A 60,948-nucleotide genomic window follows, 5' to 3' on the forward strand; every position below is an offset into this window, starting at 1 on the left:
GAACACAAGTAAACATTTTGGTACGTATTATGAAGAAAGATTACAAGGTGCTGTGAGAGAATAAAATGGGCATGTGGTAGGGTGCAGACTGGCAAGTCAGAGAAGGACTTTGATCTTGGAGATCTGAGGATGAGTAGAACCTAACTGTGTAAAGAGAACGGAGAAGAGAGTAATACAGAGGGAACATGATGTGAGAAAGAGCTTGGCTTTTTTTAGGAACCGAAATAAATTCAGATTGGTTGGAAAATTGTGAGCTGAAGTTGGATAAGGCCACAGACATAGGCATGAACTAAATTAGGCAGAGCTTTCTAGCCGTTTTAGATTTCATGCTGAGTGCAGTGGGGCACCACTGAAAGTAGCAAATCAAATGTAACTCTGTTTTGAAATGATCATTCTGCTGTGATTGATTGGCAATAAGAGGAGAAATGGGAGGAAGGGAGGAAGTTGTTTGTAGTTGATGGCTAGTGTGATGGCTGTGGAGGTGGAGCAAAGTGAGTAGATTTGAGAGGTACAATCCATTTAAAGAAGGAGTCAGTGGATTTGGTGATGACTTGGTTGTGCAGTTGAAAAGAAACTCTTTTTATCTGGTTTGTTCTCTAGATCAGTTTTTTTTTTTTTTTTTTTTTTGAGACGGAGTCTCACTCTGTCACCATCCTGGAGTACAGTGGCGCAACCTTGGCTCACTGCAACCTCCACCTCCTGGGTTCAAGCAATTCTCTTGCCTCAGCCTCTTGAGTAGCTGGGATTACAGGCACGCACCACCATGCCTAGCTAATTTTTGTATTTTTAGTAAAGACAGAGTTTCACCATGTTGCCCAGGTTGGTCTCGATCTCTTGACCTTGGGAGCCACCATGCCCAACCTAGATCAGTATTAAACACTTTTTAGATATTAGAGATTTGTTGGTCTTGTTTTGCTTCATTCATCTTTTTTTTGTTTGTTTGCTAAAATATTTAAAGTAAATCTCAGATATCATGTCATTTAACCCTTTCATCCTTCAGGATGAATCTCCAGAAACATATTTTCTACATACACTTGATTTCATCATTATACCTAATTTAGAAATCTTTAGTATCATATTAGTCTGTGTTTCAAAGTGTAGATAAAATACTATTCCCACTCTAAACCATTGTTTGTCATTAAAGGACAAACTCTTGAGGCGCTTGGCATTTAGAACCCTCCGCAGCTGAGCTTCCAGCGCCTCACACACCACATCCCTTCTGCTCACTCTGCTGAGAACCTCGTGCTTTTCACCGCTAGCCCCACAGACTCTTTCCCTTGCTACATGCTCAGCCAGTACTTTCCCTACTATATTTTATTATTACTAAAGTGCTAATAATATTATTCTCCTGCCTTTTTCTTTTTCTATTCACCTTATCCTTTAAGGCCTAGTGCTTTATACTGGACTGTGTAACAACTTATACTTGCGTTACTGTATATGGGTAGTCATGACAATATCTACCTGTGCCAGATTTTAAATTCTGCACAGAACTCTTGCACATTGCTCATATTATATGTTTATTACATATTTATTACATTTTAAAAAAATTTAGAAGTATTGTTAGCTTTTTAAATTTTCTTTTGTTTCTAAGCTTAAAATTTGTAAAAAAAAAAAAAAAAAAAATGAGAAATGGAGATTTTTATTTTTAAAGTCATATATCCTGTTCCCTGTATCATCTGAAATGAGAGTTAGTTTAGTGTGATTTGATTTATTATTTTACTTTTTGGGTTTTAAGTATGCTTCTAATTTTATTTCTTCTCTGATTCTGAAAACTGTTAATAACCTGTTGAATAACCTGTTGTCTGACATGCTTTTTGTTTCTTCCTTCAAGAACAACTATAATATTGAAACTCATAACTGATTGCAGCAAGCAAGAAATTGAAATACCTTTCTGTAATTTTTGTTTTCAGTGCACACGATACTCCTAAGCAGCCAGTGGTACGTTTTAAAAGGAATAAACATCATAAAGGATCCATTTACTGTGTGGCCTGGAGTCCTTGTGGGCAGTTACTAGCAACAGGGTCAAATGACAAATACGTCAAAGTGCTACCCTTCAATGCAGAGACTTGTAACGCAACAGGTAGGGCCCAAGTATGTAAGCAGTAGCTAGCTTACCAGTATATACGTTATGGTTTCTCCATGTCGTATTTCTGTATTGCCTTTAATGAAATCCAAGAATATAATCTTAAAGTAGAATTTTTTTATATTCTAATTGTTTAGTTACATTCATGAGATTATTCTTTCTTAGTAAATTCTTACTTGTGTCCAGTTGGTGTTTGAGTTTTAGAAAATTATTATTAGAAAAATAACCTTTAAATAACTACCAGATGTTTTCTAGAGACCACCTCTTTTCTTTCCTTTTCTTTAGGATAAAAGACAAGATAACTCTATGGTAATAACTATTTTGATAAAAATCTTTGCTCAGTAAAGTGAAATTGCTTATAATGTCAATCTCTAAATGAAAATACAAAGCATATTTCTAAATCATTACTCTTAACCCATTTTGAGGTAGTTTAGCAGTCTCAAGTTATCACAGTAAGTTGAGCAGCATTTTTTTTTTTTAATTCTTATTACTGTTTCAGGACCAGATCTGGAATTTAGTATGCATGATGGAACAATTAGAGACTTGGCATTTATGGAAGGCCCAGAAAGCGGAGGAGCTATTTTAATAAGTGCTGGAGCAGGGGATTGTAACATTTATACAACAGATTGTCAAAGAGGACAGGGCCTCCATGCTTTGAGTGGACATACTGGTATGTAATATCAGTTTCAAGTGCTGCTTGTCTTTTTGTTCAATGTATGCTTTTTTTCCTCTCTGCATTTTCTTTTCTAAGAGACAGAGCCTTGCTCTTATTGCCCAGATGGAGTGCAGTGGTGCAATCACAGCCTGCAGCCTTGACCTCCTGAGCTCAAGTGATCTTCCCACCCAGCTTCCTGAGTAGCTGGGACTATAGACACATGCTACCATGCCTGAGTAATTAAAAAAAAATTTGTAGTTACTTGGTCTCACTGTGTTGCCCAGACTGGTCTTGAACTCCTGGGCTAATGCAGTCATCCTTTCTCGGCCTCCCAAAGTGTTGGGATTACAGGCGTGAGCCACCATGCCTGGCCCAGTATGGTTTTGATGTTGTGCATTTTACTGAATTTTATTTTTAAAATTGTTAATCTCTTTGATAAATATGAAAAATCCCTATCACATAGTGTATTTGATTAACAAGACCATCAATTGCCCTGTAAATAAGGAGTACTTAGCTTTTTTTTTTTTTTTTGAGACGGAGTTTCGCTCTTGTTACCCAGGCTGGAGTGCAATGGCGCGATCTCAGCTCACCGCAACCTCCGCCTCCCGGGTTCAGGCAATTCTCCTGCCTCAGCCTCCTGAGTAGCTGGGATTACAGGCACGCACCACCATGCCCAGCTAATTTTTAGTATTTTTAGTAGAGACTGGGTTTCACCATGTTGACCAGGATGGTCTCTATCTCTCGACCTCGTGATCCACCCGCCTTGGCCTCCCAAAGTGCTGGGATTACAGGCTTGAGCCACCGCGCCCAACCGCTTTTTTCTTTTTTCTTTTCCTTTTTTTTTAGAGACAGGGTCTTGCACTGTTGCTCAGGCTAGAATGCAGTGGCAGGATCATAGCTCACTGCAGCCTCTAACTCCTGGGCTCCAGCAGTCCTCCTGCCTCAGCCTCCTGAGTAGCTAAGATTATAGGCATGAGCCACCATGCCCACTCTAGAGTGCTTAGCTTTGAATATGTTATGGAAAGATACTCTCATACATTAAATATGATCTTTTATAGGGCATATTTTAGCACTTTATACCTGGAGTGGCTGGATGATTGCATCTGGTTCCCAAGATAAGACTGTTAGATTTTGGGATCTTCGAGTACCAAGTTGTGTTCGTGTTGTTGGCACAACATTCCATGGAACTGGTAGGTTTTTCTTTAATTTAACTGAATTTATATGAGAAAAAACTTTGTAAATTGCACTAGCCTGCTTCCTCTCCCCTGCAATATATAAAATAGAAAAAATTGTGAAATAAATATTTGATATTTTGTTAGTTACTTTCAGTTCTTTCAGAATACTTTCATTTGTTACCTTATTTGTAAAAATAATACTCAGCTTAGGAAACCAAGGCCCGGATATATTAAATATAAGGTCCCAGATTGTCTGTTAGCAAGGCCATTTTAGAACTCAGAACTTTTGAAACATTTTTTAAAATGCATGCACATGGCAAAAAGTGAAATTGAGCAAAAGAGTGTACTATTTTCTTTCCATTCCTATTTCTTGGTCTCTTTTTCACTAAAGGACCAGTTTCTTATTTATTCTTCCAGAAATACTCTATAAATATATAACCAGAAAGTTTATATATATATCCTAATCTCCCTTCTCCTGTAAACACATATGCACTCACACATACACACAAATGGTTGCATGCAGTACGAATGTTTCTTTCTAAACTTAACAGTATGTCTTGGATTGTTCCATGTACTGTTCTTTGCATTGTACCACCTTTTAAGCACGGTATCTAATAGTGACATAGTATTCTGCCATTATTCTTATTTTAAAATACCTTTTCTGCCTTTTTTGTTGTTGTTGTTTTTGTTTGTTTGTTTGTTTGTTTTTGAGACGGAGTTTCGCTCTTGTTACCCAGGCTGGAGTGCAATGGCGCGATCTCGGCTCACCGCAACCTCCGCCTCCTGGGTTCAGGCAATTCTCCTGCCTCAGCCTCCTGAGTAGCTGGGATTACAGGCACGCGCCACTATGCCCAGCTAAGTTTTTGTATTTTTAGTAGAGACGGGGTTTCACCATGTTGACCAGGTTGGTCTCGATCTCTTGACCTCGTGATCCACCCGCCTCGGCCTCCCAAAGTGCTGGGATTACAGGCTTGAGCCACTGCGCCCGGCCATGTTTGTTTTTAAAACAGAATCTCCCTCTGTTGCCCAGGCTGGAGTACAGTGGCACAATCTTGGCTTACTGCAACTTCCGCCTCCCAGGTTTAAGTGCTTCTCCCGCTTCAGCCTCCTAAGTAGCTGGGATTACAGGCATACACCACCACACCTGGCTAATTTTTATATTTTTAGTAGAGACGGGTTTTCACCGTATTGGCCAGGCTGATCTCAAACTGCTGACCTCAGGTGATCCACCTGCCTTGGCTTCCCAAAGTGCTGGGATTACAGGTGTGAGCCACCTCGTCTGGTCCTTTGTAGCTTTTAAAAGCATAATTAGCCAGGCATGGTGGCTCACGCCTGTAATCTCAGCACTTTGAGAAGCCAAGGCAGGTGGATCACGAGGTCAGAGTTCAAGACCAGCCTGGCCAAGATGGTGAAACCCCATCTCTACTAAAAATACAAAAAAAAAAGTTAGCCAGGCGTGGTGGTGGGTGCCTGTGAGCCGAGATCCTGCCACTGAATTGCAGCCTGGGTGACACAGCAAGACTCCATCTCACAAAAAAAAAAAAAGAAAAAAGCAGAATTAGAAGAGAATTCTATGGCACTATTCCAAGTGAAAAGGTCTGCCTTATATTCTAAATTTTTTTTTTTTATTGCCTTGCTTATTCTTTTGAGTTTCATGGACCTTTTTCTGCACTTTGATTCAAACCAGATTGATGTATTACAGCATATTTGAGTCTGTGATCATTGATTTGTTAAAGTTTAGTTTGTATCATTTTCAAAATTAATGTATAATATAGTTTAGAGCAGCAGTCCCCAACCTTTTTGCACCCACCAGTGATCAGTTTCATGGAAAACAATTTGTCCATGGGTGGGCAGGAGAGGTAAGGATGGTTTAGGGATTAAACTGTTCCACCTCAGATCATCAGGTATAAGATTCTCATGAGGAGCACACAACCTGGAAGCCTCGCATCCGCAGATCACAATAGGGTTCCTGCACCTGTGAGCTTCTAATGCCACCACTGATCTGAGAGGAGGTGGAGCTCAGGTGGTAATGCTCACTCACTTGTCACTTACCTCCTGGTGTGCAACCCAATTCCTAACAGGCCACAGACTGCTATCAGTCAGTGGCCTGGGGATTCGGGACCCCTGGTTTAAGAAATCAAGCAATTCAATAAGGCTTATTAAGGAAAACAGCATTGCCCTGGTTAAAATAATATAAATAATGACTACTGATCTAACCAAAACTGAACGGTATTGAAAAATGTGGCGAGAGGAATAATTTGTATGTGACTACAGGAAATATTCATATTTATTTATTTTCTTTTTCTTTTCTTTCTTTCTTTTTTTTTCTTATGCGGGAGGAGAGGAAAGGAGGCGCAAGGGGTCGGGCGGAGGAGGGCTGCAAAGAAAGAAAGAGAAAGAGAAAGGGGGAGAGAGAACAGGAGTCTTGCTCCTGTTGCTCCAGAGGCATTCTCCAGGCTGGAATGCAATCTAAAAATAGGAATTGAAAACCTCTTTTATGCCAATAATGGTACTTAACAGCTGAGACAGGAAGGAATAAGGGAAGAAAATAGCAAACAAACGGCCAACCAATATTTCATTTAAATCTGTGAAATGCTGTGCAAATGCTGAAGAGTGATTTACTTCCAATTATGTCATCACTTTCAAAATAGGTGTAATATGATACTGAAAAAAATGTATGTTCTGTGGACCTGGGGTGAAGAATTCTACAAATATTCACTGAGTTTACTTGTTCCAGGTCTGAGTTCAAATCATAAATGTCCCTGTTAATTTTCTACCTTGTTGATCCGTCAAATATTAACAATGTAGTGTCAAAGTCTCCAGCTATTATTGTGCTGGAGTCCAAGTCTCTTTATAAGTCATTAAGAAGTTGTCTTATGTATCTGGGTGCTCCTGTATTGGGTGCATATATATTTATGATCATTGACTCCTGTTGTTACATTGATCCTTTTACCATTATGTAGTATCCTTCTTTGTTTCTTTTACTCTTTGTTACTATTAAAGTCTATTTTGTCAGAGACAAAAGTTACAACTCCAGGTTTTTTTGTTTTTTGTTTTTTTTTTCTCTCCATTTGCTTGGTGAGTCTTCCTCCAACCTTTTGTTTTGAGTCTTTGTGTGTCCTTGCTTATGAGAGGGATCTGGATACATTGTGCCAATGGGTTTTGACTTTTTATTCAATTTGCGTGTCTGTGTCTTTGGGGCATTTAATCCATTTAAATTTAGGATTAATATTGATATTTGTGAGTTTAATATTATCATTTAATGCTAGCTGGCTATTTTGCACATTAGTTGATATAGAATCTTTATTATGAAGATACTCTTTACCTTTTGGTAAGTTTTTGGGATGACTGATACTGGTTGTTCCTTTTTGTGTGTAGTGCTTCTTTCAGAAGCTCGTGTAAAGCAGGCCCGGTAGTGATGAAATCTCTGAGTGCTTGCTTGTTCACGAAAAATTTTATTTTTCCTTCATTTATGAAGCTTAGTTTGGCTGGATATGAGATTCTGGGTTGAAAAATTCTTTTCTTTGAGGATATTGAATATTGACCCCCACTCTCTTCTAGTTTGTAGAGTTTCTGCTGAGAGATCTGCTGTGAGTCTGATAGGCTTCCCTTTATGGGTAACCTGACCTTTCTCTCTGGTTGCCCTTAGAATTTTCTCCTTTATTTCAACCCTGGTGAATCTAACGATTATGTGTCTTGGGGTTGCTCTTCTTGAGGAATATCTTTGTGGTGTTCTCTGGATTACCTGGAGTTGAGTATTGTCCTGCCTTACTAGGTTAGGAAAGTTTTCCTGAATAATATCCTGAAAAACATTTTCCAGCTTGGATTCATTCTCTTCATGACATTCAGGTACACCTATCAAACGTAAATTAGGTCTTTTCACATGGTCCCATATTTCTTGGAGACTTTGTTCATTCCTTTTACTTTTTCTTCTCTAGTCTTGTCTTCTAGTTTCATTTCATTAAGTTGGTCTTCGACCTCTGATATCCTTTCTTCTGCTTGATCAATTCAAGTGTTAAAACCTGTGCATACTTCGCAGAGTTCTCATATTGTATTCTTCAGTTCCATTAATTCACTTACATTCCTCTCTAAATTGTCTATTCTCATTAGGATTTCGTTAAACCTTTTTTCAAGGTTCTTAGTTTCTTTACATTGGGCTAGAACATGTTATTTTAACTCACAGAAGTTTCTTATGATCCACCTTCTGAAGCCTAATTCTGTTATTGGAACACACTCATTCTCCATCAGGCCTTGTTCCCTTGTTGATGAGGAACTGTGATCCCCTGTAGAAGGAGAGGCATTCTGATTTTGAGTATTCTCAGCCTTTTTAAGCTGGTTTCTTCCCATCATTGTAAATTTATTCACCTGTAATCTTTGTAATTACCGACTTTCAAATTAGGTCTCTGAGTGATGTCCAACTTGTTGATTCTCAGCGCTGAAATCTGAGCAACCCACTGCACCAGCAGTGTTAAGATTCTTGGTGCTTTTCTGCCAAGGAATCTCTGGTCTGGCTTCCTTCTTGAGTCCCTTTTGCAATCAGCTGAATGGGCGACTCTGCCTTCCCGGAGCTCCAAACATCGACCAAAAGGGGACCCAGACCTGTTTACTCTGCACTGAGAACCGCCGCGCCAGGGCGCCAGCTGCAAGAGTTGTGCTGGTGACCTGTGGGGGTCCTCTGCTGGGAATCTCCTGGTTCATGAGCAACAAAAATTTGAAAGTGTGGCATCCTCTCGTTCTCTGCGCTTTCACTGGGAGCTACAATCCTGAGCTGCTAGTAATCAGCCATCTTGGATCTCTCCCCCATATTTATTTATTTTCTTATCTTTAGGATTATTTATTGACTTCCTACCATAGATGATGAAGATTTAACTTTTTCATGTGCCTTTCCAACTCCCACCATCCCCCATTCACATCTGTTTTCTCTCTGAGTTTTTTTTGTTTGTTTTTCTGAGAACAGGGTCTTGCTCTGTAGCCCAGGCTGGAATGCAGTGTCGCAGTCATGACTCACTGCAATTTTGACTTCCAGGCTCAAGCCATCCTCCCGCCTTAGCTTCCCGAGTAGCTGGGACCACAGGCATGCACCACCATGCCCAGACCCTCCACATCTTTTTGATATATCAATTTTGGCTAGTTCAGTTAGTCATTGTTTATATTATTTTAACCAGGGCAGTGCCATTTATAGCTTATTTTGTCTTGTATATATTTTCCTTGGGGTTAATAATTGTGTTTTTTTATTTGTGTAGTTTCTATATACTTAACCACTAATTTATTTTTGAACTCTAGCAGTCTTCATTATTTTCAGCCCTTTTTTCTCCATTTCAGAGACGTCTAGTTTTTTATCATCTCTTCTCTCCGATAATATTAATGTCTTCCTCTTACTGTATCTCTCCTCTGCTTCCCGACCATGCACGTACAAACATTTTATAGACTTGGCAATGCCCAAAGTTCATCTTTTGACCTCCGTATCCCTCTCCCAGCTCTTACCCTCTATTTTTGCTTCCTTTTTTCTCAGATATCTTAAAAGTCTTGCCTATATATACTGTTAGCCATTTCCTGAAGATCACCAACAAACTTCCTGTTGTCAGATCACTTTTATATCCTCATTTTGCTTCAGCTCTCAGTCTCATGCAACACAGCTGACTTCTTCCACTTTTCTTTTGGGCTTTCTGTTACTCTCTTACCTTTCTGGATAATTATTCCTGTACTGGCTCTTTCTCTTTGCTCAACTTCTAAATTCTGGCATTCCCTAGGGCTCAGGACTTTAGTCTCCTTTCTTTCTCTAGAAGATTGCATCCATTCTTCCAGCTTTAAATGTAACTCATATGCTGAAAGACCTTAAATGTTATCTCTAGCTGAAACCTATTCTGTGTGCCAGCCTCATAAAATTCTTTTTTTTTTTTTTTTTTTTGAGACGGAGTTTCGCTCTTGTTACCCAGGCTGGAGTGCAATGGCGTGATCCCGGTTCACCGCAACCTCCGCCTCCTGGGTTCAGGCAATTCTCCTGCCTCAGCCTCCTGAGTAGCTGGGATTACAGGCATGTGCCACCATGCCCAGCTAATTTTTTTTTTTTTGTATTTTTAGTAGAGACGGGGTTTCACCGTGTTGACCAGGATGGTCTCGATCTCCTGACCTCGTGATCCACCCGCCTCAGCCTCCCAAAGTGCTGGGATTACAGGCTTGAGCCACCGCTTTTTTTTTTTTTTAATTAAAGAAAAGGATGGACTTGAATCTGTATTTACAGGACACTGTGAGGTACAGAAATTAAAACCCATTTAGAGGACAAGCTCCATACACTATATACAGTTGGAACTGTTCAAGTATAATTTCTGTGTAAAAAGTGCTACGGTAACAAGCCACATTTACAAAGAGTTTTTTTGTTTTTTTGTTTTTGTTTCTGTTTTTTTGAGAGGGAATCTCACTCTTGTTGCCCAGCCTGGAGTAGTGCAGTGGCATAGTCTCTGCTCACTGCAACTTCCGTTTCCCAGATTCAAGCGATTCTCCTGCCTCAGCCTCCTGAGTAGCTGGGATTACAGGCATGTGCCACCACACCCAACTCATTTTTGTTTTTGTTTTTGTTTTTGAGAGAGACTCTCATGTTGTCAGCCTTGCTGGAATGCAGTGGTGCAGTCTCGGGCAACCTCCGCCTCCTGTGTTCAAGCGATTTTCATGCCTCAGCCAGGCATCACCATGCCCAGCTAACTTTTGTATTTTTGGTGGAGGCGAGGCTTCACCATGTTAGCCAGGGTGGTCTCAAACTTCAGACCTCAAGTGATCCGGCCGCCTTGGCCTTTCAAAGTGCTAGGATTGCAGGTGCGAGCCACTGTGCCTGGCTGACTTTGAATCTTAAAGTGCACACTTGTTATCCATGACCTACAAGACTGCTTGATTTGGAATTTGTACCCTTCTAGTCTCACCTGAGATCACTTTTTTCTTTCCAGTTTCTGGAACATGCCAAGCTCCTCCCATGCCCAGTGAAGCCATATGCTAATTCCTTAGTTTGAAATGTTCCTCCCCTTGTCTTCTCATTGTTAGGTTCTTCTTGTCTTTAGGTCTTAGCTTCAATATTACCTGGCCAGGAGGCCTTCTTTGACTTACCTAATTGGGACCTCACCATTATTTTCTTTAAGTGAACTCTTATCACTGTTTAAAATTATGAACTTGTTTAACTCTTCAGTTTTATTTATTTTTTTGCTTACCTCCTCCAATAGATTTATTGTTTACCTCTTCCAATAGAGTTTCATCATACCTGTTTTACTTTCAGAAGAGGTTAGTGCCTGCCACAGTGCCTGGCCTAAGGGAGTAGTGATTTAATAACTTTGTTGAGTAAATGAATGAAGATTTTTGTTGACACTATAAACTTTGTTATGTGTAAAACATAACTCAGTTATTCTTCCCAGCTTCCCTACTGTTTGGTTTTTGCTTTTGCATCTTCTTTAGTTTTGAAAATGGTTCTCTCATTTCCTCATGCAACTAGATTTGAAATCTGGGACTCATTTTTGCTTTATTTTGATTAACTGCCCCATATAGGCAGTTAATTTCCAAGACTGTTGACTGTTTATTCAGTTTTTGTTCCTGAAATCTGCCTTGTCTTCCAGTAGCCTCTTTTATTCTACAGTCTTTTTTAATTTGATACACATTTTCACTTTTACGCAAAGTACTGCTCAGATCATATAATTCTGTTGCTTAGAAACCTACAATGATGCTTCACTGTCTACAGAGATAAATTCAAAACTTTGCAGTTTGAGATTTAGACACTTGATAGGCTGGCCCTAACCTACCTTTTGCATTTCAGTTTCAAGCTGCCTTTTATGTTAACTTTTGTTAAAAGTTAAAGTTTTAACCCCAGCAAACTGATCTGCGTTCCTTTAAGCTGTTTTATATTTTTCCTCTAAACTTTTTCTCATGTAATTCTTCCTGACCGTAGTAGCCCTCTTCTCTTCTAATATTTCAAGGAAATATTATTCTTGGCCAGGCGTGGTGGTTCACGCCTGTAATCTAAGCACTTTGGAGGCCAAGGCGTGTGGATCACCTGAGGTCGGGAGTTCAAGACCAGCCTGACCAAACATGGTGAAACCCCATCTTTAAAAAAAAAAAAAAAGGGAAATATTACTCTTTATTACATATAAATGTACATGTTTGCATGTGTATACATATGTAAACTTACACAGTTTATTGTTTTTCAATATCTAACTTGCGTCCCATTTTTTGTGACATCTTCCTAGACCACTTTGGTCTAGAGCAGTGTTACTCAAACTTCTATTCTTTTTTCTTTTTATTTATTTTTTTGAGACAGGGTCTTACTCTGTCTCAAAAATATTTTTATTTTTTATTTTATTATTTTTTTTAGACCGTGTCTTGCTCTGTTGCCTAGTCTGGAGTGCAGTGGCATAATCTTGGCTCCCTGCAGCCTCCACCTCCCAGGTTCAAGCGATTCTGCTGCCCTAGCCTCCCCAGTAGCTGGCATTACAGGCATGCACCACCAGGCCCAGCTGATTTTTATATTTTTAGTAGAGACAGGGTTTCACCATGTTGACCAGAGTGGTCTTGAACTCCTGACTTTGTGATCCGCGTTCCTTGACCTCCCAAAGTACTGGGATTACAGGCATGAGCCACTGCGCCCTGCCTGTTTGTTTACTGTATTTCTGGGAGATGTGGATTCAAGTTGCCCTGAATATATGCCCCCAAGAGCTTACAGTTCCCATTGGCAGTAATCATGTGTTGCTTTAGTACATTTCCTATACTGTTGTCCTAAAATATATTTTGTTACTGAATTTCTTAACCTCTTTATCTAGACTGTCAGCTGGGTGTAGGAGCATTTCTATATACTTACTCAGCAGTGAAAACACTGGATTGGGAAAAGTGGTTTCTGTAGCCTGGCTCATCTGTTGCACTATAGGTAATGCTGTTCTACAGAGTTCTCGCAAATGACGAAAAATGGACTCTCTTGTTTCTTACAAAATCTTGTTTAGGCCTTGCCCCTTAAAAGGACACAGTGTTTATTGGTTAACTGTTAATTTGGATTTTTTTCATAGCTGAACAGTATTGATAAGCTACATTAAATCATTAGCATATGGTTCAATGAACATAGCTGTGTTTTCATTTGGGTATATTGATTTTCCATATTTAAACTTTCATTCCTACTACCACAGGCAGTGCAGTGGCATCTGTAGCTGTCGATCCCAGTGGTCGTCTCTTAGCCACAGGTCAAGAAGATTCTAGCTGCATGTTGTATGACATAAGAGGAGGAAGAATGGTACAAAGTTATCACCCTCATTCCAGTGATGTTCGATCAGTTCGATTCTCCCCTGGAGCTCACTACTTGCTAACAGGCTCTTATGATATGAAAATAAAGGTGACAGACCTACAAGGTGATTGAGATTGACTTCTCCATTTCCTATTCTATTTGGGACCTTTGTTTTTCTGTTAATGTGGTGTGGTCGATTAAATAATATTTTCAATTATTTTATAATATTGAGCAGATGACTAAGACTGTATTAAGATATGTAATAGCAAATTATTAAATAAGCAGTGAATAGTCTTATTGTTAGGGTTAGGTTTAGGGTTAGGTTTTGGTTTTGGTTTTGTTTTTATAGAGTCAGAGTCTCACTGTGTTGCCCAAGCTGGTCTCAAAATCCTGGGCTCAAGTGATCGACGCCGCCCCTTCCCCTCCCAAAGTGCTGAGATTACAGGCGTGAGCTACCATGCCCGAGCTATTTTTGTTTTTGAAACAGAGTCTTGCTCTGTCACCCAGGCTAGAGTGCAGTGGTGTGATCTTAGCTCACTGTGGCCTTTAGCTCCCCTGCTCAAGTGATCCTCCAGCCTCAGCCCTGCAAGTAGCTAGGACTACACGTACATGCCACCATACCTGGCTAATTTTTGTATCTTTTGTAGAGACAAAGTTTTGCCATGTTGCCCAGGCTGGTCTCAAACTTCTGAGCTCAAGTGTTCTGCCTGCATTGGCCTTCCAGAGTGCTGGATTACAGGCATGTAATCCATCACACCCAGCCTTATTGTTAGTTTTTGATTTTTTTTTTTTTTTTTTGAGGCAGGGTCTCACTCTTTCACCCAGGCTAGAGTGCAGTGGCACAGTCACAGCTCACTACACCCTTGACCTCCTGGATTCTAGTGATCCCACTGCCTCACCCTCTGAGTAGCTGGAACTACATCTGTGCACCACTGTGGATGGCAAATTAAAAAAATTTTTTTTGTAAAGATGGGATCTTGCCATGTTACCAAGTGATCCTCTCACCTCTCCTTAAGATATTTTTTTTAAATCAACATATATTATAGTGACTCATTCTAAAATAAATGATGGATTTATGTACTCTTATTAGCTTCTACATTTAAAAAGTCATTGGCATACAATCTTTGTAATTAGGTCTTAGTGTCTAGTTTTATTTTTATTTATTTATTCATTTTTTTGAGACGGAGTTTCACTCTTGTTAACCCAAGCTGGAGTGCAGTGGCGCGATCTCGGCTCACCGCAACCTCCGCCTCCTGGGTTCAAGCAATTCTCCTGCCTCAGCCTCCTGAGTAGCTGGGATTACAGGCACGTGCCACCATGCCCAGCTAATTTTTTGTATTTTCAGTAGAGACGGGGTTTCACCATGTTGACCAGGATGGTCTCGATCTCTTGACCTCGTGATCCACCCGCCTTGGCCTCCCAAAGTTCTGGGATTACAGGCTTGAGCCACTGCGCCTGGCCTAGTTTTATTTTTAAACATTCATCAAACAAATATTTATTGTGTATCAGCTAGGGACAGACAGATGAATAAGGCAGTTATTTCCCTCCTTGATAGAGCTTATATTTTAGAGGTCAATAAAAAGTAAACCAATATACAATGTAATTTTAGTTATTAGTGCTGTCTAAAAAATTAGCATGGTAGGGAGATAGTGACTGGGGTGAATGGGGGAAGGCTATTTTATTTATATATTTTGAGACGGAGTCTCGTTCTGTCGCCCAGGCTGGAGTGCAGTGGCACCTCTTTGTTCACTGCAGGGGGTGGGCTATTTTAGGTGAGATAACTGAATAGGTCTCTCCAAGGAAATGCCATTTGCACAGGACCAGAATGTTAAGTAGGAACAAGCCAGGCTGGGACCCTAGGAGAAGAGCATAACAAGTATAAGGATGCTGAAGTAGGAACCAACTTAGCACGTTCATGACACTGCAAGAAGCCAGTGTGGCCGGAACTTAGTGAACTAAGAGAGAGAGAGAGACCAAAGAATAAATGAGGCAGGGTTTTATAGCCTTTTTTTTTTTTAAAGGGCTTTATTTTTAATAGCACTTATAGGTTAACAGCAAAATTGAGAGAAAGATACAGGGATTTCCCATATACTCCCAAATCACACATGCATAGCCTGCTTCCCCCATTGTCAGCATCCCCTGCATGCTGGTACATTCATTACAGTTGGTGGGCTGTAAACATTTTAAAAAGTATAATGTGAAGCCTTTGGAAGATTTTTTTTTTTTTTTGAGACAGAGTTTTGCTCTTGTTACCCAGGCTGGAGTGCAATGGCGCGATCTCGGCTCACCGCAACCTCCACCTCCTGGGTTCAGGCAATTCTCCTGCCTCAGCCTCCTGAGTAGCTGGGATTACAGGCACGTGCCACCATGCCCAGCTAATTTTTTGTGTTTTAGTAGAGACGGGGTTTCACCATGTTGATCAGGATGGTCTCGATCTCTTGACCTTGTGATCCACCCGCCTCGGCCTCCCAAAGTGCTGGGATTACAGGCTTGAGCCACCGCGCCCGGCACCTTTGGAAGATTTTAAATGGGAGTGTTAGGACTGAACGCTGAGTTATGTTTTTAGATAATTTGGCATTCTGTGGGGAAAGTAGATTGTAAGCAGGGCAAGAGTAGCGATATAAATGTCAATAAGGAGGCTGCTGGAATAGTTCAGGTGAGATGATGGTGGCTCGGACTATGGTGGTAGAGGTGAAGGTAGTAAGAAGTGATTAATTTGAGATATATTTTGTTAGGAGTAGATTTGGGGAATAAGGGGAAAAGGAATCAGTGATGATTCCCAGGTTTTTGTCATGAGCAACCAGATGGTGCCGTTGAGATAAGGGAGACAGGTGAGGGGAGGAACAGGTTTAGGCAAGAAAACCAAGAGTTTGGTTTTAGACAAGTTAAATTAGGATGACTATCTGGCAGTCATGTGAGATGTTGAATGATTATTTGGATACCAGTCTGGAGCTTAGGTGAGAAGTCAAGATTGGAGATAAAATACATATGAATTATAAATATATAAATGACCATGTTGCTAGATGAAATTCTGCAGGAAGTTAGGTACAGAGAGAACAGAAGAAATCTGAGGGTTGACTCCTGGTATTCACCAAGCTTTAAGTCAAGAAGAGAAGGGAAACTAGCAAAAGATAGAATGGCACTGAAATCGGGGAGAAACCATGTTGAGAGAATTTCAAAGAGAGAGGCAGCTTTCGAAGAGAGGTATATAATTGGTAACATATACCCATGCAGATGTTACTGCATGGGTATATGTTACCAAATCCTAATAATATAATTAGGTAGTTGGTAATTTATCCATGTATAAACCTTTCAATGTATTATATTAATGTAGTTGAGGATTTTTTATACTGTAATGTCTTAAAAATCACAGGAGGTCTATAAAATCTATACATATATTTTGCATTGTAAATCAACATCTCTTTTCTTTTTTAATTTAGGGGATCTTACTAAGCAGCTTCCTATCATGGTGGTGGGGGAGCACAAGGACAAAGTGATTCAGTGCAGATGGCACACCCAGGATCTTTCCTTCCTGTCTTCCTCTGCAGATAGAACTGTCACCCTCTGGACTTACAATGGGTAGAGCACACCCCATGTCAGTCTATGCAGTGAAAGCACAGAGACTTAAGACTACTGAGTTTGAAAATTACAAACCTGAAGAACGTAGACTGTCCAGGAAAGTGGTTTAGCACAAAGAGGCCCCTTTTTACCATGTATCCCACTGATAGGACGTGTTGGGTGGTGTTATTCTGCAGTGCTTTCAGTCTTCCATGTGAGCTCGTGCTGCTGTGACCTGCTGTATGTAGTCTTGTTGCCAAAGTCTGCAGAAGAGCTCTTCCGTTGTTGGTGTGCACTCCAAGTCAAGGTGGACAGTGTGTTTACAGTTTAGTATTAAATGCATTCCTTGGTCTTTGCCTAAATAACAGTTTTATATGCACATTGAAATGGAATTATACTTCAACTATATTATTAAATGTAATGCAACCAAGTTCCTCCCAGATTAAACTTCCCAGGTGTTCATAAATTACTTTTGCTCTTCTCACAATCCCATATTGTATTGTCACTTGTCTTCTAGAGGTCAGAATTCTATAACATGTCACTCAAAAGTTAATGGTTAATTTCACTTAAGGATCATTATGAAGTTTAAACATGAATGAAAAACTGCTTCTTAGTTCACTACGTGGTATAGGCCCTTACTTTTTTCTTAAACCCAGGGATATGATTATTTTGTCACATAATTTTGTTTCAGGCTAAAAGGTAAATGTGTTTCCTTCAAAAACTTGTTAACTTCAGTTTTTTGAATGCAGCAAGATACCTCCCTTCCCGACTGTACTGTAGAAGCAGAGCCGCAGCAGTTATGTGATGCAACACTTGATGGTACAGTAAATTTACTGGTTAGCATTTTTCCTCTTAAAAATTAAAATCCTTGCCATAGACCATAGCATGGCTTGAAATGCTATGTCTGCATGATAATTTAAAATGGAAAATTTTAACTTTGCACTCCAAAAGCTTATTTGGATTTTTTTTCTTGCACTGTTTTATGTAATGCAGAATAATGATTTTATTTCTATAGCTTTGTAGATTCTAACATTTATGTATCTTTATTTTCATATTGTACAGTAATTTTACTTTAAATTATTTAAATAGGCTATTTATTTATAATGCAGTTTTATTGGTTCTCATTATTGAACTGTCTGTGCACTGTATGTAGCAAGCATTTTTCATCTGTTGTATCCAAGTGGAAAGGGTATTAGAAGTGTAACTGTGCTATTATTTCAATAAAGACTTCTTGACACCTAAAACTCTTTCTGTTCCTCAGAGTCTTTGGCTTTTGAAAGAATGTTATTTTTTCAGTTTACTTGGAGGAAGTGAGGTCCAATGGATGAAGCCCATCATCAGTTTCTTAGATTTCTTTCCAAAGTTCTTCAACTAATTTCTTGTTAACCCTTGTTGGGGGAAGCAGCAAAGGAGAAAGGACTTACAGAGTGCCTCCATACATTGGTTATGAGTGACATGTAAACTGGGAACAACAAACCACAGCAAACTGTGGGAGGCCTCTTGGGAGGCAAACTTCTCTATGCTTCATGTTCCAGTGCAGGGTGACCTTGGCTCTGTTACCATTAACATTGTGCTCAAGGACGTGAAACCCCTTCATAGCAGTAAGATGTAACCAGACTTGTAGGCTCCTTGTAAGGTCTGAGTTCCACCAGCTGCACATAGGTAATGGGCTAAAGATAACCACATGTTCTTGTTTAGTGAAACTCCCAAACTGCCACTGTTATCAGTCTTTAGAATGACACACCAATTCCGTCTCACGGATTCACCCACCATCACCTCACCCTCTCCCCACCATCACTCCACTGCCTACCCTAGAGATCAAAGTGATTGTAAGCAATAAATACTGTGGAAGAGCAGAGCTTGGGGCCTTTACTGCCTCTGGTCCCACATTTTGCATTCTTTTTTTTTTTTTTTTTTTTTTTTTTTTGAGACAGAGTTTCACTCTTGTTACCCAGGCTGGAGTGCAATGGCGCGATCTCGGCTCACCACAACCTCCGCCTCCTGGGTTCAGGCAATTCTCCTGCCTCAGCCTCCCGAGTAGCTGGGATTACAGGCACGTGCCACCATGCCCAGCTAATTTTTTGTATTTTTAGTAGAGACGGGGTTTCACTATGTTGACCGGGATGGTCTCGATCTCTCGACCTTGTGATCCACCCGCCTCGGCCTCCCAAAGTGCTGGGATTACAGGCTTGAGCCACCGTGCCCGGCCACATTTTGCATTCTTAATCTGTCTTTTTCTCATTTCTTTGTTGCCACCAAACTTGGGGTACCTAGGGTGGGGTGTCAGGCTGGTTCCCTGCAAACCCTTGGCAACTGTATAACTTAACAAAAAATAATTTTTGTAGAAATGGGGTCTTGCCAGATACAGGTGAGGGGACGGAAGACAGCAAACCACACTGCCATGTGTGTACCTATGCAACAATCTTGCATGTTCTTCACATGTACCCCAAAACCTAAAATACAATAAAAAAAAAAAAAGAAATGGGGTCTTGCACTCTTGGCTCAAGTGATTCTCCTGAGTCAGCCTCCTGAAGTGTTGGGATTATGGGCAGGAGCCATTGTGCCTGGCCTGTATAACTTTTGTGTGTCTTCTATCTCTTTTATCCAAGATTTAGAGAACTTTCTTTCTTTCTTTCTTTTTTTTTTTTTTTTTTTTTTTTGAGACAGAGTTTCACTCTTGTTACCCAAGCTGGAGTGCAATGGTGCGATCTTGGCTCACCGCAACCGCTGCCTTCCGGGTTCAGGCGATTCTCCTGCCTCAGCCTCCTGAGTAGCTGGGATTACAGGAATGCGCCACCATGCCCAGCTAATGTTTTGTATTTTTAGTAGAGACGGGGTTTCACCATGTTGACCAGGATGGTCTCGATCTCTTGACCTCGTGATCCACCTGCCTCGGCCTCCCAAAGTGCTGGGATTACAGGTGTGAGCCACCGCGCCCGGCCGATTTAGAGAACTTTCTATCCTTAATGTGTGAAAGTTGATTAATAAAAGCCTAACAACATGTATAAATTCTTAAGAGTATGAATATGTCAAATTAGGTAATCACCTAATAGATTCATTATGCCCTCTGCCTAGACAGAGCCAATTTATTTAAGACAAGTGAACTATAATAGAGAAAGAGTTATGCATGCAGAGCCAGCTGGGCAGAAGACTGGAGTTTTATTATTCAAATCAGTCTCCCTGATCATTCCAGGATCAGAGTTTTTAAGGATAATTTTGTGGGTGGGGTTCACTCCTAGTAGGTTGGGAGTGCTGATTGGTTGGTTGGAGATGAAATCAGAGAGTCAAAGCTGTCTTCTTGAGTCAGTTCCTGGGTGGGGGCCACAAGATGAGATGAGCCAGTTTATCAATTATGGCTGGTGCCAGCTCATCCATCAAACGCAGGGTCTGGGAAATACCTCAATCTCTCATCTTAGTTTTTACAATAATGATGTTATCCCCAGGACCAATATGGTGAGGGTCAGAATCTTGTAGCCTCCAGTTGTATGAATCCTAAACCATCATTTCTAATCTTATGGCTAAATTGTTAATCTTCAAAGGGAGGCAGTCTAGACCTCAGGCAAGAAGGAGTCTTGTTTGGGAAAGTGCTATTAGGTTTTTTCTTTTTTTTTTTTTTTTTGAGATGAAGTCTGTTCTTGGCACGCAGGCTGGAGTGCAATGGCATGATCTCAGCTCACTGCAGCCTCCGCCTCCAGCGATTCTCCTGCCTCAGTCTCCCCAGCAGCTGGGATTACAAGTGTGCACCACCACACCCAGCTAAGTTTTGTATTTTTAGTAGAGACACGGTTTCGCCATGTTGGCCAGACTGGTCTTGAACTCCTGACCTCAAGTGATTCGTCCATCTCGGCCTCCCAAAATACTGGAATTACAGGCGTGAGCCACTGCACCTGGCCAGAGCTGTTATTTTTGTTTCAAACTATAAAGTTCCTCCCAAAGTTAGTTTGGCCAATGCTCGGGAATGAACAAGGACAGCTTGGAAGCAAGATGCAGTTGGTGAAGTCAGATCTCTTTCACTGTATCAGTTACGATTTTGCAATTTCAACTGAGGAAGAAATAAAATACAGCTAGCTTGTGGGTATTCAATAGGTACACAAATTTTCTATCTCTCAGGCATGCAGAAGGGAATTCTAAAAGTGGGCACAGTCTTGTCTTTAGTTTACTTTCATGTTGAATTTCACACATTTTAGATATTAGTTAAGTTTGAAACTAGGGGGAAAAAGGCAATTTTACAATATAGACCAGTTCAAGTTCATGGTTAAAATATTCATTAAATTGTGTATTCCACCTTCATCACTGTCAGGGAGAAAAGGTTCTCCTGGATTTGAGGTATGGAATTCATTTCTTTTACTGCAGTATAATAAGCACCAAGGCTGGGTGTTGTGGCTCACACCTGTAATCCCAGCACTTCGGGAGACTGAGGCAGGTGGTTCACTTGAGGTCGGGAGTTCAAGACCAGCTTGGCCAACACAGTGAAACTAAACTCTGAATTTTTCTTTGTTAAATCTTGCCCAAATTCCTATCTAAAGGGTCTGGGGAGTCAGGCTTTACAAACCACAAATTCTCATCAGATGGGTTTTATTCTATGCTGCATGTCGTGATTTACATTCCAATCCTGACTCTGGCATAACAAGGAAGAAAATTAAAATGTTTTACCCCAGGCCGGGCGCGGTGGCTCAAGCCTGTAATCCCAGCACTTTGGGTGGCCGAGGCGGGTGGATCACGAGGTCGAGAGATCGAGACCATCCTGGTCAACATGGTGAAACCCCGTCTCTACTAAAAATACAAAAAAAAGTAGCTGGGCATGGTGGCACGTGCCTGTAATCCCGGCTACTCAGGAGGCTGAGGCAGGAGAATTGCCTGAACCCAGGAGGCGGAGGTTGCGGTGAGCCGAGATGGTGCCATTGCACTCCAGCCTGGGTAACAAGAGCGAAACTCCGTCTCAAAAAAAAAAAAAAAAAAAAAATGTTTTACCCCAAAATACATTTCCTTGCCATACCTTGAAATTGCCCTGCAAAGTCTCTTGTGGGAAAAATCCACATTCTATAGAGAATTCCCTTTCCCCTTTGTTTTTCTTCCTTTCCAGATCCAGGAGATAATCATCTAAGAGCCAGGCACCCTTTTAACTCCTATGAGAAACATTTTACAACCTGCTTTCTCTGAAGTCTTTTATCTGGGAGCTTCTGTGAACAATAAAATTGGGTCTCCACAATCCTTTTTTTTTTTTTTTTTTTTTTTTTTTTTTTTTTTTTTGGAGAAAGAGTCTTGTTTTGTCGCGAGGCGCCAGGCTGGAGTGCAGTGGTGTGATCACGGCTCACTGCAACCTCTGCCTCCTGGGTTCAAGCAATTCTCCTGCCTCAGCCCTCAGCCTCCCGAGTGCTGGGACTACAGGCGTGCGCCACCACGACCAGCTAATTTTTGTATTTTTTAGTAGAGACGGGTTTTCACCATGTTGGCCAGGATGGGCTCAATCTCTTGACCTGGTAATCTACACACCTTGGCCTCCCAAAATCTGGGATTATAGGCGTGAGCCACTGTGCCCAGCCTCCACAATCCTTTATCTTAACCCGAACATTTCCTTTGATCTGAGGTCTTCAGATAAACTCAATAAATTGTCAACCAGAAAATGTTTAAATTTACCTATAGCCTGGAAGTCCCCATGCTTTGAGTTGTCCCGCCTTTCTAAGCCAAACCAATGTATTTCTTAAATGTATTTGATTGATCTCTCATGCCTCCCTAAAATATATAATCTAATGTGTACCCACCTTGGGCACATGTTCTCAGGGCCTCCTGAGGGGCTGTGTCATGCACCAGGGTCACTCATATTTGGCTCAGAATAAATCTCTTTTTTTTTTTTTTTTTTTTTTTTTGAGACGGAGTTTCGCTCTTGTTACCCAGGCTGGACTGCAATGGCGCCATCTCGGCTCACTGCAACCTCCGTCTCCTGGGTTCAGGCAATTCTCCTGCCTCAGCCTCCTGAGTAGCTGGGATTACAGGCACGTGCCACCGTGCCCAGCTAATTTTTTGTATTTTTAGTAGAGACGGGGTTTCACCATGTTGATCAATATGGTCTCGATCTCTCAACCTCGTCATCCACCCGCCTCGGCCTCCCAAAGTGCTGGGATTACAGGCTTGAGCCACCGCGCCCGGCATAGATTAAATCTCTTAAAATATTTTACAGAGTTTGACTCTAGTCAACAATGGTGCAACCTCGTCCCTACTAAAAATACCCAAAAACAAACAAACAAACAAACGGATTAACTGGGGGTGGTGGTGGTGTGTGCCTGTAATCCCAGCTACGTGAGAGGCTGAGGCTGAGGCAGGAGAATTGCTTGAACACCAGAGGTGAAGGTTGCAGTGAGCCAAGATTGTGCCACTGCACTCCAGTCTGGGGAGCAGAGAAAGATTTTATCTCAAAGTAATAATAATAAGCACCAGAAATTATAATATTTGCTTCTGGTCGGGCGCGGTGGCTCAAGCCTATAATCCCAGCACTTTGGGAGGCCGAGGCGGGTGGATCACGAGGTCGAGAGATCGAGACCATCCTGGTCAACATGGTGAAACCCCATCTCTACTAAAAATACAAAAAATTAGCTGGGCATGGTGGCACGTGCCTGTAATCCCAGCTACTCAGGAGGCTGAGGCAGGAGAATTGCCTGAACCCAGGAGGCGGAGGTTGCGGTGAGCCGAGATGGTGCCATTGCACTCCAGCCTGGGTAACAAGAGCGAAACTCCGTCTCAAAAAAAAACAAGAAAAAGAAGAAAACTATTTGCTTCAGGAAGTAGCTGTTTACATATGTCCTTTTTTGTCTCCACACCATCTTCTGATGGGGGTGAATAGATTCTTTGAGGTTCACATATAAGAGAAAATGAGAGGACTGAAGTATCTATACTCTCGGAGTCCATCTCATATGGGAGTGCGAGGAAGGAGAGTTGGGTGGGCGGGTAGTGCAGAGATTTTTAGTTATTTCCAGGCAGAACCTTCAGAGATCTGTTCCAATTTTATTTGTTTTCTTTTTCTTTCTTTCTTCTTCTTTTTTTTTTTTTTTTTTGCCTCATCAAGTTGAGAGATTATTTCTATCTTTTTTTTTTTTTTTTTTGAGACAGAGTTTTGCTCTTGCTGCCCAGGCTGGATGCAATGGCACGATCTTGGCTCACTGCAACCTCTGTCTCCTGGGATCAAACAATTCTCCTGACTCAGCCTCCTGAGTAGTTGAGATTACAGGATGTATCACCATGGCTGGTTAATTTTGTGTTTTTAGTAGAGACGGGGCTTCCCCATGTTGGTCAGGCTGATCTTGAACTCCCAACCTCAGGGGATCCACCCACCTTGGCCTCCCAAAGTGCTGGGATTACAGGCGTGAGCCACCGCACCCCGCCTAGTTCTATTTTTAAAATTCAATTTTTAAATTTATTGCATTGTGTTGTATTGACAAAGTCTTGCTTACTGTATCCTAGAACTCCTGGGCTCAAGTGATCCTCCTGCCTCACTCAGCCTCCCGAGTAGTTAGGACTACAGGCACATGCCATGATGTGGGGCTAATTTTTTTTTTTTTTTTTTTTTTTTTTTGAGACGGAGTTTCACTTTTGTAACCCAGGCTAGAGTGCAATGGCGCGTTAACCACAACCTCCGCCTCCTGGGTTCAGGCAATTCTCCTGCCTCAGCCTCCTGAGTAGCTGGGATTACAGGCACGCGCCACCATGCCCAGCTAATTTTTTGTATTTACTTTAGTAGAGATGGGGTTTCACCATGCTGACCAGGATGGTCTCGATCTCTTGACCTCGTGATCCACCCGCCTCGGTCTCCCAAAGTGCTGGGATTATAGGCTTGAGCCACCGCACCCGGCCCGATGTGGGACTAATTTTTTTATGGAGATGGGGGTCTTACTATGTTGCCCATGCTGGTCTCAAACTCCTGACCTCTTAACAATCCTTCCATCTTAGCTATCCAAAATGCTAGCATTACGGGCATGAGACACCACATCTGTCCCCAAATTATATTAAAAATTTTTTTTCCCCCAAAATTGTAATGTCTGCTAGTGCAGAGAAAAAAATTGTGGGCTGGGCGTGGTGGCTCATGCCTGTAATTCAAGCACTTTGGAGACCAAGGCAGGCGGATCGCCTGAAGTTGGGAGTTCAAGACCAGCCTGACCAACATGGTGAAACCCCGTCTTTTAAAAAAAGAAAAAGAAAAAAAGAAAATTTGTAATGTCAATGGAGTCAAACTCTGTAAAAGTATTTGAAGAGATTTATTCTGAGCCAAATGTGAGTGACCACAGCCCATGAGAGCCTCAGGAGATCCTGAGAAGATGTGCCCAAGGTATTTGGGCTACAGCTTGGTTTTATATACATTTTAGGGAGCATAAGACATTAATCAATACATGTTAAATGTACATTGTTTAGTCTGGAAAGATGGGACAACTCAGAGGTGGGGTTGGGGGGATGGACCTGCTGTCACATTGGTGTCTTTTTTTTTTTTTTTTGAGACGGAGTTTCGCTCTTGTTACCCAGGCTGGAGTGCAATGGCACAATCTCGGCTCACCGCAACCTCCGCCTCCTGGGTTCAAGCAATTCTCCTGCCTCAGCCTCCTGAGTGGCTGGGATTACAGGCACGTGCCACCATGCCCAGCTAATTTTTTGTATTTTTAGTAGAGACGGGGTTTCACCATGTTGACCAGGATGGTCTCGATCTCTCGATCTCGTGATCCACCCACCTTGGCCTCCCAAAGTGCTGGGATTGCAGGCTTGAGCCACCGCGCCCGGCCTTGTTGGTGTCTTATTGCTACAAAGTGTGTCAATGTTAAGGTGTCTGGGTTTTGTGATTTTTTTTTTTTTTTTCTGAGACAGAGTCTCCCTCTGTTATCCAGGCTGGAGTGTAATGGCCTGATCCTGGCTACTGCAACACCCACCTCCCAGGTTCAAGCAATTCTCCTCCCTCAGCCTCCTGAGTAGCTGGGACTACAGGCACGTGCCATCATGTCTGGTTAATTTTTATATTTTCAGTAGAAATGGGGTTTCACCATGTTGGCCAGGCTGGTCTCAAACTCCTGACCTCAGGTGATCTGCCCACCATGGCCTCCCAAAGTGCTGGGATTATAGGTGAGCCACTGCGCCTGGCCAAAATCTCTGTGTTTTTTTTTTCGAGATGGAGTTTCGCTCTCGTTACCCAGGCTGGAGTGCAATGGCGCGATCTTGGCTCACCACAACCTCTGCCTCCTGGGTTCAGGCAATTCTCCTGCCTCAGCCTCCTGAGTAGTTGGGATTACAGGCATGTACCACCATGCCCAGCTAATGTTTTGTATTTTTAGTAGAGACGGGGTTTCACCATGTTGACCAGGATGGTCTCGATCTCTTGACCTTGTGATCCACCCATCTCGGCCTCCCAAAGCGCTGGGATTACAGGCTTGAGCCACCGCACCCGGCCACAAGATCTCTGTTTTAATGCTGGTCAGCTGTGCCTGAATTCCAAAGGGCTAAGGGTATAGTGAGGCATGCCACCCATTCTCAGCACATTATGCCTTGAACTAATGTTTCAGGTTTCCTTTTTATTTATTTATTTATTTATTTTTGAGACAGAGTCTCACTCTGTTGTCCAGGCTGGAGCGCAGTAGTGAGATCTTGGCTCACTGCAACCTCTGCCTCCCAGGTTCAAGCGATTCTCTTGCCACAGCCTCCCACATAGCTGGGATTACCGACACCCACCACCACACCTGGCTAAGTTTGTGTTTTTAGTAGAGACAGGGTTTCACTATGTTGGCCAGGCTGGTCTTGAACACCTGACCTTAAGTGATTACCTTGTGCCTTGGCCTCCCAAAGTGCTGAGATTACAGGCATGAGCCACTGCACCTGGCCTCAGGTTTACTTTAGAATGCCCTTGGCTGAGAGGATGGGTCTATTCAGTTGGTTGTGGGGTGGTGCTTAGAATTTTATTTTTGGTTTATAGTAAGAAGCCAAAGCACACAACAGAGTGAAAAGTCAATCCACTAAGAGGGAGAAGATGGGGCCAGGCTTGGTGGCTGATGCCTGTAATCCCAGCACTTTGGAAGGCTGAGGCAGGATCACCTGAGCCCAGGAGTTTGAGACCAGACTGGGCAACACACGGAGACCCTGCCTCTAAAAAAAAAAATAAAATAAAAAGTGGAAGAAGATATTTGCATATCCTATCCGATAAGGTGATTAATATCCAGAACATATAGAGAACTAAAATGCAACAAAAACCCATTAAAAAATGGGCAAAGCCAGGAGTTCAAGGCTGTAGTGAGCCATGATCATGACACTGCACTTCAGCCTGGGTGACAAAGCAAGACCCTGTCTCTTAAAAAAAAAAATTGGGTAAGGGGCGGGGCGCGGTGGCTCATGCCTGTAATCCCAGCACTTTGGGAGGCCGAGGCAGGTGGATCACGAGGTCAAGAGATCGAGACCACCCCGGTCAACATAGTGAAACCCCGTCTCTACTAAAAATACAAAAAATTAGCTGGGCATGGTGGCGTTTGCCTGTAATCCCAGCTACTCAGGAGGCTGAGGCAGGAGAATTGCCTGAACCCAGGAGACGGAGGTTGCGGTGAGCCGAGATCGCGCCATTGCACTCCAGCCTGGGTAACAAGAGCGAACCTCTGTCTCAGGAAAAAAAAAAAAAAAAAAAAAAAAATTGGGTAAAGGACTTGAATAGACATTTCTCCAATGAAGATATACAAATGGCATGGCCTATAAACACATGAAAACATGCTCAACATCATTGATCATTAGGGAAAGGCAAATCAAGACCACAATGAGGTACCTCACACCTATTAAGATGGTTACTATACAAATATAAAAAGATGTCAGCAGAGATGTGGGGAAATTGGAACTCTTGTGCACTCCTGTGGGAATGCAAAATGGTGCAGGAATTCCACTTCTGTGTAGATATTCAAGAGTTGAAAGCAACAGATATTTGAATATCGTGTATATACCCAAAAGGGTTAAAAAACAGATATTTGTATATCCATGTTTATAGTATTATTTCGAAAAGTGGAAACAACCTGTTATCCATTAACAGATGACTGGATAAACTGGTATATATATAAAATGGAATATTATGCAGCCTTAAAAGAAATTCTGACACATTACCATGGATGAACCTTGAGGACAGTATGCTAAGTGAAATCGGTCACAAAAAGACAAATGCTGTATGATTCCTTGTATGAAACACCTAGAGTAGTCAAATTCATACAGACAGAATGGCAGTTGGTGCGAAGGAGGGAGGGGAAGAATGAGGAGTTGCCATTTACTGGGTACAGAGTTTCAGTTTTGCAAGACGAGTGCTGGCGACGGATGGTGGTGATGGTTGTGGAACAATGTGAATAAATTTAATGCCACTGAACTGTACCCTTAAAAATTGTTAAGATTGTAAATTTTACCATCTTTACAGTTTCCCAAGATTGCAAGGCCAGTTAAATACAAAAACTAAACTTACTATTTCCAACTGCCCTATAGTGTGCAGACCTTTCCCTTGTCCCGCCCTGAGTAGAACTACAATTGTCATTTGGGATCCCTGGTTTAAAAAAATTATGCTGTGGCCAGGCCCACTGGCTCACGCCTGTAATCCCAACTCTTTGGGAGGCTGAGGCGGGCGGACCACCGGAGGTCAGGAGTTTGAGATCAGCCTGGCCAACATGGTGAAACCCCGTCTCTTTATAAGACACAAACAAGCTTGGTGTGGTGGCGTGCGCCTGTAGTCCCAGCTACTTGGGAGGCTGAGACAGCAGGATCGCTTGAACCCGGGAGGCAGAGGTTGCAGTGAGCCAAGAGCACACCACTGCACTCCAGCCCGGGCGACACAGGCTCTTGCCTCAATAAAAAGAAAAAAAAAAAATCATGCTTGCTTATCATGGTGAATGTTACATATTCAAACTTAACAAATATATTAATACTAAGAAAATGTTTCCTATCCGTTCTATACATTTGGGTGCCAGGCCCGACTTCGTTCGCAGAAGGAATTCCGCAGATGAAAAGTAAAAGAAAATCCGTGACCTAAATAACCTGCGCGCAGAGGCCGGCCCCGCCACTAACCCCGCCCCGCAACCGGACCAATCAGCGGCGCGCGCGGGAGGGACACGCAGCCGCCGGCCGAGCGAGTCGATGAGGAAGCACGGGCGGGCCCGCGCGCGCTGAACCGCTGGGCGGCGGCGGGCTGCGCGACGTCTTCTGCGGCCGGCCTGGGCAGGTGTCTTCCTCGAGAGACAGGCGGGGGCTCCCGGGCGTGAGTCCGTGCAGTTGAGTGTGTTGTTGGGCGGGTGGGGCGGGGCGTTTCGCCCCGGCGGTTTTCGCGTGCCATGGGTGCCGACGCCAGGGAGGCCGCAAGCGTGACTCCGGGCGGGGACCGCGCTCGCAGCGCTGCGGCGGCTCCGGCGGCTCCGGCCTATGGGCGCGCCGGGCTCCCCCTCCAGCGCCGGCGGCTGCCTGCGCGTTCTGGCTCCGCGGATTCCCGGGAGGTGCTCGGCCCGGAGAGCGGCCTACGGAGAGGGCACAGCGAGTGCAAAAGCGAGACCCGGGCGAACGTTCAATTCTTTTGGCTTTGGTCATCTCTGAAAACTTTAAGCATAATTTGAGTAAATGCTTTCAGCCGAATAGCTCGGATTTAGTTGTAGTTAATTTTCTAAAACTTCAAGTCCGTGAATTAACACAGTTAACAAAAAAAAACTGGACACAAAGCAACCTCCAACTCTGATTTTTTTTTTTTTTTTTTTTGTGGCGGAGTCTTGTATCACCCAGGCTGGAGTGCAGTGGCGTGATCTCGGCTCACTGCAACCTCCGCCTCCCGGGTTCAAGCAATTCTCCTGCCTCAGTCTCCCGAGTAGCTGGACTACAGGCGCGCGTCAGCACACCCGGCTAATTTTTGTATTTTTAATAGAGACGGGGTTTCTCCATGTTAATCAGGCTGGTCTTGAACTCCTGATCTCAGGTGATCAGCCTGCCTCGGCCTCCCAAAGTGCTGGGATTACAGGCCTGAGACACCGCGCCTGGCCTTTAGCTGCTGTTATATATAATTTAAAAATTATTAGTAACGAAGCCTGAGACAGGAGAAAAATGGTAAAAATAGTAGGGACTGCGGGAGAGTGAGGAGTACCCACTGACAAGTACTAGAATGACATAGGCGCCACCATTAAACTAAACCAGCTTAGGATGGTTACTTTTGATTAACACTTTGCTACTCAGAGTGTAGTCTGCAGCATCACCAGGAGCTTGTTAGAAGTGGATAATTTCAGACCTACCTCAGATTTACTGAATCTGTTTTGTTTTAACAAGCTCTTCAGCAGGTTTAGATGCAGCTTTGTTTGGAGGAAGTGTGAGATCTGTTCGAAGATTTCTCAAGGAGTTCCAGCCTTCATTCAGTGACCATGGGGATCTGGCAGGGCTTGAATTTCTAGCGGATTCTTCTGTTCTGTCGTACCCTCTGGTCTTCCATCATTTGTAATGCTGATCTCTATTCCTGCATAAATCTATGGATCTGCTGGTCATTAGTGAAGAAAGTAACAGTTTGTGGATGTCACAGTCAAAACTCAGCTGCCTGGTTGACACAATGGCTCATCTGTAATCCCAGCGCTTTGATAGGGCAACATAGCAAGATCCTGTCTCTATAAAAAAGAAAAAAAAACCTCAACTGCTTGATAGGCTTTCATTCACCTCTCTGTATAAAGCCTTCTGTAGTACTTTTATACCCTCCAAGTCTCCATTTGCCCGTTTCAACCTCCTTGCATACGGTGTAAGAAATGCAAATTACTCTTAGTAATTTCTCTGCGCTTGAGATCATATTATAATATGAACTCTGTCAGCTTCTCTTTTTACTTTAGAAATTTTGTCTTCATTTCTGTTTATGGAGTGTATAACCTCGCTGCCTGTGAAGAACCCTTCCGGTAACCTTGATTTCATCCACTTCCATCTTGGAGCCTCTCTCCAGTTTACACACTCCCTTTGTCGCCTGCTTTTTAACCACTTAGAGAATTAGGTCTCTCACTGTCATTCTCTGAAAATTCATAAATGGCCAACTAATTATAATCAATCCAATGGCTTTTTTTCAGACTTTATTCCTCTCCACTTCTCTGAAGTGCTGAATATGCTTGATACCTCTTTGTGGAAGTTAAGCCCCTCCTTGGTTTTTGCCCATTGCATTTTTTGGCCTGCCCTCTGTTGCCCTTATTAGCCTTCCTCTTCTCTCTTGTATTTGCTTCTTCCATGGCTTTCTTCCTTAGCCGAACTCTAATTTTTTTCCCATAAAGTATACAGTTACTCAGTATTTCAAAGTATCTCCAGAGCATAACAGCGGTTTTAGTGTTTTGGCTCTTTGTTGTTGCTATTGAGGCAGGGTCTTGCTGTATCACCCATGCTGGAGAGCAGTGGCGGGATCATGGCTTACTGCAGCTTCAACCTCCCTGGCTCAAGTGATCCTCCCATCTCAGCCTCCCCAGGTAGCTGGGACTATAGATGTGCACCACCACACCTAGCTAAAATTTTTTTTTAAAAGTTTTGTAGAGATGGAATCTCCCTGTGTTGCCTAGGCTGGTGTCAAAATCCTGGGCTCAAGTGATCTTCCCGCCTTGGGTTCCCAAAATGCTGGGATTATAGGAGTGAGTCATCACAACCGGCCAGAAACTTTTGTTCTGTATATTTTGTGCAGAGTTTTGGTTGTTCAGGCAGGAGGGTAAATTTGGTCCCTGTTCATCCATCTTGGCCAGAAGTAGGAGTTGGTGAAGTGCATTGGAGTACAGACTCCCTACTTTACCCTTGGGGGATACCTTCCAAGACCCCCAGTAGAGGCCTGAAACTTCAGATTGTACTGAACCTTATGTATATACTATGTTATTTCCTATACATCCATACCTCTGCTAAAGTTTATGAGTTAGGCACAATAAGAGATTAACAGCAATAACTAATAAAATAGAAAAATTGTAACAATACACAATAATAAAAGTTATGTACTGTGGCTAGAATTTTTTCACTTTGAGCTAGGACAGCAAAACTAGCATGAATTTCTTTTTTCTTCTGTACAATTTCATGGATACAAGATTTGCTCTTGGAACCATAGATCTTAGCAACCTCATCATGTGAATTTTTTCCTTTCTTTTTTCTTTAATTTTTTTTTTTTTTTTTGATACAGTTTTACTCATCACTGAGGCTGAAGTGCAATGGTGTGATCTCGGTTCACTGCAACCTCCACCTCCTGGGTTTAAGTGATTTTCCTGCCTCAGCCTCCTGAGTAGCTGGGATTACAGGTGCCCACCATCACACCCGGCTAATTTTTGTATTTTTAGTAGAGATGGGGTTTTGCCAAAGTGGCCAGGCTGGTCTCAAACTCCTGACCTCAGGTGAACCACCTGCGTCAGCCTCCCAGAGTGTTGGGATTGCAGGTGTGAAGCACTGTGCCCAGGCTTTTGTTTTCCTTTGAGACGGATTCTCACTCTTACCCAGGCTGGAAGTACAGTGATGTGATCTCAGCTCACTGCAACCTCTGTCTCCCAGGTTCAATCGATTTTCTTGCCTTAGTTTCTTGAGTAGCTTGGGAATACAAGTATGTGCCGCCACACCTGGCTAATTTTTGTATATTTATTTAATTTTTTTTTGAAATGGAGTTTCACTCTTGTTGCCCAGGCTGGAGTACAGTGGCATGATCTGGGCTCACCACAACCTCAGCTCACCGCATCATCCACCTCCCGGGTTCAAGTGTCTCCTGCCTCAGCCTTCCCAGTAGCTGGGATTACAGGCATGCGCCACCATGCCTGGCTAGTTCTGTGTTTTTAGCAGAAACGGGGTTTCTTCATGTTGGTTAGGCTGGTCTCAAAGTGCTGGGATTACAGACATGAGCCACCACATCCAACCTACTTGTTTATTATTTTTTTTGAGATGGAGTCTTGCTCTGTTGCCCTGGCTGGAATGCAGTGGCGTAATCTCAGCTCACTGCACCTCCACCTCCTGGGTTCAAGCGATTCGCCTGCCTCAGCCTCCCAAGTAGCAAGGACTACAGGCGCCCACCACTATGCCTGGTTAATTTTCGTATTTTTAGCAGAGACGTGGGTTTTGCCATGTTCGTCAGGCTGGTCTCAAACTCCTGGGCTCAGGTGATCTGCCTGCCTTGGCCTCCCAAAGTGCTGGAATTACAGACATGAACCACTGTGCCTGGTCAATTTTTGTATTTTTAGTAGAGACAGGGTTTCACCATGTTGGCCAGGCTGGTCTCGAACTCCTGACCTCAAGTGATCCACCTGCCTTGGCCTCCCAAAGTTTTGGAATTACAGGCATGAGCCACTGCTCCCAGACATTTTCTCTATTAAGTTGAGAACTTTCACTTTTTCACTTAAATAAAGCACTTTATGGCTTCTCTTTGTCATATCTGAATTGCCAGCATTGGCTGGCCTGTGCTGTAGTGCCATTATTAAGTAAAATAAAGATTCCTTGAACACACACACTGAGATACCAGAGTAGTTGATCTGCTCATCTAGATGGAGTGTGATACCTGTAGTGTGTAGGTATCTCAGGTGGTTTGGAACAGGACAGCAAGAGGGTTCCTCACAGTACCCAGAGCTGCACATAATTGAAAACTTAGGAACTGTTTACTTCTGGAATTTTCCATTTAATATTTTCAGATTGCAGTTGACTATGGGTAACCGAAGCCTCGGAAAGTAAAATGATAGATGGAGGTACCATCGTAGAGTTACTGTGTCACCTTGCTCCAAAACCTCCACCTGAATGATTCCTTTAACTGTTCCTGCTAGGCTTTCTCTGTTAAAGCTGCTGTACCAAATCCAGGGGTCAGTTTGCTGCCCTCTGATTGCCTCACCTCTTAGCAGCATTCGACATAGCTGTCTGTTCTCTCCACTCGGCTTCTGGAATTCCAGCCTCTCCTGGTTTTGTTCCTGCCTCATAGCACTCACCAGAAGTATCTCTTGCCGGTTCTTCCTCCTCTTTCTGATCCCCAAATAGTAGGTTGCCCTGGACTCAGTCTTTTGTCCTCATAGTAGATCTTACGTGATCGTACCCAGTCCATCTCCTTTAAACCCCATCTACATCCTGATGACTCTCGTGCAGTCCCACTGCTCTCCTTAGCTTCATCCTGCATATTTGCAGTCTCCACTTGGACATCAGTGGACACCTCAAATTTATTATATCCAAACAAAACTCTTGATCTTTCAGAACTTGCTGTCTTCCTCAGTCTTTTCCCTTCTCCCAGTTGCCTTGGCCACAAACCTAGGCATCGTCCCAAATCTTCACTTGTCTTTACCGCTATCCAAATTTTCAGCAATTTCTACAGTGTATTATTTCTGTATTAGAATAGCAAGAGATGTTACAAGAAATAAAGCCCTATATCTCAGGATTTGCCATAAAGGAAATTAATTTTTGCTCACATGAAAGGGAAAAGCTGTATTCCCACTTAGTGGGTGGCCTTCTAGGTGGTCATTTAGGGGTCCAGGTGCCTGCATAGTTTGGTTTCCATCCTCCAGGGGTCAGCGTCCTGGGCATTCCCTGGTGGGGAGAGGGCAGCTGGGAGATTTTCAAGGATGTGGTGCATATCCCTTCCATGCACTGCATTGGCTACAACTTTACTATCACATGGCCATTCTTAACAAAGAGAGGCTGAGACATACAGTCATCATTTGTCCAGAAGGAAGAAATGTACCTAGTGACCTATTAGCTAGTCACTTTGCCAAATGTAGTAGGGTCTACCTACAGATTTGATTTGAAAAATCTGACCATTTGTCATCACCTTTGCTGCTATCTTAGCTCATGTCACCTTCATCTCTCAACTGGACAACTGCAGATCCTCCTAACTTCCTGATTTATCATTCCATTCTAATCTCTACATAGCAGCCACAGTCACTTCTTTTGGAATGTAAACTAGATTCTATCATGCCCCTGTTTTTTTTTTTTTGAGACAGAGTTTCGCTCTTGTTACCCAGGCTGGAGTGCAATGGCGCGATATCGGCTCACCGCAACCTCCGCCTCCTGGGTTCAGGCAATTCTCCTGCCTCAGCCTCCTGAGTAGCTGGGATTACAGGCACGCGCCACCATGCCCAGCTAATTTTTTGTATTTTTAGTAGAGACGGGGTTTCACCATGTTGACCAGGTTGGTCTCGATCTCTCAACCTTGTGATCCACCCGCCTCGGCCTCCCAAAGTGCTGGGATTACAGGCTTGAGCCACCGCGCCCGGCCCCATGCCCCTGTTTAAAAGCCTCAAGTGGCTTTCTGTTACACATGAGTAAAAGCCACCCTCTTTTTTGTAAAAGCTTTTTTTTTTTTTTTTTTTTTTTAGAGACGGGGTTTCACCATTTTGGTAAGGCTGGTCTTGAGCTCCTGATCTCAGGTGATCCGCCTGCCTAGGCCTCCCAATGTTCTGGAATTACAAGTGTGAGCCACCGTGCCTTGCCTGGCCTTTTTTTTTGAGATGGAGTTTGACTCTTATTGCCCACGCTGGAGTGCAGTGGCACAATCGGGGCTCACCACAACCTCCGCCTCCTGGGTTCAAGCAATTCTCCTGCCTCATCCTCCCAAGTAGGTGGGATTATAGGCATGCACCACCACGCCTGGGTAATTTTTTTATTTTTAGTAGAGACGGGTTTTTTCCATGTTGGTTAGGCTGGTCTCGAACTCCCAACCTCAGGTGATCTGCCTGCCTCAGCCTCCCAGAGTGCTGGGATTACAGGTGTGAGCCACAGTGCCCGGCAAAACCACACTCTTTACTGTGGTCTACCACTTCCTCCCTCCCCACCTCCCAGGCTCATTCCCAAGACCCAGCTGTTCCAGCCTCCTTTCTGTTCCTTGACTGCTTCAGCTTCTTCCCCACTCAGGGCCTCTATGCTTGCTGTGTCTTCTCTCTGGATATTTTTCTGTAAATGTTCCGAAGATTACCTTATTTTTCTGCTTACATGTTCTTGTAGTTATCTACTTGCTGTGTAACAAACCACTCTAGAGTGTAATGTCTTTAAACAACACTTTTATTACCTCTGGTGATTTTGTGGTTTTATGGGATATGATTGGGTTCAGCTGGATAGTTCTGTTATTCTACATGATGTTGGCTGCATCACCAAGTCAGTCACCAGAGATTGGACTGCAACCATTAAGATGGCTCACCCACATGGCTGGCCATTGATACTGGCTGCAGGCTGGGAGCTCAGTGTGGCCCTGCACCCAACCTCTCCTCGTGACTTGGTCTTCTTACAGGGTGGTAGCTGGGTTCCAAGAGGGTCTTGTCCCATGAACATATGTTCTGTCTTAGGGTTCTCCAGAGAGACAGAACCATTGAGGATGGGAGGATGGATGGATGAGAGGGGATTTATTAGGGGAATTAGCTCACATGATTACGGGGGCCAAGAAGTACCAAGATAGGCTGCCTGTAAGCTGGAGACCCTGGAATGCCAGTAGCCTGGCTCAGTCCGGGTGTGAAAGCCTCAGAATCAGGGAAGCTGATCATGTAATTTTCAGTCTGAGGCTGAAGACCTGAGGTTGAATGTAGGGGCTGCTGGTGTAAGTCTTGGAGCTGAAAGAGTGGAGAGCCTGGATTTCTGATGTCTAGTGACAGGAGAAGAAGAGAGTCCCTGTTCCAGGGGAGAAAAGAAATTGCCTTTTCTCCTTTTTGTTGTGTTAGGGTCCCCAGTTGACTGAACGGTGCTTACCCCTGCAGAATGTGGATCTTCCACACTCAGTCAACTGACTCACAAACCAGCCTTCTGTGGAAACCCCCTCAGACACATCAAAAGGGATGCTTTGCAGTTCTCTAGGCATTCCTTAGTCCAGTCAAGTTGACGCTTAAAATTAACCATCACATGTTCCAAAGCAAAGTAGAAGCAGCAACCCTCTTGAAGGCTAGGCCCAAAACCATCACAGCCTCACTTCCACCAAAAGATTTTGGTTCAGTAGTCACAGGGCCAGCCCGGATTCAGGAGAGGGGGAAATACACTTCATCTTTCCGTGGGGAGAGAGACAAAGCATTTGTGGCCGTCTTAGATCTTAGGGGCCTGCTCTGAAATAGCCAGCATCGCCTCATCCATATGTACCACTGTCTTGCTTTATCTTCTTAGGATTTATTACTGTGTCAAGTTATGTTTTTGTTTTTTGCCAACTGACTGTCCTTCCTCCCTTGAGTGTAAGCTTCTTGAAGAAGACCTTGTCTGTGTAGTTTCCTGGTATCGCTCACTTAAGACGGTGCCCAGTATACAGTAGGTATTTGGTAAATGTTGAACAAATGATGCTGAACTCCTTCCACACTATATTCTCATTCTGAATTTCTTTTTAAAATTAACATCACCATTTTTGTTGCTGGTAGACCGAGGTCTGTAGAGTTGATCTTCAGAGTGTGCCACGTGTTCTTTCTGGTTTTGTTGCCTCCACTCTTCCAGGCCGAGTACGATACACTTTTTCTGTTTCAGCTTCTGTTGGATTCTAAATTCAGGTTTTCCTCCTCCTATGCCCTTAGTGCTAGGTGGTTTTTTTTTTTTTTTTTTTTTTGAGACCTTGTTTTACTGGTTCACCCAAGCTGGAGTGAAGTGGCATGATCTCAGCTCACTGCAATCCCTCCCACCCCTGCATGGTTTAAGCAATTCTCCTGCCTCAGCCTCCCAAGTAGCTGGGATTACAGGCATGTGCCACCACGCCCAGCTAAGTTTTGTATTTTTAGCAGAGATGGGGTTTCACCATGTTGGCCAAGCTGGTCTCAAACTCCTGACCTCAAGCCATCCGCCCACCTCAGCCTTTCAAAGTGCTGGGATTGCTGGTATGAGCCACTGCTCCCGGCCTTGGCTCCCATCCTTCGTGAGAGTTAGAGCTGGTAAAGTTAGTCATAAGCTTTTCCTCAGCAGTACCATCACCACCTGCCCACCTCTCTCTCCCACCACATCCATCCTTGCAACTGCAATTGCTGAAGCAAACACTTTGCCCTCTGCCTCGGCCTCCCCTATCTTGAGCACTTAAGATGTTCCCCATACTTCAGACTCCCATTTCTGTGCCATTCCTCTGTGAAATCTTTCCCGTTTCTCCCAGTCACATGTGCTTTCTTTATCCTTTGAACCTCTAAAATCCTTGAGTTCTTGCTATGGCTTTGAGTTTGCTGCTTAACAATTACTGAATGTCTTTCACATGTCAGCCACAGGCTTTGTATTGAGGTCGGGGAGATGGAGGGGTAAGATGGAGAGGCAATGGGAAGGTGATTTCAGATTTAGGTAAGCTATTAACCTTTCCCTAGAGAAGTTCACGTTACAGTGGTTTTCTCCATTGATTTTCTATCTTGGCTATACACTAGGATCACTTGGGGAGCTTAAAAAGTCCCAGTGCCTGGGTCCCGATCCCAGAGATTGTGATTTATGGCCAAAGCATTGTGAGTTTTAGAAGCTCCTTGGGTGATTCTAATTTGGAGACAAGGTTGAGAGCCATTGTGCTAATGGAAGAGGCACACTGATAAATGATGAATTTCATTGCTTCCAATGCTAGAAGAATATACAGGGCACGTGGGAACAGGAGTATTTAATTTAGCCTAGATTTACTTTTATTGTATGTTAGACTGTCAGCTGTTTATGGGCAGGGCCCAGGGCTTTGTCATCTTGGGGTTCCCTTGCCTGATTTTTATATGTAGTAGGTATAAGATAGGCTGCCCAACAGAACTTTCTTCGATGATAAAAATGTTCAAATGTTCAGAATCCACCCTGTCCAATATGGTAGCCACTACCCATATATGGCTATTGAGTGCTTGAAATGTAGCTAGTGGGATTGAGGAACTGAATTTTAAATTTTATTTAATTTTAATTACATTGCTACATGTAGGAGTTACTAAATATTTAAATCATTTTGCTGTTTATACAAGGGCTTAGGCAAGGCAGGTTATTTTCTCCAAATGGTTTTGAAGTTTAGTCACTTCATTTGAATCGTAATTTCTCACTTTTCTTTTTCTTGGTTTTGTTTTTTTGAGGTGGAGTCTTGCTCTGTTGCCCAGGCTGGAGTGCAGTGGCATGATCCTGGCTCATTGCAACCTCTGCTTCCTGGCTTCAAGTGATTCTCCCACCTCAGCCTCCTGAGTACCTGGGACTACAGGCACATGCCATTATGCCCAGCTAAGTTTTTGTATTTTTAATAGAGACAGGGTGTTAACATGTTGGCCAAGCTGCTATTGAACTTCTCATCTCAAGTGATCCACCTGTCTCAGCCTCCCACAGTGCTGGGATTATAGGCATGAGCCACCGTGCCTGGCAGTGTCCCACTTTTCTTATTTCTTATTTGTTAAAACAGAAGGGGCCGGGCACCAGTGGCTCATGCCTGTAATCCTAGCACTTTGGGAGGCCGAGGCAGATGGATCACCTGAGGTCAGGAGTTCAAGACAAGCCTCTCAACCTCAGAGATGGAGAAACCCTGTCTCTACTAAAAATACAAAATTAGCCAGGTGTGGTGGTGCCTGCCTGTAACCCCAGCTACTCAGGAGGCTGACGGAGGAGGATTGCTTGAACCTGGTTGGCGGAGGTTGCAGTGAGCCAGGATCTTGCCATTGCACTCCAGCCTGGGCGACAGAGTGAAACTGTCTACAAACAAACAAGCAAACAAACAGGGGAGGTTTGTTAAAATGCCTGTTTTTAAATTAACTTTATTGAGCTATAAATCACATACTATATAATCTACCCATTTAAAGTGTCCAGTTCCATCAGGTGCAGTGGCTCATGCCTGTAATTCCAACACTTTGGGAGGCTGAGGTGGGAGGATAGCTTGAGTCCAGGAGTTTGAGACCACCCTGGGCAATGCAGTGAGACCTTATCTTTACAAAAAAGTTAATTAATTAAAAAAAATTAGCCAGGTGTGGTGGTGCAAGCCTGTAGTCCCAGCTACCCTGGAGGCTGAGGTAGGCAGATCACTTGAGTCTGGGAGGTTGAGGCTATAGTAAGCTGGGATTGTGCTACTGCACTCCAGCCTGGGCAACAGAGGGAGACCCTGCCTCAAAAAAAAAAAAAAAAAAAAGTATACAATTCAATGTTTTTTGGTATATTTGCATGTATTTGCAACCATTTTCACAATTTTAGAACACTTTTCATCACCTCAAAAGGAAACCCTGTACTCTTAAGAGCTACTATACTCCCAAACCTTCAGCCTTAACCACCTACTAATCTACTTTCTGTCTATAGATTTCCCTATTCTGGACATTTCTTATATATGTACTCATATAATGTGTGGTCTTTCATACCTGGTTTCTTTCGTATAATGTAACATTTTCAAGGTTCATCTATGTTGTAGCATGGTGTTAGCATCCCTTTTTATGGCCAAATAATATTCCATTGCATGGCTATACCACATTTTATTTATCAGTTGATGGAAATTTTTTGTTGTTGTTTTTTCTGTGATGGGGATCCCACTCTGTCACCAGGTTGGAGTGCAGTGGTGTGATTTTGGCTCACTGCAGCCTCCGCCTCCCAGGCTCAAGTGATAAACCCACCTCAGCCTCCCGAGCGGCTGGGACCACAGGCTTGCACTACCTCGCCTGGCTCATTTTTTGGTTATTTTTTTCTGTTGCTTAGCCTGGTCTTGAACTCCTGAGCTCAAATGATCCACCTGCCTTGGCCTCCCAAAGTGCTGGGATTACAGGTGTGAGCCACCACACCTGGCCCTGTTGATGGCAATTTGAGTTGTTTCTGTCTTTTGGCTGTTATGAAAAATGGGCTGTAAACGTTCATATACAAGTTTTTGTGTGGATATGTATTTTCATTTCTTTTGGGTATATGACTAGGAATGGAATTGCTGGCTGTATGGAAAAATATCTATTTTTTAATCTTAATGGTCATATTTTGTATATATGCATGTTTTAAAAATATATGAACAATTTATTTTTATTTTATGTATCTTCTTCCTTAGTTACTATTCAGAAAGTGTTATCTTAACTCTAGAAGAAAATAGTTTTCATTACAAAACAATCAGTTGGGTGCAGTCCTAGCACTTTGGGAGGCCAGACTGTGAGGATGGCCGCCAGGAGTTTAAGACCAGCCTGGTTAACATAGGGAGACCCTGGCTTTACTAAAAATTAAAAAAAAAATTAGCCAGATGTGGTGGCACATGCCTGTGGTCCCAACTAGCCAGGAGGATCCCTTGAGCTCAGGAGTTGCGGGATGCAGTAAGCTATGACTGTTATCACTGCACTCCAGCCTGGGCAACAGAGCAACACCCTGTCTCAAAAAAAAAAAAAAAAAAAATTAAAAAACCTGAAACCCAGTTTATTTTAAAAATAATTCTGTTTCATAATATATATTAAAAATTGTTTTAGCCTTATACAGGATGCTGTGGTCTTTGCTCCTTTGTGAATGTCTACTGCTGGTAGCTGGTTATGCTCAGGATGATGACTGGATTGACCCCACAGACATGCTTAACTATGACGCTGCTTCAGGAACAATGAGAAAATCTCAGGTATTAAAAAAAAAATTGTGCGTGTGTATGTAAGACCTTATTAGTCCCATGATGGAAATAATCTAGCTCTCTTGTTTTGCACAGAGCTCTGAGGGTCATGTGTCCATGATTAGCAATTAAGCAGAATATTTTCCTGACACTGTTAATCTGAAATTATTTCAAACCTACCTGGTACTGATTTTGAATGTAAAGCCCTTGAAGTAGCAAAATAATTTGATTTTAGTTCTTAGGATGTACATTTGAAAGTTCTTTTTTGTGATTCAGTACAATTTAAGAATCTAACATGCAGAGTCATGAAATGATGAAGTCAGAATCTTAGTCTTCATTAACCAAAGGTTATTTTTGTAACTAAACTATAAAGAAATAAAATGTCTCTACTTTGTTTTAGGCAAAATATGGTATTTCAGGGGAAAAGGATGTCAGTCCTGACTTGGCATATGCTGATGAAATATCGAAATGTTATCACAAACTTGATTCTTTAACTTATAAGGTTAGTTTTTTTCATTCATAAATTTCATATTTTTATATTGTTAAATTGCTCTGTTTTCTTGTCTCTGGTTATATATTTGTGTTTCTAGTGTTTCCATGTACCATATGATTTTTATATGTCAAATTTTTCTTTGGATACTCTAACCTTGGTTTCCCATTAGTTATTCTAGCCTTGGTTTTCCTAATAGTACCTTGTATTTTCGTGTAATTACATTGACCTCTCTGTGTTGTATTTCTTTACCAGACTGCAAACTTCTTGGTGCAAGGAGTACGTTTCATTCATCTTAATTCTCTATCACCTATCACAGCTCGGAGGCATTGTAAACTCTCAACAAATGTAGCAAATGAAGAAATGTGTCTATTACCAGGTTATAAGCATAAGAGTTAATCTTACAAAGGATTATTATAATTTAGTGTGTAATCACTGTTCATTCCTTCATTTATCCAATCCTCTTTATAAAATGTTAGCTGAAGTAGTTTATACAAAAATCAATAAGTCAAGAGATGTGAATGTAGTTATTTGCTGTGGGAGCTGCCTTCAGTTGGCTGTGTAGGCAGGGTGAACTGGTAGCTGTGTGGAGGGGCCTGGAACGGAGAGGAGGGTGTCAGTGAGATCAATGGAGGCTGCAGAGGTCCAGCAATGCTGAAGGTTTGAAATGAGTCAGTGACGGGTTGAAGATAAGAGGCAGGCCTTAAACTTATAAAACGTAGAACAGGCAAATGTTGATGGCTTAGGGAAGTAGGGGGGATAAGGGATAGGGAAGAACTAGAGTGAATAAGTCCCAGCTTGAGAGAGTGGGAGAATTTGTTCATTGAGATCCAGATATAGCCCAATAAGAGCTATACTCACCTTCTTGTGATTCTTATTAAATGTTAATAGTCTCAACTGAGCGCACAGGAAGATGTGCTGGGATAAAATTTGCTTTACTCTCATGATTTGAGGAAGCCACAAGAAAAAAAAAATATATATATATAAAATTGCTTCACTTGGTGTATTACTGTATAGTGAGCTAGTGTGGTTGCACAGCAAAGTGCAGAAATGCCTTTTTACAGAAATTTTTTATTCCATTGTTTGTGACTTGTGTAAACATTGCAAGAAACATTGGTAAAATGGAGTCTCAAATTCTTTTTTTCTCCTAAGTTGTTTCTTTAAGGTTTGGAAATAAAACGGTTTTACAAACCTGGCCTGAAAGCAGAGGAAACTACTGCGTCCCTCTGTGTCCTTCTCTGTGCTCTTTATTTGTTGCCTGTTTGCCCTTTGCAAAGAGAACATGGGGAAGCAGGCCAGGTCTGCACTGTGATGATGTATTATAGCTGATAAATGCAAGCTTGATCAAAACAACTAGCTCTTTACCTTGATTTCAATGGCAGCACTAGGCTAGAAGCTTAACCCTTATATTACACTCTGACTGTAACTAATGTTGAATTGATTTTATGATTACAGATTGATGAGTGTGAAAAGAAAAAGAGGGAAGACTATGAAAGTCAAAGCAATCCTGTTTTTAGGAGATACTTAAATAAGATTTTAATTGAAGCTGGAAAGCTTGGACTTGTGAGTATTTGATGGTGTTATACTAATCAGTATAGTGGATATTTTTATTGATTAGTTTCAAATAGTATAAAGAAGTGAAAGCATCATGATGCTTTTTTTTTTTTTTTTTTTTTTGAGACGGAGTTTCGCTCTGGTTACCCAGGCTGGAGTGCAATGGCGCGATCTCGGCTCACCGCAACCTCCACCTCCTGGGTTCAGGCAATTCTCCTGCCTCAGCCTCCTGAGTAGCTGGGATTATAGGCACGTACCACCATGCCCAGCTAATGTTTTGTATTTTTAGATCTCTTGACCTCGTGATCCACCCGCCTCGGCCTCCCAAAGTGCTGGGATTACAGGCATGAGCCACTGTGCCCGGCCTGTGATGCTTTTTTTTTTTTTTTTTTTTTTTTTGAGATGGAGTTTCGCTCTTGTTACCCAGGCTGGAGTGCAATGGCGCGATCTCGGCTCACCGCAACCTCCGCCTCCTGGGCTCAGGCAATTCTCCTGCCTCAGCCTCCCTAGTAGCTGGGATTACAGGCACGTGCCACCATGCCCAGCTAATTTTTGTATTTTTAGTAGAGACGGGGTTTCACCATGTTGACCAGGTTGGTCTCGATCTCTTGACCTCGTGATCCACCCGCCTCGGCCTCCCAAAGTGCTGGGATTACAGGCTTGAGCCACCGCGCCCAGCCTGTGATGCTTTTTAACAGAGACCACCTGACTGACTTTTTAACCAGAAGCTAATCCTACAGGATTAAAGGTACCACTATACTGCTTTGCAGTGGTCTGGTAGAAGATGAGCAGTGCAGAGTGCTCTTTCTCCTCTAGTTTGCATGGATTTACTTACTCAACTCTGTGCACTGCTCTACCAGTTAATGGAGGTGGGGAGGTGGGGTGGTAATTCTCTCCTGACCCTACTCCTTCTTTTCTCTCAGTATATGCTGAGGAAAAGCAAAATGTGTTTTATGTAGTTTTTATCCTTGTTGTGGCGAGTGCTACTTTGTAAACATACTGTTCACATAATTGTGTTTTTTTTTTTTTTTTTTTTTTGAGACGGAGTTTCGCTCTTGTTACCCAGGCTGGAGTGCAATGGCGCAATCTGGACTCACCGCAACCTCCACCTCCTGGGTTCAGGCAATTCTCCCTCCTCAGCTTCCTGAGTAGCTGGCATTACAGGCACGCGCCACCATGCCCAGCTAATTTTTTACATTTTTAGTAAAGACAGGGTTTCACCATGTTGACCAGGATGGTCTCGATCTCTTGACCTCGTGATCCACCCGCCTCGGCCTCCCAAAGTGCTGGGATTACAGGCTTGAGCCACCGCGTCCGGCCTGTTTTTTTTTTTTTTTTGAGACGGAGTTTCGCTCTTGTTACCCAGGCTGGAGTGCAATGGCGCGATCTCGGCTCACCGCAACCTCCGCCTCCTGGGTTCAGGCAATTCTCCTGTCTCAACCTCCTGAGTAGCTGGGATTACAGGCATGCACCACCATGCCCAGCTAATTTTTTGTATTTTTAGTAGAGACGGGGTTTCACCTTGTTGACCAAGGTTGGTCTCGATCTCTTGACTTTGTGATCCACCCGCCTCGGCCTCCCAAAGTGCTGGGATTACAGGCTTGAGCCACCGCGCCCGGCCCTGTTCACATAATTGTTAAAATTTCTCTTTTTTTTGGAGATGGAATCTTGCTCTGTTGCCCAGGCTGGAGTGCTGTGGTACAATTTTGGCTCACTGCAAACTCCGCCTCCTGGGTTCAAGCAGTTCTCCCTGACTCAGCCTCCTGAGTAGCTGGGACTACAGGCACCTGCCATCACGCCTGGCTAATATTTGTATTTTTAGTAGAGATGGGGTTTTGCCAGTTGGCCAGGTTGGTCTTGAACTCATGACCTCAGGTGATCCGCCTGCCTTGGCCTCCCAAAGTGCTGGGATTACAGGTGTGAGCCACCAGCCAAAATTTCCATTTTTAAAAAGTCACTATTTTCACTTTGGGAAGTAAAAACATCAAGAAAACGTATAACAACTTATAACATTTAGAAAGCTCATAGACTTTTTTTTTTTTTTCTATTGCGTATGGCACCAGAATTGATTTAGAGAGTTAGAGACCAGCCTTTGGTCTTGATGTGGCTACTAGCCCCACCTACCAGAACTGGTCACAGGCAGATCCCCAAAAATGAAAGGCCCTTACATCAGCATAGTGCAAGCTGGCGAAACTGGCCATACTCCCATCATTCTGGTACAGTAAGAAGTTGCCAAAAGAGAATGGAATGTTAGATGAATAATTTGACAACGCCACCTTATTCTGGAAGTTTAGAAGCAGATGAGTTCTCACATGTGCACCCTCTAATTTGAGTCTTATAACTGCGTACAGGGTAGAGCAGAACCTAGATCAGGAAACAGATTGAACCAAAGATGGAAATGCCTGAAAATCTTTAGTTTCTGATTTTTAAAACATGTTATTATTAATCAATGATGGCTTTTTTTTTTTTTTTTTTTTTTTTTTGAGATGGAGTTTCGCTCTTGTTACCCAGGCTGGAGTGCAATGGCGCGATCTCGGCTCACCGCAACCTCCGCCTCCTGGGTTCAGGCAATTCTCCTGCCTCAGCCTCCTGAGTAGCTGGGATTACAGGCACACGCCACCATGCCCAGCTAATCTTTTGTATTTTTAGTAGAGACAGGGTTTCACCATGTTGACCAGGATGGTCTTGATCTCTTGACCTCGTGATCCACCCACCTTGGCCTCCCAAAGTGGTGGGATTACAGGCGTTAGCCACCGCGCCCGGCCTAATCAATGATGGCTTTTAAAAATGCTTCCTGGTGATTTGTGATAATTGTGACTTTTTTTTCATTTTATATTTACTTTTTTTATATCTGTATTTTTTGAAACAGAGTCTGTCACCAACCTGGAGTGCAGGGGCACGATCTTAGCTCACTGTAACCTCTGCCTCCTGGGTTGAAGCGATTCTCCTGCCTCAGTCTTCCAAGTAGCTGGGATTACAGGCACTTGCCATCATGCCCAGCTAATTTTTTTGTATTTTTAGTAGAGACAGGGTTTCACCATGTTGGCCAGGCTGGTCTCGAACTCCTGACCTTAAGTGATCCACTCGCCTTGGCCTCCCAAAGTGCTGGGATTACAGGCGTGAGCCATGACACCTGGCCTCGTATTTACTCTTGTAAAAGAAAAAGGAATTTTTTTTTTGGTATCAACTGGCTAATTAATGCAGAATTTGTTTACAGTGATTTTACTAAGCTGAACTGACACTAATAAAGATAGTTATAAATACATATTTCATGGAAACCCATTATTTTGTTGCTGTTTGAGATCCCTCTTATTTTTCTTGCTTGAACTAATACAGATTTTAGGCTATCTGCAAACTGTCAGCAAATGAAGTCATGCCATGAATCATAAAGTAAAGATGCACAGTAGATGCTAATTTTTCAGACTCCGTATTTATGAATTGACCTCATTAAGTTTGTGTAACCCCAGAGTCAATACTTGAGGTGTTTGTGGTTACTCTTGGACACTATGAAGAGTGGCACAAAATTTGGGCGGCCTGTTGCATGCATTCCTGGCTGAGATGGAATAAAACAACTGAAAGTGTTTTTTGTTTCACTCCCATACTGCAAACAAGTGTGTTTTTTTTTTGTGGTCTATTTATTGGTATATTTTTTCATGCTTTTTTGAGGGGAGAGTGGTGATTTTTAAATTTTTAATTATTTATTTAGAGACATTTATTAAACAGCATGATTTTGTGGTTTAAAATGGCCCTCTGATAATAGTGCTGAACTGAGGTCTGGTGTTTCTGAGTTCAAGAAGGTTGGGTGTTACAGAACAGTTGTCCATATGTTCAATGTTAATGAGTCAACTATACATATATTAAATGAGGTGTCCTTAAACAGCAATGTACAGAAACACACATAAAGCAATCAAATGATGAAAATGCTATTACAGAGGTTTGCAGGAACCAAACCCTATGTTTACTATAGGAGTAATGGTTCAGTACTTGCTAATCAGTGTTTGAGGTGACTTTATAGACGATAACTACTATAGTTAGCAAGAATCAACTGTATTTTAGTAAAATTTACAGTATCTTTTTTGCATAGAGTGTTAGAATTTTTAAATTTTTTTTACGTGTATTATCTTTGGTTTTCATGTTGGCCTATGAAGACAGGTGGATATTATTAGTTTTTTTAGAGACAGGGTCTTGCTCTGTCTCCCAGGCTGCAGTGCAGTGGGTGCTCAAAGCTAACTGTAGCCTCAAATCTGGGGCACAGACAGTTCTTCTCCACACCACTGCACCCAGAGTTTTTGTAGCGATGGGGTCTCACTTTGTTGCCCAGGCTGGTTTTGAAGTCCTGGCTTCAAGCTGTCCCCTCACTTTGGCCTCTCAAAGCGCTAGGATGATAGGTATGAGCCACCTTGCCCAGGCTATTATTCTTATACATATGAAATACTGCAAACTACTATTTAGTTCCAAATTGGCTTTTGTCTTAAGATGGTTCACCGAGTAGTAATAAAAATCTCTTTTTCTATTGTTTGTGTTTGGTAAATTTCATTTAGCCTGGTGAAGACAAAGGCGATATGCATTATGATGCCGAGATTGTCCTTAAAAGAGAAACTCTGTTAGAAATACAGAAGTTTCTCAGTGGAGAAGACTGGAAACCAGGTGCCTTGGATGATGCACTAAGTGATATTTTAATTAATTTTAAGCTTCATGATTTTGAAACATGGAAGTGGCGATTTGAAGATTCCTTTGGAATGGATCCATATAATGTGTTAATGGTAAGATGGGATGAGGGCAAGGGCAACGTGATTAAGTTCCCTTTTTCAATACTTTCCAAACTCAACCATAATTATGTTAAGAACCTGTACTAGATCATTCATGCTGTATTGATGAACAAGCCTCAAAATTGTAGAAATGATTTTGTGTGTTTGAGTCCAGTTCTTTATAGTTGCCCTATAAAGGAGAGTTTTACAGTTTTAACGCATTTATTCACAATAAGAGAATACTAATCCATTGAGAGCAATCATGCCTTGCATGAGGCAGGAGAATTCCTTGAGCTGAGATTGCGTCACTACTAAATACAAATGTTTGCCCGGAATGTTTTTGGTGGCTGATTTCTGCTTCTCTCTGTTTTGAGGTACTTCTGTGTCTGCTCTGCATCGCGGTTTTAGTGGCTACCGAGCTGTGGACGTATGTACGTTGGTACACTCAATTGAGGCGTGTCTTAATCATCAGCTTTCTGTTCAGTTTGGGATGGAATTGGATATATTTATATAAGGTATTACATGGGTGGAGAGTTTTACAGTTTCAACACATTTATTCACAATAAGAGAATACTAATCCATTGAGAGCAATCTTGCCTTGGATGTGGGTTGGAGGCAGTGATTAGAGGTGGTCCATGGTAGGGAGGAATTAAATCGACAATTCTCAGTTAACTGTTTTTTGATTCCTTGACCAGTTAATGGGTAAAAAGGTTCAGTCCTAATTTTCATAACCTAGTTACTACTGTTAACATCAGCCAGGGGGGCTGAGCATGATGGCTAATGTCTGTAATCCTAGCGCTTTAGGAGGCTGAGGCAGGCAGATCACTTGGTCAGGAGTTTGAGACCAGCCTGGCCAACATGGTGAAACCCTGTCTCTACTAAAAATACAAAAATTAGCTGGAAGTAGTGGCATGTGCCTACTCTCACCTACGCAGCAGGATGAGGCAGGAGAATTCCTTGAACCTGGGAGGTTGCAGTGAGCTGAGATCGTGCCACTGCCTTCCAGCCTGGGCCACATAGTGAGGTCTGTCTCAAAAAACGGGGCGGAGGGGGGAAGAAAGAATAAAGCTAGGTGGACACATTTAAAAATTCTCATGTAGGTAATTTAGGGCATATCATTTTATTCTTTGCTAGAAATGATGCCAAAATATTTTGTAAAAAATTAGGTTATTTTTTGAATATATAAGTAGTATGTTCATGGCAGAGAATTTAGAAAAGACAAAGATAAAAAGAAATTAATTTTTAAAATCACCTATAATTTTTAACACCTAGAGATAATCTTTCAATATTTTGAGGTATTTCTTTCCAGTTTTTCCTAGATTTTATCTTTCAAAATTGGGATTATACTGTATATAGAAATTTGAAAGGACCACTACTATTCCCATCAACATAGCATAATCATTGAAAGAAAATTTTAGATCTTTCTAGAGAGTGAGTCAAGTAACTAAGTATTTTCAATGATTTTACCTGGTTAAAGCATTGTGACATTTCCTTAACCTTTTGCCCTAAGTATTGAAATATCTAGAACTAATTATTTACAAATTAAAAGCAGATTCCATGTGGAAGGAAAAGTTGTAGAGTATTGTCACCTGAGTGATTTTATATTGGTCATTGTGCTGGAAAGTATCTAGTGCAAAACAGGATATTATGAACTATAAAAGAAAATAAGGACCGGGCATGGTGGCTCACGCCTGTAACACTTTGAGAGGCCAAGGTGGCTGGATCACGAGGTCAGGAGTTCAAGACCAGCCTGGTCAACATGGTGAAACCCCATCTCTACTAAAATACAAAAATTAGCCAAGCGTGGTGGCGGGCACCTGTAATCCCGGCTACTTGGGAGGCTGAGGCAGAGAATTGCTTGAACCTGGGAGGTGGAGGATGCAGTGAGCCAAGATTGCGCCACTGTACTTTAGCCTGGGCGACAGAGCAAGACTCTGACTCAAAAATAAAATAAAGAAGTAGTCATTTAATTTGTGTGGTTAGAACTAATTTTTGTTGTTGTTTTTGAGACAGTCTTGCTCTGTCCCCCAGGCTGAAGTGCAATGGCAAAATCTCGGGTCACTGCAACCTCTGCCTCTGGGGTTCAAGTGTTTCTCTTGTCTCAGCCTCCTGAGTCTCTGGGACTTCAGGTGCATGCCACCATACCTGGTTGAACTAATATTTAAAAACAGTATTTTTAGTAAAGTTTTCATTATAATTACTTACAGACAATTGGAGTTAGTACTACTTTATGTATACTTGTTGCATTAAGGCTGTACTTTTCCATGAGCTGAAAATAGCTACTCTTTAAAAATACTGTGTTTTCCTACAGTCCAGCACTTTGGGAGGCCGAAGTGTGCAGATCACTTTAGGTCAGCAGTTTGAGACTAGCCTGGCCAACATGGTAAACCCCATCTCTACTAAAAATACCAAAATTAGCTGGGTGTGGTAGCGGGCGCCTGTAATCCCAGCTACTTGAAAGGCTGAGGCAGGAGAATCGCTTGAACCCGGGAGGTGGAGGTTGCAGTGAGCTGAGATCATGCCACTGCATACCAGCCTGGGCGATAGAGCGAGACTGTCTCAGAAAAAAATAAATTGTTTTTTTTTTAATTAAAAATTTAAAAAGTCTGGTTTGGATGCATGGTAAAGACACTCTTTGAATGAAGGTCTTTTGGGTGTGTAGGCCTAATCTTCATTGGTAATGGCTTCTCCTGGTTCCCTTTCGGTCAGCTAGCTTTTGCACAGCATCAGGCTGAAGTCGCCAAGATGGAGCCATTTAGCAATGTGTGTGCCGAGAAGATGGACTGGACTGGAAGTATCTGGGGTAAGGTGTTTGTGCACTTGGCCTTATTTTGAATAGAAATTCTGAGAATGAGAGGAGAACATAGAACAAAGAAATGATAAAACAACAGAGGAGGCTTTTCATGACTGAATCTTTAATATAAGAAGAACATGCAAGAAGCATTTCAGGTTTAAAACCAGTGACCTTCACTTGCCTAAAAAAGTTAAAAAAAAAAAACCAGTGGCTTTTTGTGTTCATGTGAAGTCACAGGGAAGGAATGGAAGTTGTGTTGTGTATGTGTTGAGTCTGATATTATCGATCTTCCTTCATTAGACTGTGAAGGATCCAGTGCTCACTTTTGTTCATGTCGTCCTTAGCACAGTGTCTGGTATATTCTAGGTCCTCAATAGAAGTTTATTAAACAAGTGAATGAATGTATATATTAATATCCATTTTAAGTTTGATGGCCTTATATTGACTTGTGAAATTTTATGTTGTAGCTTTACTTTTTTTAAACTAAAGGAAAATGTATTGAGTTTTTTATTCTTTCACATTTTATAAACATTCTCATGAATGTTCAGTACTTCTCGTTGTGTATATCTAGCAATGGCAATGGTTTAATAATATTCTAAGGCATTTTATAAATGCAAGTTAATGACTGACACAGAATTCTATAGATGGGTTCCAAAATAAATGTTTCTTAAAAAGTTATGGATCCCAGCACTTTGGGAGGCTGAGGTGGGCGGATCACGATGTGAGGAGTTCAAGACCAGCCTCGCCAATATGGTGAAACTCCATCTCTACTAAAAATACAAAAAATTAGCCAGGCATGGTGGTGTACACTTGTAATTCCAGCTACTCAGGAGGCTGAGGCAGGAACCTGGAAGGCGGAGGCTGCAGTGAGCTAAGATTGCACCATTGCACTACAGCCTGGGCAGCAGAGTGAGACTCCGTCTCAGAAAAGGCAAAAAAAAAAGTTGTGGGAACTAAACCAATTTAGCCTTGCTTCCTGACTTTAGTGGACAGTGAAATGCCTCCTCTAGCTCAGGCTAGTTTCCCAGTGTATATAAGCCTGACTTGGAAAAATTAGAACCAGTGTTCTACTTTATTTTGTAAACTCCATAAAGAGCTGGCTTTTTAAATTAAAATTTTATTGAGGTAATTGTGCATTCACAGGCAGTTGTAAGAAATACTACAGAAAGAGCCTGTGTGCCCTTTGTCCATTTTCCCCCAATGGTAACATCTTACACAGCCTTAATAGTATTAATACCGGGCTGGGCGCGGTGGCACATGCCTGTAATCCTAGCACTTTGGGAGGCTGAGGTGGGTGGATCATGAAGTCAGAAGGTTGAGACCATCCTGGCTCACATGGTGAAACCCCGTCTCTACTAAATACAAAAAAAATTAGCTGGGTGTGGTGGCACATGCCTGTAATCTCAGCTACTTGAGAGGCTGAGGGAGAATAGCTTGAACCTGGGAGGTGAAGGTTGCAGTGAGCTGAGATTGCGCCACCACACTTGAGCCTGGGTGACAGAGACTCCATCTCAAAAAAAACCAAAACAGTATCAGAACCAGGATATTGACTTTGATACAATCCACCAGTCTTATTTAGACTTCCCATTTTGCCTGTACGCATTTGTGTGTGTGAAGCATTGCTTTTAATTACCTTTTAGACATTTTTATAAAATATAATTTATCTGAATAAAACATGTATAATTTGAACGGATTTTTTAAACATGGTTTTGGAGATAAGATGAAAAATTTAAAAATCAGCATTTGTGGGTGATCAGGGAGGATCAAAACCAAAGTAATGTCTTATTTGGGGGTGAAATGCAACATTTAAAAAATGATCAGTGTTTTGTCTGTTTCTCTCAACAGAATGGTTCAGAATTTCATGGACCTATAAGGATGACCCATGCCAAAAATACTATGAGCTCTTACTAGTCAACCCTATTTGGTTGGTCCCACCAACAAAGGTATAGCATATATTTTATAAAAATTACTTACACAAAGTAAGTCAGAAATCCCTTGTATTTTAAAGAAATTTAGTGTTATTTTGCTGATAAGCCTTTGTCCAAGAAAAAAATACTATTGCACAGTGATTTTCACATTAAAAACGGCACATTTTAATTTATGTAACATACATTTTAATTTATGTAACCTCAGTACAGAATGAATTTTGACTCATTCTGAACTTTAGTCCTGTGAGGAGAAAATTAAGTTTTTGCTTTTCTTTTGTTTTAGGCACTTGCAGTTACATTCACCACATTTGTAACGGAGCCGCTGAAGCACATTGGGAAAGGAACTGGGGAATTTATTAGAGCGCTCATGAAGGAGATTCCAGCGCTGCTTCATATTCCAGTGCTAATAATCATGGCATTGGCTGTCCTGGTTAGTAGTAACATAGCAGCACTGTCAGTACTTAGCAAGATTTACAGAAAAAAGGCAAGGCTAAAATCATTGGGGTTCTTCAGTGTCGTAAATCAGGCTGTTACGCTTAATGAGAAGATGATTTTCAAGTGATACAGATTTTTTCCTCCCCTCCGCCCCTCTAAGTGATGCAGATTTATTATACTTGTATATTTTTCCTTTTTTGTTTTGTTTTTTGAGATGGAGTCTCGCTGTGTTGCTCAGGCTGGGGTGCAGCAGTGCGATTTTGGCTCACTGCAACCTCCGCCTCCTGGGTTCAAGTGATTCTTCTGCCTCAGCCTCTTAAGTAGCTGGGACTACAGGCATGCGCCACCATGCCCGGCTGATTTTTGTATTTTTAGCAAAAATGGGGTTTCGCTGTGGTGGCCAGCCTGGACTTACCTGTATATTTTCCTAATCAAGAAAGTAGTTCTCTAGTTTGATTGCATATGTTGTAGTAGTGGTTTAGAATAATAACATCTTTTTAAATTTGTTCTTTAACCTTGGTGAATTAATACACAGGAAATAGGAAGTTGATTACTGCCTCCTTGCAAGAGGGGCCTTCTTATTTCTAGTCTGAATTTTTGCAGCACTGAGAAGGGAAGAGCATTGAGTTTGACATAGAACCAGAAAGGGATCTGGAAGAACCTGGGTATGCTGAGATAGAGTTTGGGGATCTAGGAGCAGGCATTTATTAAGCAGAAATATTACAGCGCCAGGCGTGGTGGCTCACGCCTGTAATCCCAGCACTTTGGGAGGCTGAGGCGGGCGGATCACCTGAGGTCAGAAGTTCAAGACCAGCCCGACCAATATGGTGAAACCCCGTCTTAAAAAAAAAAAAAAAAATTACTCGTCATTCATCCATGGTCTATTCAGTGTTTCTGTTGTTGATTTTTTTAGCTATTACCCAAGTAAAGCAGTTGTTGCATAAAACAAAAAGAACTTAGATGTGCCATGGGAAATTCTCCTCCCTAAGGATACAAGATGCACTGTGCTCTATTCACTTGGAAATCATTCCTTTTTTGGTTTTTGTTTTTTGGCTTGTGATTCCAGGACTCAGTGGTTCATGGGCACTTTTTAGGTGACATTAGTTCTATAGTCGTAGTTTAGTTTCTGAAACAAATTATCAGCAGAATCTTCATCTGTTTTTGTTTCATGGGCTCCCTAAGGAAAGTTTCACTCTTTGATTTTTGCTTCTGTCTTCAGATAGTAGTATTTGAAAAATTAGTACAGAAATTTTCAAAGTTTCTGTTCGTAGGACCCCTGTAGTCTTAAAAATTGAAGCCCACAAAAGCTTTTAACGTGATTATATTTATTGATATTTACATATTAGGAGTTAAAACAAATTTTTTAAATACGGGCACTGTATCTACAACCACGTATCCCATGAGTCCGAGTGTGGCTGTCACTCTAGCCTCTGGAACACTCCATTGTGCACTCATGAGGGGACAGTGAGAAAGACAATGTCTTTGTATTATGAAAAGTTTTGATCTCATAGATCCCCTGAAAGTATCAGGTATCCCCCGAAGGGTCCCTGGGCCACACTGTCAGAGTTGCTGCCTACTTTTTCCCATGGAATGTGAATCAAAACTGGTTGAATTTTAGCTGTAACTTAAGCCTAGTTTGTATTTATAAAAAATAAGTGTACAGGAGATTGTTTACATAATGATATACAACTTTACTTTTAGCATTTACCTTTTATGATGGGCATAAATCTAGAAACATGAATAATTATCAGACAACTAGAACCTACTAATTTAAATATCTAGGCTTCAGCCTGCCATTGTTACAGTTCAATCTAGCTGATTAAAATGTCTACTGAAGCCGGGCGCGGTGGCTCAAGCCTGTAATCCCAGCAGTTTGGGAGGCCGAGGCGAGTGGATCACAAGGTCAAGAGATCGAGACCATCCTGGTCCACATGGTGAAACCCCGTCTCTACTAAAAATACAAAAAAAAAAAAATTAGCTGGGCATGGTGGCGCGTGCCTGTAATCCCAGCTACTCAGGAGGCTGAGGCAGGAGAATTGCCTGAACCCAGGAGGCGGAGGTTGCGGTGAGCCGAGATCGCACCATTGCACTCCAGCCTGGGTAACAAGAGCGAAACTCCATCTCAAAAAAAAAAAAAATGTCTACTGAATACTGAGTGATGTATTAAATTACTCCGGCCTTATATTACAAATTAACGATTTTGTCTAAATGCCACAAGTTAAATTACATAATTTTGTTAACACTTTGAATAAAATGCCCCATAACCCCTTTGTAAGTTAGACATTAAGTCCTCAGGAAAATGTATTTATTTTCCTTATAGAGTTTCTGCTATGGTGCTGGAAAATCAGTTCCTGTGCTGAGACATATAGGTGGTCCTGAGAGAGAACCTCCCCTGCCACTGGATAGAAGACGGCAGAAGGAAATTGATTACAGACTCGATGGTGGAGCAGGTGATGCAGATTTTCATTATAGAGGCCAAACTGGCCCCATTGAGCAAGGCCCTTATGCCAAAACATATGAGAGTAGAAGAGAGATTTTGAGAGAGAGAGATGTTGACTTGAAATTTCAGACTGGCAACAGGAGCCCTGAAGTGCTTCGGGCATTTGATTTACCAGACGCAGAGGCACGAGAGCATCCCACGGTGGTACCCACTGTAAGTCAGCAACTGTTTATTCATTACTGGTCCTAAATGCTTCTGGAAGAGTTCTGATTGTCTTTGCTCTTTTACCTTTCATCCTTAATTATATCATGAGTGATATAATTAAGTCACTCTCGCTCTCCCCTTTCTGGTCAAAAGTTAGTTCAGCTTCCTCAGAAGAAATAAAATTAGATTTAACTTTTATGTAAAATACAATGTAACAGTAGTTTCTCAGAACAGATGATAATTCATAGGAACCTTCATGGGAAGCCAGCTTGTGAGCATGACTGAAATTTGTCTTTGAAGAAATCAGAGAGGAGGCATCACTGAAGGCCTGGAGCTCTAGGGAAGGGGCAGTAGAGCCCTAAAGGCTTAGCTGGATGCAAGAATGGACTGGGGCCAGGGATCAAAAACATTACTTCTCTAAAACTTCTGTGTCATTGGCTGGCTAGACTGTACTTTTTACCTGTAGAATGCTGAGAAGTTTCTCATCATTATCAGTCTGTTTTTTATTGTCACCTGAAAAGTTTTAAGTTGCAGCTGTAAACCTTTGAAATAGTTATGAGCATAATAGAATCTGGGAAACTATCCCATAGAGTTAATATAAAAATAAACTTATCTATATGTTTATAGATAACCTAGAAAACTTTAAGCTGGGCCAGGTGTGGTAGCTTATCAGCACTTTGGGAGGCCAAGGCAAGCAGACCACTTGAGGTCTGCAGTTCAAAACCCCCTCTCTACTAAAAATACAAAAAAATTAGGCCTGATGGTTTACACCTATAATCCCAGCTAATTTGGGAGGCTAATGCAGAATTGCTTGAATCCAGGAGGCAGAGGTTGCAGTCAGCTGAGATGATGCCACTGCACTCTAGCCTGGGTGACTATTACCTGTCACCCATCTCAGAAGTCTTCCAGTGACTTCCATCTCACTTGATGGGAAAGCCACTTAATCACAATGGCCTAGACGGGAAAGCCACTTAATCACAATGGCCTAGAAGCATCCTTGGTGTCCCCTTCCCCCACATCCACTGCCTTTCTGGTCACCTCCTGTTGTCCCTCCATGCTCACTCTGCTTCAGCCTAAAGGCTCCTGACTGTTCCTTGAACTGAGAGCCTTTGTACCTGCCATTCACTCTCTCTACAGTGTTCATTCATATAGCATATGGTAACTTTCTTCAGGCCTTTACTCATTTTTATTTTTGGAGACAGGGTCTCACTCCAGCCAAGGCTGGGGTGCAGTGGTGTGATAGCTCATTGCAGCGTCAATATCCTGGGCTAAAGCAATCCTTCTACCTCAGCCTTCTGTGTTAACTAGGAATATAGGCATATGCCATCATGCCTGGCTAATATTTTTTATTTTTCATAGAGATGGGGGGCTTGCTCTTGGCTGGTCTCAAACTCCTGGCCTCAAGCACTCTTCTCACCTTGGCCTCCCAAAGTGATGGCATTACAGGTATGAGCCACCATGCCCGGCCTCATCACTTTTTCAGACCACCTTAAACTGTAATTTGACCCTACCAGCCCACCCCACATTCAGCACTCATCTCTTTTCTGCTTTTTCTACATAGCCCCCTTAATTGAACATATATATAATACTTGAGATTTTCTTCTAAACTAAATATAAGTTCCAGTGAGAACAGTTTTATGTATTTTGTTCTTGTGGTATCCCTAACACTTAGAACTTAATATATGCTCAATAAATATTTGTCAAATGAATTATTCTCACCAGGCAAGAGAAATTAACAATACTGATTACCAATTCTCTTGACCCCTTCTAAGCTGGGCCACTAGACCCCAAGTGTACCCTAAATGTTCCCACTCCTCCGTGGTAGTTCTCCTGTAGAGTATGGTGAGGTTTTAATCAACATTTATATAATTATAATCCAGCACTGGACCCTGGATTTGACAGAGTCTGGAGCTTGCTACAACCGATTTAGGTGGGAACTTGTAAGGTATGTTTGATTACTAAGACTCCACATTACATTAAATGGTTAAAACAAAATGTAATTTTGTACTTTATAGCATAAATCACCTGATTTGGATACAAAGCCCACGGAGATTCGTGGAATTCCTGGGGAAGGCACACTGAAAGAAAGCAGTACTGAAAGCAGCCAGTCTGCTAAGCCTGTCTCTGGCCGAGACACATCAGGGAATACAGAAGGTCCACCTGCAGCAGAAAAGGCCCAGCTCACGTCAGAAGCTGAGGGCATCCCAGACCAAGGCAGCACATGCAGCCCAGCAAGAAGTACGGCTGGACCACATGGACAGGATTCAGTTAGTGGCAAGCATCAGCTCTCAAATCTTTGAGCTTTGTGAAGTATACTGTCTGTTCTCTCTTATCTGCAAGTATTCTGATTACTACACAGGTGCCAACTTCAACATTCACCTTTTTACTGACAATTAGAATTAACGCACACATGTATGTATATAAAAGCTTTTGATTTCATCTTTGATATGTAGTAGGAAGTGCTAATTTTAGAAAACGGTCTCAGAATTTGTTTTAAGATGAACAGATGGCAGGCATCACTGATTCTGGCTAGTTAAGGAGGCCAATTGGAATGGGGGACATTGGAAAAGAAATTTTATTGTTACAGGCACGTACAGGAACCCACTAACCAACTTACATTGCCTAGTGGAATCCACTGTAGTTCCGACCACCCACTTGATGCACTCCAGCATCTTCCTGCAGCCATGGAGTATGTGTTACCAGGATCAGTCTGACACCTCAGCTTGTCTCTGTGTAGGCTGCCCACAGGTCATTGTGGCTTTGTAGTTTCATCTTTTCTGCAGCTATTACTAGGCCTGCATCCTTATTTTCCCTTTTACTTTGTTTACTTAGACAAAACTGAAGACTGCCAGGGCAATTTAGATAACATAGCTTGTTACATTGGTAATCTGTTTTACAGAGTCAGTCAACTGAAAATGACTTTCTTTCTGTTCCCAACAGATGAAGTGTATGGGCTTTTTATAAGACCTCTTTTTCTTGTTACTCAGAATCCTAGCAGTGGAGAGACTATTAGATATTAGCATATCTTATTTATATTGTAGCAAATCATATTGTTTGTCCACTGGACGTTTGAATTTTTAGAGATCTCTACACAGAGAAGAATACCATGATGAGGAAAAAACAGTTTGGTGCCTGCCTTAACTGCAGACAGGCCATGAGTCAGCACTTTAGTCTGATTATCAAAAGCATTCCTCATTTTAAACTTTTTTTTTTTCTTTTTTGTGCCCTTCTCCTGATTGTACATTTTAAACTTTTTAAAAAGCAATGTATAAATTGTGTACCTGTCCTTAGCTAGAAGCTAGCAGATTCCATATACATCAGGTATCCTTTGTTTTAACCATATTCACAACTACAAGTTATGTTCAGCTGCTAACCAAAAATGATGCCAGTAAGGAATAAAGTCTTTAAATTTTCATGCAGACATTTGTATCCCAAGCACTTTTTGATTTTTTTTTTTTTTTTTAAATATAAAATGCAGAATACACATTTTGGATACAAGAAGTGTTACTTACATGCCTGTAACAATTTCATTTTAGGCCAGGTGCAGTGGCTCATGCCTACAGTCCCAGCACTCTGGGAGGTCAAGGCAGGATGATGATTTAAGCCTAGGAATTCAAGACCAGCCTGGGTGACAAAGCAAGACCTCAGTCTCTACTAAAAATAAAACTAGCCAGGCATGGTGGTACATGCCTGTAGTCCCAGCTACTTGGAAGGCTGAGGCAGGGGGCTCGCAAGGTGGCAGTGAGTTACGATTAAGCCACTGTACTCCAGCCTGGGTGACAAAGCAAGACCTTGTCTCAAAAAAATTATACATGTTAATATATTCTAGTTTAATACTGCAAACATCTTTAGTATTTCATCAGAAAGGTTATTTTTTCTAAGAAGTGCAAAAGGATTTTAAGATTTTTAACACGGCATGTAACAAATGAATTCTGACAGACACCTGTGGTTTAGAATAAATTTGTGAACATCCATGCATATAAAGTAGTCCTCTGGGGACAAGATGTGTTCACACTGATTGGGGAATATGCCCCCATGATGAGAGCTGTCTTTTGATCTGTGATCTGATTCTGAAAAGTAGTGAATCCCCAGGTGATGGACTTTAACTGTGAGTGGAATTAATGCTGCTTGCAGTTACTGCCTTTTAATCCAAAAACAAAAATTATTTTTAAAAAATTTTAAGTAAAATTTCACCTCTGTATTCTTTCATTACAGATATCCATTTGGGGACGAAATCTACTTTGACAGCAAGGCACCATGCAACTGCTGTTGAATGACAACAGCAATTCAGGAAACACTTAAGTATGAAAGCAAACTGAACACACAAGGCCAGTTTATCACCAGAAAAGACATAAGGCTTGTCTATTGACTAGGCAATATGTCATTAAAATTAAGGTTTAGAGTGAAGCTTTTTTAAAATTTAATTTTACTTTATTTTTTTCTGAGAGTTTTGTTCTGTCACCCAGGTGGCACAATCCTGGCTCACTGCAGCCTCCATCATCTCCTGGGTTCAAGCGGTTTTCCTGCCTCAGCCTCCCAAGTAGCTGGGATTTCAGATGTGCGCCACCATGGCTGGCTAATTTTTGTATTTTTAGTAGAGATGGGATTTTGCCCTGTTGGCCAGGCTGGTCTCGAACTCCTGACCTCAAGTGATCCACCCTCATTGGCCTCCCAAAGTGTTGGGATTACAGGCATTGGCCATCATGCCCAGCCTATAGAGTGTGAAGCTTTAGGAAAATCAGAACAAGGTAGACAGCTGTTAAAAACAATGTTTAAATGGAATAATGTTGAATATTTACAGGCTGTAAGAACTATTGTATACATAAAATAAACTTATTTTTACATTGGGGTTTGACTGAATTTTCTTATAAGAAAAGCCCCATGATGCTATCCAGGACATCATACCTTAATAGTATACATGAAACATAATGTGATCCAGGTTTCAACTCAGCCCTAATGTAATTCCAGATTTTGACTTTTTTTTTTTTTTTTAAAACATTGGCCATGTAGAGAAGTAGTTCTGTTTGCCCATGAAAATCCCCAAGTGACTTTGAACAGGGGTCCACATCCCCAGATCCCATCCCAGCTGTGCAAGCAGAGTGGAACAAACTGTCAGCTTGTTCCAAGGGTGGGCTTTTGCAGTCTGATTCAGTGTTACTCCAGGCCCTGCTCTGTCCCATTCTTGTCTTTTGCTGCAGTTACTTTGTTATCATCCCCTTCTAAACTGTCTTTAGCATCTGGGATAAGGAAGACAAGGCTTA

General features: G+C 42.1%; 2 protein-coding genes across 10 annotated transcripts in view; both read left to right on the forward strand.

Annotated features, from left to right (window-relative positions):
• The window catches only part of WDR47 (WD repeat domain 47), a 73,842-nt gene extending 55,855 nt beyond the window's left edge, over nt 1-17,987 (forward strand). For all 5 annotated transcript variants that reach the window (XM_074381306.1, XM_074381308.1, XM_003933391.4 and 2 more), the window contains exons 11-15: nt 1,911-2,080; nt 2,583-2,753; nt 3,797-3,928; nt 13,063-13,281; nt 16,598-17,987. In XM_074381306.1, coding sequence (XP_074237407.1) covers nt 1,911-2,080; nt 2,583-2,753; nt 3,797-3,928; nt 13,063-13,281; nt 16,598-16,740 — 835 coding nt within the window. In that variant the 3' untranslated portion in view covers nt 16,741-17,987. The remainder of the gene's footprint in view (nt 1-1,910; nt 2,081-2,582; nt 2,754-3,796; nt 3,929-13,062; nt 13,282-16,597) is intronic.
• Nucleotides 17,988-28,814: 10,827 nt separating this feature from the next.
• CLCC1 (chloride channel CLIC like 1) lies at nt 28,815-60,536 on the forward strand. Of its 5 annotated transcripts, none has more exons than XM_039460795.2 (12): nt 28,815-28,963; nt 40,967-41,106; nt 41,495-41,596; nt 43,040-43,147; nt 47,680-47,901; nt 48,261-48,401; nt 50,596-50,689; nt 52,526-52,623; nt 52,892-53,038; nt 55,364-55,696; nt 57,703-57,961; nt 59,903-60,536. In XM_039460795.2, the coding sequence occupies exons 2-12, from the start codon at nt 40,978-40,980 to the stop codon at nt 59,962-59,964; spliced, it is 1,695 nt and encodes a 564-aa protein (XP_039316729.2). In that variant the 5' UTR covers nt 28,815-28,963; nt 40,967-40,977; the 3' UTR covers nt 59,965-60,536. The 5 variants fall into 5 exon arrangements, with proteins under 5 accessions (XP_039316729.2, XP_074237414.1, XP_074237412.1 ...); XM_074381313.1 differs by having other exon boundaries at nt 57,703-57,954; XM_074381311.1 differs by having other exon boundaries at nt 57,703-57,925.
• The last annotated feature ends 412 nt before the right edge of the window (nt 60,537-60,948 follow it).

This window comes from Saimiri boliviensis, chromosome 11 (assembly GCF_048565385.1).
Source record: "Saimiri boliviensis isolate mSaiBol1 chromosome 11, mSaiBol1.pri, whole genome shotgun sequence".
NCBI classification, from domain to species: Eukaryota; Metazoa; Chordata; class Mammalia; order Primates; family Cebidae; genus Saimiri; species Saimiri boliviensis.

What these genes read in the sequence shown, in the direction of transcription:
- CLCC1 (XM_039460795.2), top strand. Translation starts at nt 40,978, where the DNA reads ATGCTGTGGTCTTTGCTCCTTTGTGAATGTCTACTGCTGGTAGCTGGT. An exon ending in GAACAATGAGAAAATCTCAG is followed by an intron (nt 41,107 to 41,494) that starts GTATTAAAAAAA and finishes ACTTTGTTTTAG; the next exon opens with GCAAAATATGGTATTTCAGG. An exon ending in GGTTGGTCCCACCAACAAAG is followed by an intron (nt 52,624 to 52,891) that starts GTATAGCATATA and finishes CTTTTGTTTTAG; the next exon opens with GCACTTGCAGTTACATTCAC.